Genomic DNA, 72,089 nt, shown 5'->3' on the forward strand with positions numbered 1-72,089 from the left:
TACGCCCACTGCAGGGCAAAGGCCTCTCCCATGTCTCTCCAATTAAACCTGTCCTTCGCCATCCGCGGCCACCATATTCCCGCAAATTTCTTCATCTCATCCGCCTACCTAATTTTCTGCCGTCCCCTGCTACGTTTGCCTTCTCTTGGAATCCACTCCGTTACCCTTTAGCAGCAGTTTATTGCCTATAAAACATCGTTCATAGATACTTTATGGCTGCATGGATGTTGGTTTAGTTTGGTTTAGTAGGGTTTAACGTCGCAAAGCGACTAAGGCTATGAGGGACGCCGTAGTGAAGGGCTCCGGAAATTTCGACCGCCAGGGGTTCTCTAACGTGCACAGACATTGCACAGTACACGGGCCTTTGGAATTTCGCCTCCATCGAAATTCAGCCGCCACGGCGGGGATTGAACCCACGTCTTTCGGGCCAGCAGTGAGCGCCGTAACCACGGAGCCACCGCGGCGGGTGCATGAATATTTCTTTAGGGTTGTGTTTAAACGAATATTAACTAAAATTTCTCAATAGGATAGAATTTCGGAATTATGAGAAGGATCTGGAGCCCTAATGGTAGATTTTTCACAGTTACAAGCTCTGTACAGGAGCTATGGGCAAAATAAAACGGAAGGGGAGGAATGAATTACATGTTAAGGATCTGACACAACCAAATTATCCTGGACAAATGTTTAGGGGAATCCCCCAAGGTTGAGTAGATTTGTAATAAGGGAGTAATTACTCATTGGCATCCACCCAAGCGCAGCCATACGGCTACAAAGGAAAGCTCTACAGCTTTCTCAGAAACTTCGTAGTCAAAGAAAAATTCGTCCTGGTCCGGGGCTCGAACCCGGAACCACCGCAACACCGGAGCAGTCGCTCTACCAATTGAGCTAACCGGGACGGCAAGCTTATGGTAGGGCGAGAGCGAATTGATCAGTAACTCGAAGTGGGAAGAGTGTTGGTCAAATGTTTAGGGAATCCCCCAATGTTGAGTAGATTTGTAATAAGGGAGTAATTACTCATTGGCATCCACCCAAGCGCAGCCATACGGCTACAAAGGAAAGCTCTACAGCTTTCTCAGAAACTTCGTAGTCAAAGAAAAATTCGTCCTGGTCCGGGGCTCGAACCCGGAACCACCGCAACACCGAAGCAGTCGCTCTACCAATTGAGCTAACCGGGACGGCAAGCTTATGGTAGGGCGAGAGCGAATTGATCAGTAACTCGAAGTGGGAAGAGTGTTGGTCAAATGTTTAGGGGAATCCCCCAAGGTTGAGCGGTGGTTCCGGGTTCGAGCCCCGGACCAGGACGAATTTTTCTTTGACTACGAAGTTTCTGAGAAAGCTGTAGAGCTTTCCTTTGTAGCCGTATGGCTGCGCTTGGGTGGATGCCAATGAGTAATTACTCCCTTATTACAAATCTACTCAACCTTGGGGGCTTCCCCTAAACATTTGACCAACACTCTTCCCACTTCGAGTTACTGATCAATTCGCTCTCGCCCTACCATAAGCTTGCCGTCCCGGTTAGCTCAATTGGTAGAGCGACTGCTCCGGTGTTGCGGTGGTTCCGGGTTCGAGCCCCGTACCAGGACGAATTTTTCTTTGACTACGAAGTTTCTGAGAAAGCTGTAGAGCTTTCCTTTGTAGCCGTATGGCTGCGCTTGGGTGGATGCCAATGAGTAATTACTCCCTTATTACAATTCTACTCAACCTTGGGGGATTCCCCTAAACATTTGACCAACACTGTTCCCACTTCGAGTTACTGATCAATTCGCTCTCGCCCTACCATAAGCTTGCCGTCCCGGTTAGCTCAATTGGTAGAGCGACTGCTCCGGTGTTGCGGTGGTTCCGGGTTCGAGCCCCGGACCAGGACGAATTTTTCTTTGACTACGAAGTTTCTGAGAAAGCTGTAGAGCTTTCCTTTGTAGCCGTATGGCTGCGCTTGGGTGGATGCCAATAAGTAATTACTCCCTTATTACAAATCTACTCAACCTTGGGGGATTCCCCTAAACATTTGACGAACACTCTTCCCACTTCAAGTTACTGATCAATTCGCTCTCGCCCTACCATAAGCTTGCCGTCCCGGTTAGCTCAATTGGTAGAGCGACTGCTCCGGTGTTGCGGTGGTTCCGGGTTCGAGCCCCGGACCAGGACGAATTTTTCTTTGACTACGAAGTTTCTGAGAAAGCTGTAGAGCTTTCCTTTGTAGCCGTATGGCTGCGCTTGGGTGGATGCCAATGAGTAATTACTCCCTTATTACAAATTATCCTGGAGCATTCGAAAAAATTGCTTTAAAATTCGCGTTTTTAAAGCAGACATTTTACATTTCAGAAAACTCGACCAAAGGTTTGCTTCTCTACCTTCTGGGCGCTTCGTACTGGTCACTATTTAATAAGTATCGTTCTGCGAGAAAATGTACTAAATGATTTGAATACTTCTATGAAGATATTTCGGTTAAAGGCACGTCACCATGGTGTTGGGCAGAGCCGTGATCATAAGTCATCGTGTCAAAACGCCTTCGATGAGCCTTTTCGTGGGGTATTTACGGTACCCCTCATGTTTAAAGTTTACAGCGCGAAAAGGCGTCTTGTGTTCATCTCTCACGGGTTCGATACCATAAAAGGGCCCTAAGTGCCCCACTGTTAGCCTCAAAACAGAGGTTGTAGCCGGAAAAATATTCACTATGTACCATGGTGTGTCCTGCGAAGGAATGGAACAAATCCTCATTGATTTTCGTTTAAGACCACACTGGCTTCGTTACACATCAGTTGCACTAAGCAGACGCGGTCTTCCGATCATCCCGTAGTGCAGCACAGCATGTATTATATTATTATGAGGAAAGGTGGCATTCAAAGCTCTGCAGCCATGATAGATTTGAATAGCAATTTTGCCCACCATGTGTATTGTTTGGGCCGTCCACTAGAAGCCGTGACTGTTAAATTTAAACTGCGGCTGAGGTCGCAGTAACAGCACCAAATTTCGCGAAGCGAGGGACTCTTACTGCTCAACTTGCAGCATTGGCTGCAGCTGAAAGCAACGGTATGAAGGTGATCTTTTCTTGGCTTCTTTTAACAGCTGTGTAAAGGAATAAAAGGTTGAGTGACTTTTTAGAAGTAAGTCAAACAACGACTTATTTCTACAGGCTCGTCCTCCGTGGAAACCCCCATTTACTTTGTAAAATGACCCAGTTTAATATTTAACCTGACGGTTAGAAGCCCCCAGAGCCGGATTCATACCTGCCCCGGCATTCATGCAGGGAGGGTTAAAGAAGGTCAAAAAATGACCTTTCAAGCTTCCATGGCGGAGAACAAGGCATTCCATCACTCTATCGGTCCATGAAAGTGTGCCCAGCTAGGAAGCGTTTTTGCGTTCCTCCAAACTCAGACCCCTGAATGGATGGATGGAAAACTTTATTAAGCTAGTGAGTTTGGACCGTACAAGATCTCAGGGCCACCGCACAGCCCTCACATTACGCGCATGTGTCCAATCTCACGTTGTTTCTACGGACGTCTACAACAGCTGGCGTCGTCGCTTCGGCGACGCCCGTCTTTCAATTGTGCCTCTCAAATCTTTCAACTCTTCTCTGCTTACAATTGTGGTTGAGCTCGAACGAGTGGGCAGGCTCGTGCGCTTTCCTTTTCATTTTTCCTTCACTTGCAATGACAACCATTCCTGCTTGCACGTGTGCGGCGTCCTATGCGTTCTGAGTGCGCCGTCTCGGGTAACGATGCCATCACACGCCCGCTGCCGCTCCTCGCACCACTGGCGTTCTGGCGGCGAAACCATCGCAAGCCAGCTGCTGCTCATCGCTCTGTCGGCGTTGTGGCAGCAACGCCATCACCCAGCTGCCATTCCTCGCACCGTCAGTGGGGATGCAATAACACGCCAGCTGCCGCTGCTTGCCCGTTGATTTCTTGCGGCAATGCCGTCACACGCCAGCTACCGCATCGTCGGCGTTGTGGTGGCGATGCCATTACACGCTAGCTGCTGCATCGCTCCGTCAGCGTTGCGGCGGCGATACCATTAACCGCTAGCTGGAGCTCCTCGCCTGTTGATTTTATGGCGGTGATGCATCACACGTCAGCTCTCGCTCCGTCGACGTTCTGGTGACGACGCCATCATACGGCAGCAGCCGCTCCTCGCTCCGTCGACGTTCTGGAGACGATGTCATCACACGCCAGCTGCCGATCCTCGCTCCGTCGACATTCCGTCGCAAGCCACCTGCCGATCCTCGCTCCGTCGACGTTCTGGTGACGATTCCATCACGCACCAGCTGCCGCTCCTCGCTCCGTCGACGTTCTGGTGACGATGCCGTAACACGCCAGCTGCCGCTCTTCGCTCCGTCGACATTCTGGTGACGATGCCCTCACACGCCAGCTGCCGATCCTCGCTCCGTCGACGTTCTGGTGACTATGTCATTACGCGCCAGCTGCCGCTGCTCGCTCCGTCGACGTTCTGGTGACGATGCCATCACGAGCCAGCTGCCGCTGCTCTCTCCGTCGGCGTTCCGCCTGCGATTGCATCACAAACAAGCTGCCGCCCCTCGCTCCACCCGTGTTGTTTCGGCAATGCCATATACATTTCCTTGGGAGGTCGAAAGCGATGGTTCTGAAATTTAGAAGCATTCATCGTGGGGTGTAAATTTGCAGGGGCGTGGTGAAGTTCTTGCAGGCCGGTATTGTGCTTCGGTTGAAAGAGAAAGTTCGTCTTAGATATCCCGCTTCTTTCCGGTCGTGTTGTCAGAATCCTTTGTGGTAGCGTTCTGTTGGCTTCTCTATATCAATATCTTACTGCGGGATTGTCGCTTCCTGTTTAAAGCAAATCTGCTGTAAAATGTTTTCGGATTGGTTTGTCGTCTCGATATATTACGCGGGAACTCGTTTTGGTGAGCTCTTTTCACTGACACAGTCCATGACTGCGTAAAGAGAGCGGGGATATTTGCTCTTTTTTTCTAATAATGTTTCAGTGACTTGCAGCTTCTGTGCTTTCAATACCTTAAAAAGCATGATGCTTTTCATTCACAAAATTTCCGACCTTTTTACTGCGCTTTGTCAAGAACTCCCTGATATATCAATATTTAGAGGTAAATAAATTTTTCCCAATGCCTTGATCTGCTCGGAAACACTTGCACTTGCTACGTGAGTGTCCATGCCATGTCTTGCCATGTGAGTGTCAAAAGTGTCATGTCTGAATGACGCATACAGCAGGAACCGAAACCCTTTCTTTCTTTTTAAGTTCTATGAATGCTTCGACATTAGCTTTCGCGAGGCAGTCCAATGCGTTCTTCTACAACTTACTAGTCAGTCCTTGCACCGTTTGAGAGGATGACCTGATGGCGACTGGCTGTAGCGTGGCCTTCGAGATTATGTAGCGTGGCTTGATGTTGCAGAAAGCCCTCGATTCCATCGCAGGCTTTTTTGTCATGCCCAGTTGCCCCCTGTATCCACCTTGCAGAAGTCCAGTGGGTGTGCTGGAGCTCATGAATTTTATGCCGGCTTTTAATCAGCTTTTAATTTTGTCCTTATACGGAGTCTGTAGAGAGCTAGCATGCGCCATGTGTGTTTATTCCTCCCCCCCTCCTTTCTTCGCGGCTTAGGGAGGTGAGCTTCACCGTTGAGCGGGCCGCAAGGAGATCTGTGGATGCGCGCGGTCTCATTAGGAGCGCCCATCTTTCTGTCTCCTGTGTCGCCGCTGCAGACTCCGGAAAGCCCCTGGCGGGGGGGGGGGGGGGGCTGCGAGGAGGGCGCGAAGCGGGTGGCGGCAGTTAGCGCTCAGGGCGGGCAGCAGCCAGAGAGGGAGCGGCCGGCTCGCCCATGCCTCCCATTGTCCCCTTTCGGGGAAAGATGCGTGTTTCTCGCCGGGATCGCTTCGCGCCAGTGTAGAAAGGAGCCATAAAAATGTCAGCACCACCACTGCATCGTACGCCGACGGCTCACAGCCTCTTGACAAACACCACTTGCGGCCCAATTTAGATACTAACGCTTCGTCGGAGGTTCGACAGCTTTTCTTTTGAAAGGAGAACACTGCTAGACGAAGCGGGGCCGGGCGCGTCCGGATGAATGGGGGTTGTGGGCGACAGTGAAGCTGGCTGGCGTCCGGTATGGCACCGAGGCTCGAGAACTCGGTCTCAAGAAACGGGAGCGCGCAGAAGACGCCACCGGACAGAACGGACGCAGCCACCTGCTTAATTAGGGAAAGTGACGGCCAGTTGAATTTTGACGCCGCTCGGAACCCGGTGGGCGGCTGCTGGGTCAGCAGCCCAGGGTAATCGGACTCGCATGGGTCGTGGTTCGGTGTTCCTGGTGGTTGTGCGCGACAGTCGTGGCCCGCGTTTGGGTCCCATAATTGCCCTAATTCCGAGAACCGACAAGGCTACGGGTTCTGGGGAGACCAGCGTCTGTGGAAGTGTCTTGCTATGTTGTTTTATGTGTTTTGCTTTTTCTTCCTTAGGGGAGAGAGTTGGTCTAATATAGTGGAAGTGTTTTGCTATGTTGTTTTTAAGTATTTTGCTTTTCTTTCCATAGGGGAGAGAGTTTGTCTAATACGGTGGAAGTGGTGCTTGTGGCACGTAACCCAGGGAGCCATTCCGTTTGTGTGTTCATTCTCGGATTGTACCATGTTTTAAGTGAAAATGATGTCGTTTTTGCACTATGTATATTTGAGAGAGGGTTATGTGCCTTACAGAAATTGGAGGGCGGGCCACACGGCTAATAACCAATCGTATTAAAAGTTCGACAGGATTGGATGCTGAAGAAGGTGGGCTGGGCCCATGTGTCTTTAAAACTGGGTCCCGGAGCCCGGAAGAAGGGTTCGGGGCTACGGAGATAGATGTAACGCATCTTCGGCTATGCCGAGTAGGGGCCTCCCCTAAATCTTAGCCAGTTCCATGTTGTTGTGCTCACTGCTCAACATGTATATATACGTAAATACTTGTACATAAAGTTTCAGTTTACATCCGCAGCAAGTTCTCTGTTGTTGCCTAGTGTTGTCTAGGAGACCTTCAGCCTTCAAGACATCAATAGCCGTCTCCGACGGGGCAGCCCTGGTGCAAAAGAAGGAAGGAAGAGAAAAAGAATCTTTTCGCCCAGGTGCGAAACTTTACTGAGTCATTTATTATTAAATGTACAGCCATGAGGTTTGACATATAGGTAACCTTGAAAAACAAGGTAAACCTTTTTTTCAAGGTAACCTTTAAAAAAAATAGGTAACCTTGAAAAACAAGCTTCTGAATGTTTGATCAAAGTTGCAGACCTAGAACAAAGACTCTCGCTCATGACTAAAAAAATAGACGACTTAGAAAACAGAAGTCGACAGTCTAACCTGATAGTTTTTGGTATACAAGAGGAGGATGAAGAAACTTCTGAAGTACTTACTACGATTGTCACCAAAGATATTATAGAAAGTAAGCTCGAAGTAAGCATATCAGGAATTGAAAAAATTAACCGAATTGGTAATCCCGACTCAGGCACTCGCAGCAAACCCCGTCCGGTCATATTTAGGTTACGTTACTGCCGTGATAAGGTCAATATATTGAAAAACTGCTCCAAACTGAAGAGTTCAAATTTTTCAATGATCAAAGACTTTTCGCGCAGTATTCGGGACGTTAGAAAAAAGCTGTGGGATCGCACGAAAGAATATCGTGACAAGAAAGAAAAAGTGAAGCTGATTCATGATAAGGTTGAAATAAACGGTCGTATTTTCGGCTGGGATAGCGAGTGCGATGATATGGTGGAATTAAAGCCAAAAAACGGCAAGGAAACCAATGTAGAACCGCGGGTCACCCTGTCTCGAAGTCGTCAACATCCTTGATACATTTGAATGCGCGTAGCCTTGTGAATAAAACGGAAGCCCTAGAAAGTATATTGCTGACATTTAGGCCAGACATTGTCTGCGTTACAGAAGCATGGTTACACGCGAATATTTTTGATCATGAAATTGTTCCTCCTGGTTCGGTGATTGTATGGAAAGATAGGGCAACAAGGGGCGGGGGCGTAGCCATTCTTTTTAAACAGGACATATCCTATTCCATCAAGCCAGATGTTCCGGGCATTGAGGCATTGTGGTGCAAGGTCTTCTTTTAAGAATGCATTGTACACGTCGGTGTCTTTTATAGACCACCATATTCCGAAGTGTTCCATCTAGACTGCCTGTATGATTACATGTTGAACTACATGTCTAAGAGCAAGATTATTATGGCTGGTGATCTAAATCTTCCTGGCATAGACTGGAGCACTCTGAGTCCGAGGGCGGTTGAAAATAATTGTATTTTAGATTTCTTGTTCACCTTTAATCTTGATCAACTTGTAACTACACCGACTCGCGTGTAGGGTGCTTCTAGTTCTGTCCTGGACTTAGTCTTTGCAAGCAATGATTTCCACAAAGGCAATACCCACGTAGAAATACTTGACGGCCTATCTGACCACAAATTAGTTTTATGTACTTTCCCATTGCCTCGGGTTGGTTGAACATGACTGCCTTGTAAAACATGTCCTTGCTTTTAACAAAGCAGTTGATGCTGCTATTGTAACGTATCTGGTTCACGAATACCAATACTTTTCCTATTTTTGTACTGATTCACAGTCGCACATTAATGATGTATGGCTGCAATTTAAATCCCATGTCATGTATTGCATCAACAGGTTCGTACCAAAAGTAGCGAAGGTGACGAGGAAACACAATACATGGATCACACGCGATATAATACACCTAAAACGCAAAATCAAGACTACGAAAAACAAATAAAATATGCAAGAGTTCTGGGTATCACTCCCAGTTGAACGGTCTTAGAAAATTATTAAAGCTTAAAATACACAGCGCTAAACAACGCTTCAACAGCACCACTCTGCACAATTTTATTAAGAACTCCCCTCAGAAATTTTGGCAATACATAAAATCTCAGCAGCGCTCCAATGTATCATCTCATACGGATAGCAAAGGCCGGGCAGACACCTTTAATAGCTATTTTCATTCAATATTTACACGTGATGTGAACCCTCCAGACCAGCCATTTATACCTTTAAAGGGAGACAAAAAGCTATTAGGTTTGCCTACAGTCTCATAATCCGGTTTACTGTCCATGTTATTAAACATCAATCCAAAGAAGTGTGCCGGGCCAGACGGAATACCGAACGCTTTCTTAAAGCGATACGCCGAACCAGTCAGTAAATACTTACGCCTCATTTTCTAGAAATCAATACAAGACTGCCGCCTTCCAGGTGAGTGGAAATTAGCCAAAGTTATCCCAGTTCACAAATCTGGTGACAAATCATTCGTGACTAACTACCGACCAATCTCATTAACCTGTAGCTGCTGCAAAATGTTGGAACATGTAATTTTAAAGTTCATTACAGAATTTGTAGAAACTAACCATATACTTCACCAAAATCAGCATGGCTTCCGACGCGGACTTTCCACCGTTGCACAGCTAGTGGAAATTATACACGACCTAGCTCAGGCTCTTAACAACCAGTCGCAAATTGATATGATCTTTCTTGATTTGTCAAAAGCATTTGATCGGGTCTCCCACACAAAACTGCTTTTCAAACTTACCCACATTCTCGGAAACGGGCCGATCATACGCTGGATAAGCGATTATCTTAGCGATCGGATGCAATTTGTACAGCTTGGCAGCCATACTTCTGATCCAGTTAGTTATTTCCGGTGTGCCACAGGGCACCGTCTTAGCTCCGCTTCTATTCTTATTATACATAAATGATTTAGCAAATGAAGTTCACGTTAAAATCCGACTATTTGCAGATGACTGCGTGCTCTACCAAGAAGTCAAGGATGTTAATGAGCAAATTAAGCTTAATAGTGCCCTGAAGAAAGTTGTACAATGGTGTGACACATGGAATATGTGTATTAATGCAGATAAAATGGTGTCAATGTGGGTTACGAAGAAAATAAAGAAACTAGATTTTCCATACTCCCTAAACAGGACCACACTATCCCGTGTCACTTCACATCAATATCTTTGTGTTCTAATCTCCTCTGACCTTACTTGGACAGCGCATGTGCGAAAGGTAACTAACACGGCGATGCAGAAATTGTTCTTTATCAAAAGAGTTCTGAGACAAGCGACTACTGAAACCAAACGCCTTGCTTACGTCTCACTTATCAGACCTACCTTAGAATATGCAAATATTATATGGTTCCCACACACAAAAGACAATATCTACTCACTGGAAATGGTCCAAAGAAAAGCTGCGCGTTTTTATTTAACCGCTACGGTCGTTTCGATTCAGCCACAGAGCTTTTACAGCGCGTGGTCTTCATACTCTGACAAGTAGAGCAAAACTGCAGCGTTTGAAATTTCTCAATCTTCTTCTTGACAACTAATTCTAACTAAATTTTTCAGACTTTATAGATCTAAGACATACGCGCCAAACCAGACACATACACTCAAATATGATACCGGAATTTTCTTGCAATAACAACTCGTTCTGGTATTCTTATTTTCCGATGTGCGTACGCGAATGGAACACTTTGCAACCATTTATTACCGCGCAGCCAACATTGAAAAAATTTATTGCGCTCGCTGAAAAGGCAGTTCTTTCTTATACGCATTTTTGACCCTGTTTCATCATGTATATTTGTATTCTATATTTTTTTCTCCTTTCTTTTCTCTTTTATTCATCCCACTCCTGCAATGACCCCTCTGGGGTTGGCAGTATTCCAAATAAACAAATAAAATAAATAAATATAACTCTAATCTTGACCCTATCCGACAGTTACAAAAGCATGCCATACGATTACGAACACAAAGTTCGTATAATGAAGACTGTAAGCCGCTATCACTCTTCCAGTGATTAAACATCTTGCCGTTTGATCTTTTACGCACATTAAAAATAGCTGTCTTCCACACAAAGCAGTGAAATCCAATCATCCTTTTAATGCCCCTTTGTTTCATCCATCTTCACGACAAAGTGAGAAACCTCACCTGCGGCTACTTTAATCTTCCAATAGACAAGAACACCTACAGTGGACGGCTGCTCCAATTGGCAGGAACCAGGGCTTCGAACAGCATACGGCTGGAGATAAAACAACCACAAGAAACTTGAGAATTAGAAAAAATTTTACTTCATGAAACTTCTCTCTGAAATGTGACGGTTGTTTCGTGGGCGCGTCTGTTGTGCTGTGATGCTTTGGTTGGATTTTGTTCGATCTAAAATAGCATGGGGAATAATGTATTGAATCTTCATACAGTGGTTTTGCTCTTTCGCTGATGTTTTTGTACTTGTCATTGTCGCACAAGAACTGTGTCTCGGCCTAGACGCATTTTGCTTTGAATCCCACATTAGTCTTTATCTACGGCACAAGCAGGAGTAAAGCAGATCGATATAAAAGTGGCTTGCTGTGCCGTCACTTGACATATGTCACATTGATATCTTAAAGTACCATATCGTCTATACACTCGTGGTCTGTACTGAGAGCGTAAAACACGTGAGCCGAATCATGGTTTGTGTCGACACTTATGATAGCCAACTACGGGGTTTTTTGTAGTTGTGCCGACGCAAGCAAATATAGAAACTTGGCATTTCTTCCAGTGGTACGACTATTTCTTCGAAAAAGAGAACCATTCATTTTCTGCAAAGTCGAAGCGGAGGACAGGTCTACTTTTCTGCAAAAACTGTTTTTTTCGTCTTAATGGCTTTCCTCTGAGGACGTCTTGTGTAGACATTAGTTGTCCAGCTTCTCAAGCACTCCTTGAAGTACTCCAGAAATGAAATTGGGTGTGACGCCTTTCTCATTTTGTCGCCCTATTTCCACATTGCATACAAGACCTCGGCTTCATTTGTAATGCCCAGCCCTGGCACCATACGGGCTTGAACGGTGGGACATGTTTTGCACTCGCGAAGTAAGCATTCGCCAAGACGCCAAGAGGGGTGCTGCAGGCAGACAACTCGCGAAGCTCTTCAAGGCTCTTTTTCTGCTCGCCAACTTTCTCCAAGATGTACATGGCCAGCTTTGTGTCAGGGCACCCACCTCCTGTCAGGGGGTGGTAATTTCCCATTTTGGCGTCGAAGCGTAGAATTTTGTTTGGCCGACGGTCGTGTCGAGGTTAGGTGCTTCAAACATGTGTATGCCTGACGAATAGACCGAGTCATGACATGTCGTGTGATTAACTCTGTTTTGCATCGACAAAAACACCAATCACATCTTCTTTTCTGGCCTTGGTAGAGAACAGTCTAGGTGCTATTTACTAGTCCAGTCAGTATTTCACGGCTGCCAACGGTTGCCCTTGGCTGTCTGGTTCTGGTTTACGGGTCAGGTAGTGACCGCATATCCACCTCATGGTAGACTTTCTGATCATGTAAAGTGATGCTGCTGGAATCAGTTTTTCTCTCTTCCATTGTGATTGATTTTGGGCGAACAGTTAATAGCCGACAGAGCTCATTAAGGGAATAAGAAGTGTCGAAAGGCTTGCTTAACACTAACTCAGAACTGGGATTAAGCGCCAAAAATGTCTACCGTGCTTGTAGCCGTGGCTCCCGCCCCGTACGCTGCAGTCAAACTTGATCGAAACTTCTTGTACAAAGCATCTTTGATATCTCCTTCCGACTGCGCAAGAATTCCGATTCTTTCAAAGATGGAAATTCTGAACTCTCAACATACCTGCTCGGCTCTACAACAGCGGCTTCTTCAAGAACAAAAGTTTCTTCCTGTCCAGATAACTGTGACAATTCCGTGGTCAGTATTCCGTGGTCAGGATTCCGTGGTCAGAATTCCGTGGTCAGGATTCCGTGGTAACGATTTCGTGGTCACTTGACCACAAATGGTCTCGAAATGTATAGACACCAAGTTGAGAAATCCCATACGTTGGCTGTTCAGACTGCTTCGATTGCTTGGTAAAAACTAGCATTTATTTTTTTAATTATCTGGTCCTAAGTTTTGCTTCATGGCGTTCTGCCGAGTCGGTCGTTGATCAGAATATTAATTTAATGATAGCGTTTGTGGGACCTCTTTGCATACGTTAATATATTTGAGCGCTGTGCCAGATATTATCTTCCATACGCGGTTCTCAACGCCGATTAAGGTAGTCTGCCGTGTTGTCAAAGGTGCGCAACACTTCCATTGATTCTTGGACCACAGCCAGGTCCAATCCAAGTACACAGCCGCAAAATCCCTTCAAGGGAGGTGCGCTACAAATGAAGTCGACTTACTGTCAGGCCGCTGGGGTGAACTGCCTTGTAACTGCTAGCGCGCCGTCGCAGCTGACTTGAAGGTGCAAGGCCACTGACCGCGATGTCACGACTGTAGGTAGATGGAATATGATTAAGAGGCTGCTGAAAGCCGCGTTTATCACTTTGTTCTTTGGTTGAACCCGGCTTTTAAAACATCATTCGTTTTGATACAATGGGTGTGAGCGTGGGATTCTGTGTGAAAACTCCTTCTAAGCGCGACAAAGGCCACGAGTTTTTTTCTTTCTCTATTGTTCAGGCCACAAGGGCTCGTTGGTTTAAGCGGAATAGAGATAGACAGAGTGAATGCGTTGTGCTTTTCCACTTCGTGGATTTTCTTCCAGACATGTACATGTGCCTATATAAGTAACTATGGCTAGGAACTTGCTAATTGAGCAGGCGATGCGCACGGGACACGATAATGCCATCAAGTCCTCTTTTGAAGGGGAAGCTTAAGGGTGCCCGAGCTGTTTTCTTTTCTGGTTGCCAAAGACGTTTTGTGGCATGGCCACGGGGGCTGCCAGTTGCTCTTTGACGGGAACTGTTTGCTTGCGGTGATGCGGTCGTTTGATTTTTTTCTTTTTTTAACGTCCCAAAGCAACTCAGGCTACGAGGGACGCCGTAGTCAAGGGCTCCGGAAATTTCGGCCACCTGGTGTTCTTTAACGTGCACCGACATCGCACAGCACACGGGCCTCTAGAATTTCGCCGTCATGGAAATTCGGCCGCCGAGGCCGCGGCCGCCGTGGCCGCAGCAGCCGCCGCGGCCGGGATCGAACCCGCGTCTTTCGGGTCAGCAGCCGAGCGCCGTAACCACTGAGCCACCAAGGCGGGTCATTTGCTATTACCGACTCGGGTATCTTAGAATGGTGTGTCGTTGTATCTGAACGCAGTCCCATTGCCTCAATAGATATTTTGCCTTCATTTCCTCTTATTCATTCTCCTCCTCCTAGCCCGTAGCAGCTGCCGTGGTCGCAGTAAACAAGCTTTCGTTGTACCTGCGGCTGTTATAAGTGATGTAGTCTCTGTAAGCAATATACTGTCCAATCTTCTGGAATACATTTTTAAATGCTTGCTGAAGGTTGTAATTTGTTAAAATACATCCAATTAGCGAGTCAAAATGTATACTGCTGGTATAGTTGATTTCATTAGCTAAACTAACTCGACGCACATTTTAAAAACGCAGCTAATGCATTCGGCATTGCAGAACACAAAAAGAAACATTTCGTAGATTGAATTTTATTATAGTGTGCATCTTCCTATAGGTCTCGGTTTCACTCCTGGTGTTCTTTGAACACAGGAAGGAAAAATTGTAGCGGCGAGTGATAGACGTAACATGCCGATTGGGCCCCCACGAATAGAATGCAGACAAAAACAACGTTACTAGATCCTTCGGCTAACTAAGATCCTAAGAATCTAGTAACGTTGGACTGAAAGATTTGTTTCAAAATGTAAGATGGTTTTCTTTCCCGTTTGGCTAAAGGTGGGAACAACTGTTTACGTCTAGTAACGATATCATCGAATACATTGTAGGCAAAATAGGTTTTGAACATACGTTCGAAAGTTTCGCATGCCTGCCGCACAATTTCTGCTGATTAGACGGCTGCCCAGCAGGACATCTTTGGAAGTGTTGGATTCCCATGTAGCGCCACCATGTAGCGTCCTGTAGTGGCACGCGCGAAAAGAACGAAGACCCTTGAGCGCCAGCCGAAGAGAACAGGTTCGGCACCCGACTTGAACGGCAGCCATTATCTTCAGCTCTTCAAGGCTTGCACAAACCACCAAACCACCAGGGTCTCGCATCAGCCATGCCAGGGCTGCAAAGCGGGCTGGCAACATCGGTCTCTTGTCGGGGTCTTTTGAGCAGATGCAACGCAAATGCGGGCGATATGCGAGAAAAAAGGCGGAAAGCCGAAATGGGGCAGCCGTTCCATTGCCACAGGCGGTCATACATCGGCTACAACGGGGCTTAACCCACCGGTTATTTATTTATTTTTCCACTTTCCAAATTTTTATTATGCCCATGGATAACATATTTTTATATATAATTTGTAATAAAATTATCAGCATCTTTACTCGATTGCTTTGGGCTATCACACTAAGCTAAGCTGTGCACAATAATAAGACCATGCATAAGAGTTATTTACCTACTTACTAGAATAAAGTGGACTTCCTGAGACTCCCTAAACGTCATTACATTTTGGAATACAAATATGGACTATCCGCAGCAATGCCCAACAATAAGATGCGCTGCCTGCTCAAAGTGCAACATGGGCTCATTATGGGCAGCCGTCATAGCTCATTTGCCCTCGTATTTACAAAGCAAATTTAGGCTTGTTGCTGTGGTCAGGATGACATTCACAAATATTTGTCCATGATATTATGCCTTGAGGCTACAGTGGCGGTGCTTGGGGTTGGTCTGCCCCCAAAAGATCTACATTGGCCCTCTAGGTGGCTGAGTCGGCTGACCTAAATTTGGCTTGCCACTTTAGAACCCATATCGGTCCCGTACCGATTTTGGAGGGGGTAACTCAGATTCAAATCCAACTTTCGCTATCAGGGGCTACCCACATCTCACCAAAATAGGAGCGATGCGGGAGCTCGGTGGGCTACTGATATCAAGAAATGCAGGCCGCATGTGGGCGGCCGACAAGAGATACCTTTATCAGTTCAAAGTGAGACCTATTGGGGCGAATGTGGGCAGCCCATTGGGGGCCGACTGGAGCCCGCGTAGCAAACCTCACATTGGCCCCATCGGGGTTCACATGTGTTTAGTACATTGGAACTACAGGGAGCCTCGCATGATATAGCCCTCTTTGTGCTACATAACAACGGCATGTCTTTACCGCTGTAAACTTTTGCTGCACGTCCCCAATAGGACGCCATCATAGTTTAGAAATCTAAAAGTAGGTAACAAAGGAAAGTAAAACGCAAAAAAATTCACAGTTCAACACTACATAGCTGGCTTTGTATCTTGTCTCATTGGGCTTTGTCCTGCAACTATACTGTGGCATAGAAACGATAACATATTGCCGAGCACAGGAGCTACATGATTTACAGGATACTTCCAGGAGACTCCTTTTACAGCAGCACAGGAAATATAATAGCGACGTTCTGGCCATACAGTGCTCGCTGCGTCTTAAACGATTGCGTGCGTAGAAATGTACCGATATTAGAAAAAATCGCTGTTTTTTATTAACTTTCTTCTCTTCCTCCCTCCTTTCTGTGCACTAAAATCTGTGGCGCCTTCTTTTTTATTTGCCCTACTGGTAGTCCATTACCTGTACTAGAGCTAAAAATGTTTTAAAATAGTTTTGCGCTTTGTTTAGGCCCTGTTTTTTGTGGGTTTCAATGAAGCGCGATTAAAAAAACTGGTATGTACAGTCAGGCCGGAATGAAACGCGAACACGCATATGTCATACATTTCTGTTTTGCAGCGAGATATTCCTTTGCAACCTATTTTCGATTATGCATTTCAGTAGGCCCTTTACCCAGGCACATGAATCAGGCTAGTTGTGCACTTCAGCTGAAAGTAGGCAGGTAAAATATTTTGTTTTCTTGACATGCTCTGTTCGCGTTTCATTCCGGCCTGACTGTACACGCATTGCATTCGAGCGTTGATGTTGCGATGTTAGTTCAACTACTGTCTGCTCAACCTTCTCTAAGTGTTGTCAGCAAATGATAGGGTTCCGCGTATTGCTGTATTACGCAATAGCGTATACAGCTCGTTCGATCGAAAGGTCCTCGCCTTAACCTACAATTGACACAAAGGCCTCAAAAACATGACGCAAATATTCCCAGAAGTGTCCAGCGAAAAAAGAAATTCACCAGCATTGGGGTTCTAATTCAGGCCATCTGTGTGCAGGCGGGCACGTAACGCATATTCCATAAAAAGTTTTTCCTTCTTCATTGGCTGTTGCGGAAGTATGAAAACACCCGAAAATTTTCGGTTGGTATTACATCAAAATTTATGCTCTTTCATTATAAGAAGAGCATCCACCACTTCAGTGACTTCATCACAGAAACCTTGGTTCCTAAGGGTGTCGCACAGCTTACATACATTATCAACAAAATAAATGCACACAGGGCGGAGAGCGGCATCACAGTTTCCGATTGCCATTCAACACTGCCAGGTCACATGCAAACATGCAAGCCAAGAAGAAACAGCACTTCATATGGGATCAGCTCGTTGATAACAGCGACAAACCTAACACCGCTGCGTGTGAGCAGGTTTTTTTTTTAAGAGGGCGTTGCAGGACGTCCCAAAAGAATACACGATCCCAGCTATCGAGAAATACATGTTGGACGAAAAGAGTTAGCGCAGGAAACGGGACGACAGAAAGAGGGCATACCACGAGCGCTCGCAGTGTGTCCTCTTTCTGTCGTCCCGTTTCATGCGCTAGCTGCTTTCATGGAAAACCAACAGGCCCGAATTGCCTCCTTGACGACATGTTGGACACACACTAGTTTTCTGCATAGGAGGCACTTAGTCGCCCATGGCAGAAACGAACCTTTCTCTTGCAGCCAAATTTGACAGGAAATGTTTTGGTGTGCAGTTTGAAGAACATTTTTTTCTCCCGCTGGGAGCATCATTTTCTTAACCCGTTTTAGAAAATCTTAATATATACCTTCGCATCCTCTGTGCACGGACCTATACACTGGTTCTGGAAACATGATGTCTGCTATATCTCAATTGAACTGTTTGCGCTTCTAATTGTTGAGGTTCTTCATTGAAAATTGCGCTTTCGGAAACTTATAAGCACTAACGGCTTCCCTCAAATATCCGCTAAAAGGGTATCTGAGACAGTCTTTAGAAGAAGCGATTATGTTTGGAAAAGCAGATGAGAGGCACATTTGCAGGTAAAAGAAAAGGGTCGCGTTGGTCTGTGAGAAACAAAAGCCTGAAACCGAACGCCAATTGGTTCGCAAACAGATTAAGTAGTGCCAGGCCTCCACCAGGTAAAGGTCGGAAAAGGTTGTCACGGCTTGTTCTCTCAAAGGTCGATTGCTAAACAAACGTCGCAAACACTCCGTGGAATTTCCTTATATTCGCTCGACTGCAAAAGAAAACGTGCAAGGTGTACCAAAATTCGCCAAATATTAACACATTGCACATTGACGCCCGCACAAATATTGACAAATAAAATTCATCCACCCTCCCACCGTATTCGACAGCTGTTGTAGTTCCCTGGTTCTCGTATTCCAGTACTGGGTGTTATTCTAATACTGAGCCAAGGGAATGCCATAGTAAGCGCACGCAGTACGTGAAAACGACCTTTTTGTAAACTTCAGGACGGCCGCTCCAGTCGTCATGTGTAACCAAACAGATTATCTACGTCATTGCGATGAACAGGCACAAGAGAGATTCAAGGCTGGCGCTGTCTGAAAGCGTCAGAAGCGAAAATTGTTATTAGGCTGGAAGTTATCTGTAAGACTATGTCAAATTTCTTTTCGCAGGTCGTCTGATGGACCTGAGCAAAACCGAAGCACTGCTTGCTGTAAGTACTGCGTGCTGATTTTCTCACATTCCATTTATTACTGCAGGCATGCAAGATGCATTCACTCTTATTTTGCATCAGGCACGAGAATTGCGCTCATAGCGGGTCAAAAAACCGAGATAAAGGTCTAAATACAGTATATGTGCTACTATTCGTCTAGGCAGTGGCCCATCGGCGAGTACTTTCGCAAGGCAAGTAGGCTCTTTGTCAGACATACCAAATAACAAAAAATCATGATGTTATTAAGGCTAAAAAGAGCGCTTCCAAACGCTGTTGCCGGCAGAAGGCGTTTATACACCAACTCGACAGGGTGTGGGTCGAGTCGTTTATTCCACATTCAAATGGTGGCTTTCGAAAAGGAAATTCGCGATTCGTCATCTTTCTTCTGTCACAAAAATTTTGCCGCTTTCCTGGAACGGTTAGTTCGGCACTACTCCTATATAGTTTATATAAACTGACCAACAGAGACATCAATATCTGCAGCTATCAGCTCTGTGACGACTTATTACCAGGAATTTAGGGAAGCGCCCAGACAGTGCCTCTAAGCCTAGCGGCCTGTCATGTTCTTTTCTGCAGCCACTCGGCCACTCTCTGTCGTTGTTACATAATGGAAGACGTCATCGCACTCTTTCTGAATGTAGAAAACCGTGCGCGAAGTGGTGGCGCGCAAAGGAACTAGAAGCCTTTTTCCAGAATTCCTTCTAATGACGCTTGTAGAGTAGTTTGCAGTGATTAAATTGAGGTGATACTTCCCAGGAGCTCTCCACATTGCACGAATAAATGATTTTTGAACAGCGTTTATTTTATGAGTGTAAGTATTTCTTGCGGCACTGGTGGTGCTTTTGGGACTCACAGCGAAGAAAGGCCTGCTTTGACTTTGGTCAGATTTCACCTCATGGCATAGACCCATTGTTCATTATTTCGCAATATGTTTCGTTGTAAATTGTTATTTTCTCCGGTCCGCATGTTGTATTATATACATCATCGCAGCTCGTATTATTGTCCTGGATGCTTCCCTCTTGGACCCATAGTTCGCAGGCAGGGTAGCAGTTACTGGCAGCTGGAAAGGAATAATAGAAGTACTAGGTGAGAGCAGTCATTTTCAGAGAGAAAGGTTACGAATATGCGAGTAGTGCGAGCACAGTCACAGCCGCTGTATTACCAAGCAGTCCTCAGGGATGCGACTCCTCTCACACTTTACAAAGCGAAAATTCGGTGGTGGTTCACAGAAACCGCCATATTTTCTCTACGTAACGCGTGAGAAAAAATGAAACGGCATTGTAAATTGAAAAATGACATTTTAAACTGAAGCGAGCTGTGCTTTAAAATCTATTACTAATGATGAGCGAAACTACAAAGAAACGATTGACTCAAGGATCGCTCTACTTCGCACAGTATTGAGAAAATTCGTTTATTCTAGGCAAACCCTACGACTCGTAGTGGTAGTAAGCTGCTGCAAATGACAAAGCACGACATTTTCTTCGCCTCTATGCCGCAGGCTTGTTGAAATGAGCGCTCTTGATTTGCGATTTTTTGCTTTTCTATTGCCTCATGTTCAATGTGTTCGTTTGCTTAAACAGCATGTTTGGTCTATTGCTGCTAATGCACAACATTAATGCCTACCGCGCTACTCGAAATGCGTCGCCTCTCCTTTGGCTCCCCGACAGAGCAAGAGTTTAGCGCGAAAGCAGTAATCCGGAGATTCAGAGCCCAGCAAAATAGTCTTTTGACGATTGTATGTCCGAGACGCGCGAACGCTCTGTCCCACGGCACCACGAGCTCATCTTCGTTTTTTTGCGTCGCGTTAATCCAGAGGTTTCGAGCGTAGCATAATCGTCTCTGGACAATTTTATATCCTAGAAGCGCGAGTGCTCTATTGCTGGTGCTTCTGAAGCAATAGCATACACTCACGAGAGGAGGGGGATTGTTGTTGTTGTGTATGTGCTCCGTCCCGCGGTACTGCCCGCTCATCGTCCTCTTCTACGTGACACTTATCTGGTGCTTCTGCCTCGAGCAAATTCGTCTCTTGTCGACTGTATGTTCGAGAAGCGCGAGAGCTCCGTCCCGCGGCACTGCCCTCCCGTCGTCGTCTTCTACTTAGTACGAATCGGTGCTTTTACACTGATTCTAATGTAGCAAACATTCGATGTCATTTCTTTCTCAAATATTAACAATTTCATTAACGCCATCTCACGCTGTTATGCATATATAATGAATACGTGTGCCTCTGGTGCAGAATTTTCTCAATCCTGTTTGAATTCAAACTGCCCGACTGACTGAAAAATCCCGAAAACTTAAGCTTTCCTCTCCGAGTAGCTGACCTTCCTACCTCACATTGTTCTGAAGGATTGAGGGCCACAGTTTTGCGACAAAACGCAGCATTCGAGCAGATTCGCCAGCTTTCACAAATTCAGGGACCGTGTGCCTATTACAGCCCGTTTTGAAATAGTTTTTGCATACTGTAGGGCGTTGACGCAGCTTAAAAAGGGTGATGTACGGTTCAGATCTGAACGAAGCATGCGAGTTGCTGTAGGGGCTAAAGACCGCGCGCAATCATCGTCAGTTGTTCTCAACTGTACAAGGCACAGAAATCGAGATTCAGACTAACCCAAGCGGCTTGGGCGGGCGAAAAGCATGGATTAAAAATATAGACTTAAAAACATAGAATGTAGAAGACGAGTGTCTGCTTGCAGAAAGAAAGTGACTTGCTATCCTATGAGCGGGATCAAAGTTCCACCTTTACTACATAAGGGACGCAAGTGAAAGCGACTTTTTGTCACAGTGCTCTGTGCTGGCTGCCAAACATGAAACGCGCACCTGGCTGTCATTCAAGCTGGAGATGGGGGCTTCATGAGATAGACCTCACTCTAATTTAAAAGCCCGGAAGGCTCTGGCGAAGGCTCTCTTCCATGAACACCTGCCCACCCACTGCAGCGTATGAACTCTAACAACCTCTTTATGTGCCCTATCAAAGCCTGTACTTTTCCGCAGGAGGAAGTGAAAGAGCGGATTACGCAATCTCATAATACTAGCAGTAGTTAGCATGCTACAGCCGGAGCAGTTTTCAGACTTCGGTCTTTTTTATTCTGTATACGTAAAGGGGTCCCCTTAAAAAAGATCTTCGCGCCAAGCATTTCTGTTTCTGTTCTTTTTCTATAGGCGTTCTGGATGATATTCTGGACGATATCAATGATATTGCCTCGAATCTTTGTAGCGTTTGTCTGTATTGTTTGTTTGTTCATGCTTCAAGGCTGCCGGCACGCCGCTTTATCGCTTCGTTTGTGACGCAAGACGCGCCTAGATTTATCTCGACTGATCGCATCCAGGCGGAGCCGATTCTACTTTGTGTCAGAATGTTCTAGTAACTTCCGAAGCTTTATCTCGAATGTTCGCTATCAGCCTTAAAAAGAGCACGGCCGACAGCGGCGGGCATTCTGTTCGACGACCGCCGAGCACACTTGTTGCTACGCCGCCGCCGAGTGATTTAGTTCTCTGCGGGCGCAAATCAGCCCAAAAAATTACGAAGAACTTTAGCGGCTAAAGTGGTGAAAGACGAAAGCCTGAGTGCTGCATTCTGCTACGCGATTGTTTGCTTCAGATTCTGTTGGTGCATTAATTAACTGCCAATTAATGACGCTTAATCTTTGACTTGAGGAGTGGAACGCGACAGCGTGTTGTAGCGCTCCCAGGGAGTCCATGGAACGCCACCACCCGTTCGGCGCGATGCCTTGCCCTTTGAACGGAACGCTTTTTGAGGACAAGAAATGGAGCTGTAATTCTCTGTCATCTCGGTGGACTCCTGAACCGCACCGCACAGGAAGGGAGGAAGTGGAGTGAAAGAAGAAAGAGGGACCGCAATGAAGAAAATGAAAACTGTATTTGAGCAAAGAAAATTATGGAGTAACTATCTCACATATCTCGCTGGACACCAGTCGAAAATTGTATTTGAGGAAAGGAAATTGTGCAGTACTGTCTCACATATTTCGGCGGACACCCATCAAAATTCTCGCGCAGTGAAGTCACGATCATTCTGAAACGCGGACAAATTTGCTAACACGTCTTGGTCACAACAGTATGAGCCATTAAAGGCTTTCGCCTTAAAATGTGTCTGTCACTCATATCTCAGGGGACACCTAAACCTCGACGTAAGGGGAAGGGAGGAAGATGGGAGTGAACGAAGACACCGTATTCACTAGACGCGCCTTTGTTCATACCAAAAGATCGAGCTGGCATGGCGTCAAGTGGTAGCTGGCATCGAGCTACCACTTGACGCGCACGGAATTCGCTATTTAAGCACTGATAATGAGGATGGGGCACCTTTTGATCTCATAATGCTCTTGGGCCTCCACTGTATATGGCGCTCCAGAATGGCAGGTTACCATTGTGACAAAGACGCACGACCGGCCCGAATTTATTTTCGGGAAAGCATGGACTGGTTTCTTGCAATCCAAAAAGCAGCTGCGGAGCCTCCCGAGTGGCTCTCAAGATAGAGCCGTTGTGTATGTTGCGGGAATTTTAAGCTGACGAAGCCAGTCTCGCGCTGGCCGACCACGACAGTGTCGTATGTATATAGCGTTATGTGTATTTTTGTTGTGCAATGTCATGAGCCAAAGACAGGCAATAAAGAAAAAAAGAGCTGGCATGGCGGAGTGGTAGCGTGCTCATCTCGCACTCCGGAGACCGGGGTTCGATTCCCGAGCTCGACCAATTTCCTACTTGGTTTTATTTTTTTATCTGGTCTGACTAGAAAGGTTAATTAGGCTAATTGGTTAAGTAAGCATATAACTAAACTCAGTACCACTTACTTGGAGTATCACTATACGATCCCTTTAATTGGTTCCATGGTTAGTAGCCAAAGTACAATTCGCCCCGTTTGAAATTCGCGCACTGTGACGTCCCGACCGTTTCGACCAATTGAAAAGCGTGACATTTCTGTCGACAACTGCTGCTTACAACGATGAGGCATTAAAGGCTTCCGCCTTTATAAAGAGTTCCGTTTCGTTGTTTTCCTGTCCCCCGGACTGCAGTCACCACTACGTGACATCTGGGGGAGGTGCTGATCTGCTAACCAGCTATGCCCCTCACGATAGAACCTGGTGCACAGCCAACGCCTGTCGTGCTTCGCCAGCCCCGGGAGAGACCGACTTTTCGTGGAGAACCACACGAAGATGTAGAAGACTGGCTGGACATGGACGACCGTGTGGCAGCGCTGAATGCCTGGAACGACAGCTCTAAGTTCTGAAACGTTTGTTTTGCATTGAACGGCCCTGCCAGAACGTGGTTTGAATACCACGAATCTTCTCTGACGACCTGGGCGACCTTCAAGAAGGAGCTCCTGGGTACGTTCACTAGCGTCGTACGCAAAGAAAGAGCTCAGCTGCTTCTAGAATCACGCATCCAACACCCGAATGGGACTGGCACTGCGTACGTAGAAGACATGAAGCACCTTTTTCAACGTGTCGATCTTGACATGACAGAGAAGAAGAAGGTGCAGCTTTTGATGCGCGGCGCTAAAGAGGCACTTTTCGGCGGTCTGACACGCAATCCACCGAAGGCGGTCGCGGAATTCGCCAGTGAAGCAGCCGCCATTGAGAAAACCTTGAAAGCACGAGCCCGTCATTTTCCTCCACAGCCCCAAGTGACCCCGACTGCCCTCTCGGAAGGCACAGCATTCAAAAGCAACCTGCAGGATGTTATCCGCGAAATTGTACGGGAAGAGCTGCGTCGCCTGCTACCATCTTGTAACCAGCCTCAAGTAGCGACCCTTGAGGAAATCGTACGCGAGGAAGTGCAGCATGCGCTTGGCACCCCGTCATCTCCACCTGGTGCTGAAGCTCCAGCCTTAACTTACGCCGCTGCAGTACGCAGGCCTCAGCCCCAACGCGAGAGCCGAAGTCCGCCTCTTCTACGTGAACCAGCTGTTCCCGAACGCCGCCCCCCTGCCCCCGCCCGCCCAGCCCACGAACGACGCCCAAGCCCCAGGAAGTGCGACGCCTGGAGAACTTCTAACAACCGCCCGTTGTGCTTCCATTGCGGCGAAGCCGGTCATATGCTTCGCCACTGCCCGTACAGACGCATCGGCCTGCGTGCCATCGATGCCACACGATCCTTCCCCGGCCACCGACCACGTGAAATCGACGACTACCTGCACAGAGGGGAGTACGCGTCGTCAAGCCGTCTTTCCAGTTCGCACTCGCCGTCCACCGTACGTTTTGCATCACCGGGCCGCAGCTACGCGGCGGCTGTCCGAGGAAGGTCCCCTAGCATTCGTAGGGGAAACTAAATAACGCGACCTGTGGAGGTCAGGTTGCTTGCCGAGGAAACGACGAAGATCCTCGAGCGACCACGCTGTACGAAGACGCCGCAACCACTACGCCGACGCCGTATACAACGACAACCTCGACCACGACGCGAACCACCTTTCAAACGACGCCGCCATCAAGAAAAGCTTCGACCACACGCCCCACCCACGATTCACCCGCCCGACGAAGCCGTGACCTGACGCCAAGGACGACGTTCAACTCCAGAGCCAGGACATCCGACTTAGAAGTGGTTATCGACGGTTATCGATTCTGCGTTTATTACCGGCGCCTGGACAACATCACAAAGAAGGACGTCTACCCCCTCCCTCGCATCGACGACACACTGGACCGGCTCTGCAACGCCAGGTATTTCTCATCAATGGACCTCAAGAGCGGCTACTGACAAATTGAGGTCGATGAAAGATCTCATCAACCCAGATGGCCTCTTCGAGGGGGAACGCGCGTGTTCGCACGGGGAGTCAGACGTGCTGCTCGTCGGCTCCGGCGATTTTCAGCCGGAGCAGCGGAAGTTTCCGCCTGACCCTAGCAAGATCATCCCCAACGTGCACCGAAAGCTGTCGGGAACATCTGGACACCAGTTTTTTCCAAGGTGGGCCCGGTTAAACCCCTTTTTCGGGCAACACATGGCCCGATCGGGCCGGTGGCGCGGCTAGGCCTAACGGCCGAACCGGTACCCGGCACATCGGGGCCTCTGGCCACTGACGCCAGTATGGCTGCTGCGCAAATCTCCTGCCGAGGCTACGACCCCGAAAACATGCACTGGACAACGGTTAACCCAGCGGCAACCGAAGGCCCAGTTTCGGCAACGGTTACCCCAGCGGCAACCGGAGGCCCAGATTCGGCAAGATTTCGCAGCGCCGCATTGAACGCCGCAGTGCTGCGCCGAGCGCAAGACCAAGCCTTAAAGCCGGCGTCCGTAGACGCGGCCGGCGTTCACGCCGGAAACCAGCAGTCACCCGCCCCGCGCGCGGCGGGCCGCAGTCGGCGACTGCTCACGAAGTGGAAACCGCCCGTTATTCCCAAGCCTGCTCCAGACGACTACGTCGTCGTCATCAAGCCCCGGACCCGCGTCTCGTTGTACGAGACTTTCCAGGAGACCGGCTACGGCCGGGCGTTCACGGCTCTCCTGGGCACGCAACCCGCAACAGACCTTACCATAATACCGGTAAGAGACCAAAACCTCATTATTGTTCAGACTGCGAAACCTGAGCTAGCCGACCGTATCATCGGCGAATTTGAACTTAATGGACGCGACGGGAGGGTCCCCCTTGTGGGGCACCTGCGCCAAGACGGCAAGGACGTCTGCTACGGCGTCATTACCGTCTGTAACTCTGAAACTACGGACTCGCTCCGTACTAGGCTCCAATGGCGCTACGGCACCATCGTGGAAGTGCGTAAATTTGGGACATCCAACAAAGCAAGACTGACTTTCGCCGGAATAGAGAAGCCACGTTTCGTGCACTACGACTCGGAGATTGTACAAGTTAGGCCTTACCAGCGAACCATTCCAGCCTGCCGACATTGCGGTGTGGTCGGCCACCGCGTGGACGCCTGCCCCGGCCAGAGGCTGGACCGGTGTGGCCTGTGCGGACAGCAGGCTCTACTCGTTGAGGGGGTGCGGGCCCCTCACCAGTGCAACCCAAAGTGTTCAGTGTGCGGCGGGGCCCATGCCACGGGGGGCCCTGCGTGTACGGCTAAATATCGCGCTATCCAGCCCCCGCATGCCGAGCGCGGGCGTAAATCGAAGCGGAACCGACGCAGGCGTGGCAAGCGTCGCCCGGACAAGCTGAAGGCCAAGGCTGCCGACCAAGCCATGGACCAGCCTGTGAATTCCTCTACCGGGAGCCAGGGCAAACCTCCAGCTGCGCCACCGCCGCCTGAAGCCGGTGCAGCGAAGCCCCTCGGACCTCCCCAGAACGGCGGCTCCAAGACGTGGGCAAACGTCAAGTAACACTCCCAGGGCAGCTTCTCCCTTCCCTCCCCCTTCCCAATCCCAACCACGGACAATCTCTGCCGAACAAAAAGAAATATCTGCTCTCCGCGAGCAGGTTGCATATTTTCAAAAGCGCCTCGCAATAGCGGAGGCCCGCCAAAATTCCCCCAACCACACCTCTGCCTCACCCGCAGCAGAGGCAATGGAAAGCGACGCAACCCCTTCAGGACAGGCTGCGCATGCCCTCACGGCACTCGAGGCGAGAGTGAGCGCGCTCGAAACTCAAGTTAACAACAGAATATCCGCATTGGAAACGCAAATCAATGCCACACTTACGGCGGCACTCAACAAAATTAGCCACCTTGCGGCATCTATCCCAAACCTCATAACCGCTCAGTTCGCTCAACTCACCCGCGCTCCCAAGCGCGCTGGCCCGCTCAAAACCTTCGCAGGCCGGCAGCTCAAAGCGTCTAGGCGTCGAATCGCCGGAGAAGAAGAGGTCCCCTGTGCCATCCCCAGTATAGAGAACGCTCCTCTCTTTGGAGCCACTGGCTCTCAAGCCTCCTCTCTCCAAAATCACAACTCTACCCTTGATCATGGCGGGCGCCCCTAGAAATAGGAAGAATCCGCGAAGCAATTCGATCCCTATTCAAATTGTACAGTGGAACAGTCGCGGATTCAAGGCACGCACAAAGCGAGCCGATCTACGCCTTTTCCTTACAACTTTCCCAGAATTACCTGCTGTGGTGGCCCTTCAGGAGCCAGGAAATGGCGCCACCCTTGCCAGTTACTCGGTGTACCAGCAGGATGCGCAGAGCTGCCTCTGCGTACATAAAAATTACACAGCCTCCCAGGTTGACCTGGATCTTAGCGCTAATTTCTCCTATCTAATGGTGACGATCCTTCCGCTACGCAAACAGGACCCCCCATTGCACATACTCAACATTTACTGTCCCCCAAAGCTACCAAATGTTACATTCGCAGATGTCTTCAGCCGAGCTTTGAAGGTCGCGAATCGGGATCCCCTCATAATCGTTGGGGACTTTAATGCTCCCAGCACATTATGGGGGTACACACGTGAAGAGAAACGCGGACGCAAGTTCGCGGAGCTTGTTTCCACACTGGGCCTTACTCTTCACACGGATCCCGCGCAACCCACTCGTATAGGTAACTCCGTTACACGCGATACGTGTCCGGACCTCACCTTTACGAAAAATATTCGCTATGCAGATTGGAGGAACACAGAGGAATCAATCGGTAGCGACCACTGCATAATTACCACTACAATTCATACCAAGCCACTCATAAGACCACAGGCCAATGCAAAACTTCCCGACTGGACCAAATTTAGGAGCAGCTACACCAATCCTCAATCGATAATGGACCAAGGATACTCAACGTGGTCCCAACACCTAGTATCCCACTTGAAATCAGTCGAGCAAAATGTTCAACTCTCAGAGGCGAGCCCGGCGGTGGATAACCACCTCCTCCACCTCTGGGAGGCACGACACAGCCTAGTCCGCCGCTGGCGTCGTCAAAAACACAATCGGAAACTCAAAATTCGCATCATGGATATCACCCAACAGGCGGCACAATACGCGGCCCAACTCGCCGACTCCAATTGGGTGCACCGATGCAACACTGCAGCTCGGCAAATGTCGAGTCGGAGTACGTGGCGCCTCTTCCGCGCCCTTATTGATCCGGCACAAACCCGTACTGAGACACAAAAACAGCTTCAAAGGGCTATACATAACTTCACTGGAAACACGACCAAACTGGCCGATGCGCTCCGCGACAAATATTTGAGTATACACCAGGATCCCCGTGGTCAGGCGTACTCGTATGCAGGTTCCGAGAACGCGGATTTGGATCAACCGTTCCAGCTCTCCATGACCTAAAAGCGGCCCTGGCTAAAATGAAGCGAGGTACAGCACCAGGCTGGGACAAGGTGACGGTAAAGCTTCTTGCCAACCTCCCAGATCCCGCCTACGAAACTCTCCTCGATTACTTGAACACTATCTGGATTGGAAGCACACCACTCCCCATAGATTGGAAAACGGCACTAGTAACTTTCATTCCCAAGCCAGGTAAAGCCATTAACACCGACAACCTCCGGCCCATCTCCCTCACTTCGTGTGTGGGGAAGCTGATGGAGACTATGGTCCGCGACAGATTGTCGGCTTTCCTGGAACAGCAAAACATTTTCGCAGACACCATGTACGGTTTCCGCCCACACCGGTCCGCACAAGATGTCCTGTTGCAACTTCACAAGGAGATTCTCGACCCCGTCGAGCACCCCAGCAATGATAAAGTAGTCGTCGCACTTGACCTGTGGGGGGCTTTCGACAATGTGACCCACGAGATCATCCTATCCCACTTGTCGCAAACAGACTGTGGGCGCAATACTTTCAATTATATCAAACAATTCCTTACAGATCGCCAATCCTATATCCGGCTGCAAGACACAGAATATGGCCCATATCAACTTGGCACACGAGGGACCCCACAGGGAGCTGTCCTCTCGCCATTACTATTTAATCTGGCCATGATGAAGCTCCCTACCCAGCTGGCAGAGGTCGCCGGTGTGCAGCACGCTCTGTATGCGGACGACATCACCCTCTGGGCAACACAACAATCGGTTGGAGACATCGAGACCAACCTGCAACAAGCGGCAGCTATTGTGGACGAATACGCTCGTCGCTGTGGTCTTGAATGCTCCCCGAGCAAATCGGAATTTGTGCACATACGCCCCAACTCAAAGTGCACAACCAAAATTGCCCTTTCCCTACTTAGCGGACCGATACCTGAACACGAGGAGATCCGGGTACTGGGGCTTTTCATTCATCATAGGCGCAAGATAGACACTACCCTAAACAAGCTACGTAAGGTGGGGGACCAGGTGGGTCGGATGCTCCGCCGGGTGTCCAATAAAAGGGGGGGACTACGATGCAAAGATGCCCTGCGGCTGGCCAATGCATTCGTGACCAGCCGGATTTTATATTCGGCTCCCTACCTCCACCTACGCAAATGCGATGAGAATGCCTTAGAAGTAGTTCTCCGCAAGATTTATAAGAGAGCGCTCGACCTCCCCATAACGACGTCCAACAAGCGTCTCCTCGGTCTGGGGATGACCAACACCTTTGGGGAGTTACGAGAAGCTCATCTTAACAATCAATACTTGCGCCTAAGCAAAACACCTGCGGGGAGCCGCCTTCTGACCCGCTTACACATATCCTACGCAACACATACAGAAGAACGGGTCCGCATCCCTGAAGCCTGGCGCTTTGCACTCCAGGTGCGACCCCTTCCGAAGAACATGACTGCAGACACCCATGATGGTCGCCGTCTCGCGCGGGCGGAGGCTATTTCTCAACAATATGGCCATAAGCCAGGTGTCTTCTATGTGGATGCGGCCGGCCCACACCATGGGGGTTGGTACACGGCGGCCGTCATCCACCAAAACACTACAGTTCAGGGCCTTACTTTCCGTGCCACAAACATTACATTTGCGGAAGAGATCGCCATTGCACTGGCCGCCGCAGATCCAGAGTCCCGAGTCATTATTACGGACTCCAGGGGCGCCTGCCGCAATATTGAGCAAGGGTATATTCCAGACCGTGCTTTCAAAATTCTCCACGCATGCGAATACACAGGGTTTCCGACCCATCGTACCATCGTGTGGGCTCTGGCTCATGCGGGTCTTGAGGGGAACGAGGCAGCCGACGCTGCCGCCCGCGCGCTTACTCACCGGGCGTCGCCTCATCCGCAGCCTGATCCGGAATTCAATTTGAATCCGGCCATCACCTTTAAAGAGATCACCTCTCTTTATCAAAATTTTCATGGTCTCTATCCCCCTCCCTGTAAAGGCCTCACCAGGGTGGAGTAGCGCTGGCTTCTCCGCCTCTATACCAATACTGTACTGTGCCCGGCAGTACTTAAGCACTTCAATTATTCTTTCTCGGGCGCGTGCCCACACTGTGAGGAGGAGTTTTCGGACACCTACCACATGGTGTGGGCATGCCCTTCCAATCCTGCCTACCCACCCCACCTCCACCCCACTCGAGAGGACTGGGAAGCTGCCCCGCGCGGCTGCTCCGAACTCCATGCCCAACAGGCATTGGTAGCTAGAGCCCGGGCCGCTGCGGAAGCTACAGGGATCCCGGACTAGGGATCCCTCCTAGTGTTTGTAAGGGGCGGGCCCTTCCGGCTCGCCCCATCGACCTCTCACTGTAAATAGGAATAAAAGTTTTCCTCCTCCTCCTCCTCCTCCTCTTCGAGTTCAAGGTGATGCTATTTGGTCTCTGTTCCGCACCAGCCACATTTCAGCGAGTAATGGATACAGTGCTGGCAGGCCTGCAATGGCAGATTTGTCTGGTATATTTAGATGACGTCGTTGTCTTCGCCTCGAACTTTGAGGAACACCTAAAAAGGCTTCAAACAGTACTAGACGCAATCAGATCGTCCGGGCTAACTTTGAAAGCAGAGAAGTGTTACTTTGCCTATGAAGAGCTGCTGTTTCTAGGCCATATCGTTAGCAAGGAGGGAGTACGCCCAGACCCATAGAAAACCGCTGCTATCGCAATGTTTCCACCACCGGCCGATAAGAAAGCTGTGCGCAGATTCCTCGGGCTGTGCGCGTACTACCGACGATTTGTGAAGAACTTTTCGCGCATCGCTGAACCACTGACCCACCTGACAAAGGCAGACTGCCATCTAAATGGGAAGCGCCGCAAGTGGAAGCCTTCAAGGAACTTCAGTGTCGTTTACAGTCCTCACCGGTCCTCGCGCACTTCGATGAACACGCCCAGACTGAAATTCATACCGACGCAAGTAGTGTGGGCCTAGGCGCTGTCCTCTTTCAGAAAATTTATGGAGTGGAGAAGCTCATCGCGTACGCTAGCCGTTGCCTGTCCAAAGCCGAAGATAATTATTCGACAACTGAGAAGGAGTGCCTTGCCATCATCTGGGCTACATCGAAATTCCGCCCCTACCTGTATGGACGACCGTTCAAGGTGGTCAGCGATCACCACGCACTGTGCTGGCTCGCCAGTTTGAAGGACCCCTCCGGCCGCCTCGCTCGATGGAGCCTGCGCCTCCAGGAGTTTGATGTAACCATCGTTTACAAGTCCAGAAACAAGCACTCTGACGCCGACTACCTGTCACGAGGCATTGTAGATGCACTGCCGCCGGACGACGATGAGGACGCCTTCCTGGGACCCATCAGCTCCAGCTCTTTTGCACAACAGCAACACTCGGACCACGACATAAAATGCCTCATCGAATATTTGGAAGGCAAGGTTTCTTCCCCCCCCCCCTCCGCCTCTTTCAAGCGAGGATTGTCTTCGTTCTGTTTACAGAACGATGTCCTCATGAAGAAAAAAATGGCTGAGGCTTAACTTGGTTAACCCTGGTGAGATGCGAAGCATATCGTGGTTTGACTTGGTTTCTGTGTGGTTTGATCAATTATGATGCACCTAACCCCCCTAAAGAGGGTTCGGAACGTGTTTAGGTCGGCTGCAGAGAGACCCTTATCTTCACGCCCAGCAGACATGAGAATCTTGAAGGCCGAATGGACAGTCACTCCATTAAGGGCAACCGCAGCTTTACAAGTAATACATGGCTTTCCTTGGTTGAATACTTGGTCATTTTAATACAACCACTAGAAGCCTTCGTCGTGGGGGAAGACAACGGCATGGCTACAGCGGAACGCCGACTAACCCCGAGACGCGCGTTGGGTGAGCGCCTGGATTGCCACGGAAGCCGCGTCCGCCTGCCCGGTTCGAAATGCGCGGGAATGCCGCTCGAGGACATTCCGGCGTCTGTGCGATGGCATCGTTATCCCTCTCCCAGCGCGTGACGGCGATCTGTCGTGACGTCATTGTGTCACGTGGTGTGACGTCAGCATACCACGTGGTCTGCACGGCGTGCAACCGCAGCGAGGCACAAGCTGGAGCCCCGTCTCTCATCTGTCGTGACGTCATTGTGTCACGTGGTGTGCACGGCGTGTAACCGTCACGAAGGGCTTGGGTTACCTATTGTAATATGCTTCGCATAAAACTTTGCAGGGAACAAGACAGCCTACCTCCTTGCTGTACCTCTAAGTCTGCGCGGAGAAGTTCTTAAGGCCTCATACGACGAGCCGAAAGCTGGACATCTCGGGTTTTCTCGCACCCTCCGCCGCATTCAAGACAAGTATTACTGGCCCGACTGTCTGCCGATGTCGCACATTATGTGAAAATCTGCCGAGATTGTCAGCGACGAAAGACCCCTCCAACCCGACCAGCAGGATTTCTGAACCCCATTGAACCCCCCTCAAGGCCCTTTCAGCAGATCGGCATGGACTTGCTTGGCCCTTTCCCGAAATCAACATCTGGAAATAAGTGGATCATTATAGCGACCGAGTACCTGACCCGCTACGCCGAGGCAAAAGCCCTACCGAACGGAACAGCAGCAGAAGTCGCGAAATTTTTCGTGGAGAACATTCTTCTGCGACACGGCGCCCCCGATGTGCTCATAACTGACAGAGGAACAGCACTCACGGCGGAACTGACGCTAGCCACCCTCCATTACAGCCAAACCAGCCACCGGAGAACAACTGCACACCACCCGCAGACCAACGGACTAACCCAGCGCCTCAACAAAACCATCGCCGATATGCTCGCCAAGTATGTCGATGCCGAACACAAGACTTGGGACGTCATCTTGCCTTACGTACTCTTCGCCTACAACACTGCAGTGCAGGACACCACCGAGATGACGCCTTTTAGGCTCGTCCATGGCAGAGAGGGCACGACCACGCTGGACGCCATGCTGCCGAACATTACCGAGGAAGATAACGTCGATGTCGCCGCCTACCTTCAACGCGCAGAAGAAGCCCGAAGACTTGCCCGATTAAAGATCAAAGACCAGCAGCGCACCGACTCCAGACGCTACAACCTACGAAGACGCAACGCGGAATACAAGCCAGGAGACCGAGTCTGGGTTTGGACGCCCATTCGCCGTCGAGGATTGAGTGAAAAGCTTTTGCGCCGCTATTTTGGCCCATGCAAGGTTCTTCGTCGGCTAGGTGAATTGGACTATGAAGTCGTCCCTGACCAAATGACTGCATCCCAGCGACGCCGCGTACGACCAGAAGTAGTCCATGTCGTACGCCTAAAGCCCTATCATGCACGCTAAAGGGCGCTGTGTTTCCACATTGGGCGTTTATTTTTGCAGAATCCGTTTTTCATTGTTTATAGCCGCATTATGTTCTAAAGCATCGAGTCGATGCTTCTTTGCGAGGGGAGTAATGCCGCGAATCTTTGTAGCGTTTGTCTGTTGTGTTTATTTGTTCATGCTTCAAGGCTGCCGGCACGCCGCTTTAGCGCTTCGTTTGTGACGCAAGACGCGCCTCGATTTATCTCGATTGATCGCATCCAGGCGGAGCCGATTCTACTTTGTGCCAGAATGTTCTAGTAACTTCCGAAGCTTTATCTGGAATGTTCGCTATCAGCCTTAAAAGAGCACGACCGACAGCGGCGGGCATTCTGTTCGACGACCGCCGAGTGATATAGTTCTTTGCGGGCGCAAGTCAGCCCAAATAAAGAGTTCCGTTTCGAAGATATCCTCGTTGTTTTCCTGTTCGCCGGACTGCTGTCACCACTACGTGACAATATGATATTCTGGATGATGTGAACAGCACGCTAACTAAAATTCACTTCCATGCTGAATAGAAGATTTGAAAAGTATTCTTTGCACCGTTCTCCACCCACTTTTACTCTACGTGTCGAGCTGCCAAAAGTTTAGCCGCAAACACATGGCGTCCTACTGGGGTCTCCCGGCTCGCCTCGAGGCCTTTTCAGCAGATCTGAGTGATTTTCATTGCCTTTTCCGGTAAGAAGTGAATAACTGCCACCACCGGCAATATACAGTTGACCTTGTTATAACGAAGTCGAAGGGGCCAGAAGATTGCTGCGTTGTAGTGATTGGTTTCTTATATCGGTACATAACCTTTGTCCCTCGCATGCCAGGGGCCTCACCAGCCACTCAGTATAAAAAGAAAGAAATCTGCATTTATTATGGCGCCGATGTGCGTTGCGGGAGCCTTTAACAATAAACCCGTTCATTTAAAATACGTACTTGGCGTCCACCACACTGCTGAATATTGGTTTACCAACCGAATATGTCAGCCTTGCTAACGTGTACTAGTGCCTTCCGCAGCCTGCATGTGCTTCAGGGCCTATAAAACTTCCCGTGCTTCAGGAGTTCGCCCGAATTAATACTCTCAGTGAACTCATCGACCAGCGGGTGGCAAACAGAGCTCGCAAACAGTCTCTACAACTTCATCGTTTAAAGACGCTCCCTCCGTGGTCGTATTGTCAGCTCACAGACAATCGCCCCACTGTTTCCCCGTCGGTATCAGCCGCGCATCTGTCTGAAGGGTGCATATTATACACCGATGCATCACATACTGCAGAGTGGGGAGTTACTGCTGTATATAGTCCCTCCCATCCGCATCTCAACTCTCGTGCGACGTACACCGCAGATACATGTACCCCCTGGCATTGGAACTTCAAGCCATTTACAATGCCATTGCTTCCCTTCCGCTCGTTCCCACATTCAATGCAGTTCATATTTATACAGACTCCCTCGCCGCCCTTAAACAGTTTAAGGCTGTTCGACGCACATTCCAGATTACACAATCAATTTACCTACTCTGCGCAAAATACCCATGTCCTGTACGCATACACTGGATTCGCGGTCATGCTCACGATCCACATAACATTCAAGCAGATGCTATGACTCACATTGACACATCAGACGATCCACCACCTTCCCCTCTTCCCCCAGATCCGTTCCTGTCCCATGTCTCCGATTCACAAGCTCTGCGCCAGCGAACACGCGCTCTAATTCCTCCGTGTTCGCACCCTCTCCCCGTAGTCTTACTCGGCAGGAGGAGGTATCAGTGCGCCGGATTCGGGCAGGGCCGGCCCTGACCCCATCTGTCCGTTATCGGTGGGGTGATAAATATCTGCCAGCAACTGACTGGTGCCCTCACTGCGGCGCTGCACCGGACATTTGTGATGTGCGGCACCTGTTGTGGACTTGCCCAGCGACGGCCCCTATTAGAAAACGGCTCCTCAGGGAGGTCGACCTGTGGTGGAAACGCGACGGGGACTATGTGAAGTGGACTATGGACAATCACTTCACAAGCAGCCTATGCGAGTACCTCGCCGAAACTGGTCTACACTCCTTCTTTTAACTTTCTGTAACCTACATTCCACTCCCCCTTTTCTCAACTTATGCCTCATGGCAGACTTCTCGAATAAAAAAAAATAAATAAAACTTATCTTGGAGGAGTAATATTGTTGTGGACAGGGCGAGACTTATTCAGCATATTAGAGCTCCGGTTTCGCGATACTGAAGCCGATTAGGGCGGTTGAAAAAGACGGAGCGCAGCGTCGATTTGGTGGCGAGTACCTCTATTGGTTGGCTTGACCTTACAGCTCACGAGCGCTCGGGCCATAGAGCTTCTCGTGAGAGGACTGACTTGGGGACAATGCGTACACCAGGCCAAAGGTAGTGATGATGAGCGCGTTCTGGTCAACGCAAATTCCTCTACGTTTATTATTATTATTTTCATTTTCCACGCTCGGCCCTGCGAAACCAGGGAACGTCGATACCGCCAGGAACACAAAGCGCAATTTCAGACAGTTTTAAAAGCATGGTACTGTGCTGTGAAAACCGAAATTAATGTGCCATGAAACTGAGCGTGCTCTGCAGTTTTCAACTTCGAAATGGTACGAAAGTCTTGAGCGCTGCTAAAAATTGCCGCTCTCAGCGCTACATGGCTAGTCGAGTTCCCTGCAATTTCGTTACATCTCGTTGCAGAAATTTTACTGAGTAATAACGAAAAACGAAATACACCGAGTTCTATGCGAGTTTCCAATTCGAATCGCTATTCCTATCCATATAACTATGCCCTTTTTCACGTAACTATGCTGCCGATGATATGATGACCGACATGCATATAAAAAAAAAAACTTCGTGGCTACTGGACAGGAGCTAAGGGTGTGGATACAATGTAGGAAAGATATTTCGGAAGGATCAAACAAAAAACTAGCCCTCCTAGCGTTGTTTCAGCTGTAAACGCATGGACAGCCATTTAGTCTTGGGAAAACGCTTGGGAAAAGTTGTGCGGGGAAAAACATATTTGCGGAAGTTCGAATATCCGCTATTAGGAAGATAATTTTTGCTGAAATGCATTTTTGGCTTACTACTGATAACTTGCAGGTTCCGTCCTTAAAGGGCAACTCCGGCGATTTTTCGATGTGCATCGATTGAAATGAAATTTTAAGCCTGTATTCTTTATGATAGTCTGATGCCTCATGTAAAATTTCGCACCTGAAACCAGCGTAGTTTTTCCGCAAGCGAATTTTGAAGACAAGCGCTCCTCGACGCGAGCGCCACCCACTGATCGAGCAACTTCTACAGGCCACCCTGTTCTGTGACGTCACTGACGGGGCGGCGTGTCAAGCTGGTTGGGCGCGCGCTGGCGCTGGCAGTGCAGGGGAAAACTGAAAATTGGTTTTGAGGAAGTAAATGACGCAGCAATGGACACCCGAACCGCGACGTAAGGGAGGAGTGAAAGAAGAAAGGAAGAAGGAGGTCCGTAGTGGAGCTCTCCGGCATTATTTCGACCATCTGTGCAATTTCGCGCCATCTCAACGTGCCTGATGTGATGTGTACGCCAGAGTGATGGGTCACAGCAACTTTTGTTGTGCTGTGGGGTGCACAAATTCTTGATCTGTGACAATGGGCGTGATCTAGCGTAGGTTTCCCAGCGATAAGAACCTTCGCGACAAGTTGGTGAGAGCTGTCCGCCGTGTAAACTGGTCTCCGAGGAAGCATTCCCGCTTGTGCTCGGAAAATTTCGCGCCAGATTGCTATGAAGACAGCGTGTACTTCAAAGAGAGCTTTGGACTCGCTAAGGCTTCGTTCAACTGGCGCTTGAAGGCATATTCTGTGCCAGCGTTATTCTAGTACAACCGTCTATCGCAGCGGCCAGCTGAACGAAGCGCGGCCGTCAAGAAGAAGTAATATGTTGGATTGTAGAACTGTAGCTGGCGTGAACTCACTTCCAAAAGCTCGCCGTCAAGATAAAGCTCCGCAGAAAGTACTGTTGGTGATGCATGCCCCTGTAAGGACGTTGTGCACCGCGGCAACGTTCTGGCAGCAGATTCTTTCATCAGGCTGGGTCGGCCGGCACTGGCCACACGAACAGCTGTCGGCGGGAGCATCTCATTAACTTTTAATCTGACGACTCTGTCACAAATGCATGCACGAGAAATGACTCAAGTAATCACTTCTCCGAGTTCAGACCGTCTCCGTGCTGCAGCTAGGTGACGCGGCCTGTGGTGTGACTCGGCTGGCTCGCGCGGCGGTGGATCATACCTAAAAGGCGACTCGTCCAGTCCAAAATCGTCGAATGAGTCGTCTTCTAAACACTCGCTGGTCTCGGAAAAGCTGTCCTCCGCGCTTTCAGTCATGTCGACAGCGCGGCTCAGGGTAGTTGTGATATCTTCGGGGACTTCACAGCGCTGTGAACCCGCTCGTGACGTCACAGTCAATACCGCACGAAGGCACCTCCCCGGTTTCGGTTTTGCGGTTTCGATTTCGTGTTTGGCGTTTTTTGCTGTTTAAAAATTATTTTACGGTTTCATTTGAAAACCTTGTATCGTACACATTACAGGAGGTTCTTAGGAACACAAAACAGCCATTAACTTAAAATGGCTGAAAAATCGCCGGAGTTGCCCTTTAATGGTAACGGAGTGGATTCCAACAGAAGCCGAACGTAGCAGCGGGCGGCATAACGTTAGATGGCCGGCTGAGATTAACAAGTCTGCGGGGCTACGGTGGGCGCAACTGGCAAAGGAGAGGGTTAATTGCAGAGACATGGAAGAGGCCCCTGCCCAGCAATTGGCGCATTGGGGCTGATGATCATGATGATGATGGTTAGCACCACAATGTGACTGGAGATAAGCAATGTGAAGGGTTCTAAATACGTTCTGAACAATGAAGTACCCTCGCCGCATTTGCTACGCTAGCATTTCGAGCCTTCAGCGTGGCGGCGCCGTAGCTGGTCATGTGGCTGGTCACGTGGTGCGGAGCTGCTGCCAGCGGCGCGGCGCGCCGGTGAACCCCAGCGGTGCGGAAGGAGTGGAGAGGAGGAGACAGTGAATCCACGTCCGGGGAAGAAGATGAAGAAGGAACGCCCAGCGAAACGGAGCGGCGAAAGACTGACTTTGCAATTCAGCTGAGCGAGTTCCACTCGGCCAGCTGTAGCTATCGCGCCACTCGAGGTTTAACCAGAGCTCAAGCATAGCCAATTTTACGGACGGGTTGATCCAATCCGCCCTTCATTTACTGTGATGCCAGCCAATGGTACAAGACCACCTTCGCCTGCAGATCAGTGGGCTAGCGGAGAGCACGGAAAAAAATTCAAAGGGAGATTACAATTCTCTCTAATGCGAAATTTGAGCTTATCACTGTACGTATCTCAGGCTCTGTCGGCTTATTGTTTTGCTTTGCTGGGTCGTCGGCACGCCTGGCAACATTAGCTCAATAGTAGTATTAGTTGAAGAAGAGGACGATGCGCAATGTACAGCGCCCGAGAATGTGTATATTATAGTCCTACACAAATATGAGCAGAAGAAGATGGCGATGTGCAATGCACAGCGCGAAAATGTGTTTCAGTTTAACACGAGACGTGATCGGCTGAGGCGTAAGCCTAGTGCTCTCAGTCCCCGTAGGCGCGTTGCTTTGCTTTGCCGGATCGTCTGCACGTATGGCGACGGTATTAGTTCGATAGCAGTATTAGTTTATGAACACAAAGTTGAGCAATGCGCAGCTCGCTAGAAGTTGTATAATAGTACGATAGGAGTGTTAGTTGAAGTGGATGACGATGTCAATGAGCAGCGCGAGAGAGTGTTGCAGTTTAACACAAGGTGTGATCGGCTGTGTCGAAGCGTAGTGCTCTGTTGCAGTGGCCAGCGAAGCTGATCTGTTCGCGGTGATGCGGGTTCAAACCTCGGTCACGGTTACGTTATTTATTGTTTTTCTTTGTTGCATCGATGGCACGACGGCGCAGACGCGGCTCAACCCACGAACGCGCGCTTAAGAGCTGGGCTCTAAAAACGTCGCCGTTAGGGTCCAAACGTACTGGCGAGCGCGATTTGAAGGTTAATGTGTCTGTCCGGCTGAAACTGACGAAAACATTTTCGGGGCGTCACGGTCACTTCATTATAATCATCAGCCGGACTACACCCGCTGCAGGGCAAAGGCCTCTCTCACGTCTCCCCTATTAACCCTATCCCTTGGCAGTTGCGGCCACTGTATCCCCGCAAACTTCTTAATCTCATCCGCCCACCTAACTTCTTGCCGTCCCCTGCTACGTTTGCCTTCTCTTGGAATCCACTCCGTTACCCTTAAGGACCAGCGGTTATCTTGCCTTCGCATTACATGCCCTGCCCAAGCCATTTCTTCCTCTTGATTTCAACTAGGATGTCATTAACCCGCGTTTGTTCAATCACCCACTCCGCCCTGTTCCGATCTCTTAGCGTTACACCTATCATTTTTCTTTCCATAGCTCGCTGCGTTGTCCTTAACTTAAGCTGAACCCTCTTTGATAGCCTCCACGTTTCTGCCCCATAGGTGAGTACCGGTAAGATACAGCTTTTGTATACTTTTCTCTTGAGGGATATTGGTAAACTGCTACTCATGATCTGAGAGAACCTGCCATATGCGCTCCACTTCATTCTTATTATTCTAGTTATTTCCCTCTCATGATTCGGATCAGTGGTCACAACCTGCCCTAAGTAGACATATTCTCTTACTACTTTTTTGGACTCATTGACTCATTTGACTCATTTTTTGAAGCATTTGACTCAGTGGAAACCTCAGCGGTCATGCAGACATTGCGGAATCAGGGTGTAGAAGAGTGTTGTGTGAAAATAGTGGAAGATATTTATAATGATTGCACAGCTACTTTAGTTCTCCACGGTCACTTAGTCCGCAACAGGCATGACGATGCCAGATAATCCTTCGGCTAACTAAACTGTAGTGCTCGTTGCAGCCTCCTTGTGGCTATAAGCCTTGTCAGAGCTATTTATTCGGAGTAGGGCAAGCCTGAAGTGATATCCTACAAATCGCTTTAGACTGTATATAGATATCAAGCTGGAGGCATCAGACACCCTTCTTCGCTTTACGGACACTCCTTACAGCACGGGGGTGCACGAAATGGCACAACTGAAGCCATTCCATAGCGGAGAGGTTCCTGCGACGATTCAGGCATAACTTTGTGACGAACCCAAGCGATGGCCCATGGCGAATTTCTAGCCACTGGCAATAAAATTCTCGATATAATTCCGAAACAAAAAAAATTAATGCCTCGGAAACGAGACGCAGTGAGTGTTTTCTTCCATTCTAAAGCGAAACTAAAGGCATCAGGCGCGCAGGAAGGTCAGAGTGCACCCAACGCCCAATGCTGACCTGTTATGATGCCGCCGGTACCCAATCGAAAATGCCTTCTCTGTAGTGCCACGACATGCACTTTTCGCTGCGCAGGCTGCCGCATAAAAAAAGGAGTTATTTTTTTTAGGCGACGAACGAAATGAAAGTGACTGCCGCTGTATGATCATGGGTATAAGTTGGCGGGATGCGGATTCGTGGAATTTTTTTTAAGATACGCATCCAGATTCACTGGGCGCAAGACGATTCTGAGAACGCTGAGCAGAGAAGAGTAGGCAGTCTTACACACCTAGCCCCAAGCGCTAATGCATCCCCCACCAGGCCCCCTTCGATGCCTGCTCCGCTGTCGCCATCTTAGCATCCTCTTTAAGCAAAAGTACACGTGCCTTCATTCCCTCTGCACTTTTCCCTAGCTCTTAGACTAATGAGATTGGAGGGGGAATCGCTTAGAAGGATCACGACTGGGGCGGCCTTTACCCCATCGGTTACATGCCGATGTGGCTCTGAAGAAGGCGCGGGACCCACCACCTTCCTGAGGTATTCCACGACGGCTGCAGGGGTGGATGTGCGCCACCTGTGCTGGGGGCTTGTGCAGGGACAAGGGCTTCAAGGACACGAATAGCGTCCGGTTGTGTGCGATCGTGTGCTATGAACAATCACCGCATACGTCTGCTGCCAAGGTTCACGGGGCAGGTCTCGCAAAGCTCTCCACTAAGAAGAAGCGCCGCAGCGGAGGGGACAAGTTCAAGACCCCAAGAGTTATATGAGACGCGTGGCGCACTCGGCGTACCCAGCGGTCTACTCGATTCGGCGAAAGCGAGTAGGCGACGAATAATTCCGGCAACATGCGCCAGCGGCAAATTAAGATGCGGTGCGGCGGCCTTTCGTGTTCTGACGCGCAGTCTTACGTGTCTGTGCCAACTATTTTTTATTATTTTTAACTCGTAATTAAAGTAATTTCGAATAATAACTGACATTTGCCGCGGCTACGGGTTTTTCGTGAAAGGATTTCAAAAACCCTATTTCTAGAAAATTCTCGCAGTTTGCCCTCAGACACTGGTCATAGGCACTTTTCTATTGCGATGTGATCGCTCACGTAATGCATGACCACAAAGTTTAGTTAGATATCGTATTCGAGCATTGTCGGCTACTGAACAGTCATTAGCTCTCTTCTTCACGCCATACTTTTTATTCAGGCGCTCTTTTTCCGGCCACTGTTGGCCCTCTAATAACGTGCAGCTTTTTCACTGTTCGGAAATGTAAGCGCCACAGTGTTGAGTCGCCGACAGTGACACTCCAGAATGCAGGCTTCGGCATCGCGAAACACAGGAAATGAAAGGAGGGTGATGAACTAGCAGAGCATAGGAATCAGCAAGGATACAACAGTTACGTGCAGTGCTGAACAACTGGAAAGTAATCTCCGGCTCACGGTATACTTTTTCCCGCTGGTCTGACATCTACTCCGCGTCCCGCTCGGCAAACTGGACCCGAGGTTGACTGCTCTTGCCCCGGGCCACCATTCCTAACCTGCCTCTGCTGCCGTTCCGCTTCCAGTGACTTCGGCGGATCTTGGCCGCTGCGTCTGTTCCTATAGGCTGCGTCTGGTTGTGAGTGCAGCTTCGGGTGTGCCGGAACTGTGGCCTCTGACCGATATTATGAGATTTACAATCCAAATCGCGAAAGCTTAGTTTCATTGTTTTGTTCGGCGCTTAAATATCTGCAAAGCATCGGATTTGACAAACCAGTTGCAGTGGGTGTGGATCCTGCCTAATGCATTCCTTCGGCGCGCTACGGAGAACGCAAAGTGCCGCCTGCCCGTAGTTCGTAGGATTAGAGAAAGCACTTTTAGAAGTCCGGTAATGGACCTACGAGCCAGATCGATACGAGTAGCATGTCTAAAAGCCATGGTACGGTGAAACCGCTTTTCACAACAGTGGTTGACAATAGCGGTTGACAATAATGGCGTCCAATTGAAGGCGATGCCATCTAATATTTTGCAAGTGGGCATTCAGCTTTGCTGGGATTGGTTGGAGGAGTGAAAGACAGCCAAGGGGCGTCGATTGCGTCACCCTGAGTTGATATTTTATTGTTTTATTTAATTGCCATTTTCAAAGCTTCTTACCTCTTTTCGACAATGCGAGCAAGAGTTCATACAGCATGCTGAGAAGACTGATTTTGCTGTTGACAGCAGTTGAAGAATAAAAGAAGCAACTACACAGGTGCACAAAAAGACAGGCGCAGAATAAGTAAACCAACTTACATAACCGAATTTTCATTTCTCAAACAAAAATTAGGCCTATGCCTCGCTGATGGATGTTAGAGCACAAATTGGTCTAAAAGCGTGCCGCTCTAGCCTGTAGGGTGGTGTTCATTGATACTTGTCGACAGAGACGCCACTACGATTACATGTGTCTATATTTTAATGCGTTAGCGTTAGAGGCCCTGCGTCGCAGAAAAGTTGGAGGGGACACTTAATAGCTACTGAAAATAGCTACTGAAAAGCACAGCTACAACACCACCATGGAAAAATATTTGTGTTCTCGAGTATTGTGCAGAAACGGTTTGTATTGTGATCAATGCGGGAAATTTTAAAGATAATGAATGCGCATTGAAAATATTTGCATGATGTTTTGATCTCTATGCCTAGGTCTAATTCATTGCCTTGTTTCGAGAAAATAGGGTCAATATTCCGCCGGGTACAAGGGAAGAAAAAAAAAATGAAACCAGAAAAGTGTTCATGTCGCTTAAATATTCATTCGATATCGAATACGCATTTAAATTGGTGCCTTATGAAGGTACAGCGACCTGAGTTTGTCCGAAAAACCGTGCGTGAAGAATGCATGGTATGGTGCGGAAATGTTTGCAACTGAAGGCATGCGTGAGAAAAGGGCTAGACACCTTAATGAACATGCGACACGTGAGTCAGATAACAAAACATCAGTCAGGCACGTTACCTTTGTCGTAGTTTGGCACTAATGTGACAGCACAGATGCCATCAGTAAACACAAAAGTGTAGTTGTCAGTTTCCGTAACTGCGACAGAAAGAACATGATGGAACGTGAGAAAATTCAGAAACCTCATTTCAACGTTACTGCACTGAGGCATGCTGAGCATTGCTGGAGGAAGGGAGGAGTTTGAACATGTTTTTTTTTATGGCTACATTGGCAATCTGGCGATGTTAAAAGCGAATGTGGCAATCTGATAAAAGAATTTTTTCCAGTTAAAGCACAAGTTCATGAAATGTTCATCACTATCACTAAGTTCTGCTCTCCTCTAAATATAACAGGCAGTTCTTAAATGATGATAAGCGAGGAGCACCGATCGTAGACCACACCTCCTGCTTGTAGTGTGCAACAGTGGCCACTCTGCAAACCGGTTACTTCCATCGACAAAACCAGTTCAATCGTCTGTACACCCTGAATGCTGGCCACTGGGTGGAAAACACTATGTGAGCACACACAGTGTGCGCTTAGAAAGAGATTCGTTTGATCTCGCAACCAGCTACAGCCACTCCCCTCAAGCACAGTAGACGAATGTGTAGAAGTCTCTACAACGACTCATCATGTCTTGCCCCTAAGTAATCATCCCTTTGAAGCCTTGCTCCTCCTTCTCACAACGTACCCATCATTCGGGTCCCAGAAAAAGAAGTCCGAAATTTACAATGTACTTTGCGTATGCCTATATTTAAAACCTACAAGCAACCGGCCCCTCGCCGAACCGTTCCCGGAACCTTTGATTCTTGTACAATGGCTGCAGCATTCGTCTCTTCTCGGCTTCATTCTATCAGACAACCTTTTTGAATTTATGTTAGCATTCCTCATAAATTATTAACATAGCCATTTGGCTCCGATGCAGGAAAAAAGAAAACGTACGTCTATTGGCAATTACCTTAAAAGACTAAAACTCAGATACGCGAAGGGAAATCCGAAGAAAAAATTCCGAGGACTATTAATATTTTCCCAAATGCGAAATTTGACCACAGCTTTGTAGGCGTCTCAGGTTCTGTAGGCTAATTGTTTTGCTTTTCTGGGTCATCGGCACTTCTGGCGACGATATTAGGTAGATAGTTTTAGTTGGTGAAGAATGCGTTGTGCAATGAACAGCGCGATAGTGTGTTGCATTTTAACACAAGGCCAGATCATGTGCGGCGATCGCTATAGTGCTCTCTTGCAGTCTCCAGCGGAGCTATCTGTTCGCGGCGACACGGGTTCCGATCCCAGTCCCGGCAAAGTTGATTTTAGTGCGAAAGGACCCATACGCTCACCAACACCGACGAAGAATCTTGTCATTTGTGGACCTTGCGCTGATGTTTATTTTGTGCCGTTTCTTAGCAACAGAAGCGCCACGTTAGGTAAAAAGTAGGGGTGTGCGAATATCAAATTTTTCGAATACGAATCGAATACGAATAATTAGTTCCGAATATCGAATCGAATATCGAATAATCAAGGACGACGCATTTAATCACTACAAAACATTTATTTGGGCACCCAAGAACATCACAGTTCAACTATCGATGATTAAATGAACACAAAAGGTGTGTGTGGCTGCACAAAAAGTATCAAAGTCTCGAACATTATTCTTAGAAGAGTGGAATTATCAGAGAAGATGGCTAGTACACAGCATTGATTAAGGCTAGCTTGCCATCAGCACAAAAGCGCATTGCTGGGATGATGTAAAAGGTTGTCGTGAAGGAAAACCAGCTGCACCACATGGTCAGGCAGAAGTAGTTCCCTTCTAACTGAAAGGACTCGTGCAGCCACAGAAAAGGCCCTCTCACTTGGAACTGATCTGGCACGTATTGCGAGGTACTTCGTGCACAGCTCTGACTCCTCCAGCCACAGAAAATGCCCTCTCACTTGGCACTGACCTGGCACGTATTGCGAGGTACTTCGTGCACAGCTCTGACTATACCAGCTTCGCAGGTATAGCCACAAAAAAGCTCACCAGCGCAGTCAGCTACGGCATGGCCCTTGGAGGAAGAAAGAATTTTCCTTCCGTGTAGGCGCCGCCATGTTGTTATGTATCTGTCGATAGGGCTTGCGGATCGAAATGAACGCCGGTGCTCACAATGAATATTCGGCTAGATACGAATATTCGCGTCGGGTCGAATATTCGAAACAACACGAATACTTGGATTTCGAATCGAATTCGAATACTAAAAATATAATATTCGAAATATATTCGCAAATGTAGAATATTCGCACACCCCTAGTAAAAAGAAATCAAATTAATATCCATGACAGGGAGTGGAACCTGAGGCGGCGCAAACAAATCAGGATCGCAGGCCGCTGCGTGAGAGCACTAGGCTATCTCCGCAATTTTTTTCGAGCATGATATTTACTGTACGAGGTTATGTAGGTATGTACAGAAGGAGCCATAGGGAAATTATCTGCAAATTACTGTTAGAATATATCTCAGAATATATAAAAAAATGCTTTCACAAACTGGCTCCCGTTAAAAACTGCTTTGGCCTGGATTGTTGGCTGTGTGGCTTCTGTGTGAAACGAGATGTTCAGCTTTGCAGTCTAACGCGATCCGCGTTTTCCACTAGCTATGGAGTCCATTGAGCAAAAGACGTCATAGGATTCATAATCAGGTTGACTTAGTTTTTTTAGTTTTTTTGTGGCAATGATAGTCTGCCAAGCTGGGCAGGATTCCTCTAATTTTTGTAGAGCAAGTAGTAGCTTCAGGGAAACAGCATACTTATGAAAGGCGCGATAGACAGCTAGATCATCGGCAATAAGCCACAGGGTAGACGTCATATTAGTGGAATAATACAGGATCTAAACGGAGCCCGGGGAGGCGCTTGTCTGATTCTGTTACGCCGTTAGATTTTCGTCTTGCATGCTGCAGTGCGGACTTTGGAATCCTATCTATTCACCTTGTTGCTTGCGGCTCCGGGTGCAGGACGAGCTGGATCTTCGTGTACGTAGCGTAATGACTGACTTTTGAGCCAAGCCTGCTTTTCAGCAATGCCTGGCGTTTCCCTGGTCACAAGACTTCAGCACCTGCTATGTCTGAACTTCGCGTTCCACTGTCGCAACCATCGTTTGAGCTTTTGTGCCTTCTGTTCTTCGCATTCTGTGGACGGTAAGGCGCATCCCCTTGGTGAACGCTTACGAACGACGCCCAGTTCTGGCGCGTGCAAATAAAAGAAGAAGATGCTGTCCACTCCATCAAACTGCGCTACGAATAGAAAGGCGATGAAGCTAGCGCTATTGGTGTTGCACTGAGAGGGGCTGCAGTAAGGTTCCAGGTTCTGGAGACATGAAGCCTTTGGATTTGAGTCTTTGCGTGAGTTGTACACCGCTGTGCAATGTCGAAAAAGCACGCGTTGCCAGGCTCCTACAGGCAGGCACGGGAAGACTACGCTGACAGCGGCTTCTGCGCTCGCCTCTTCTGTCGCCACCCTGCACGCGCATTGTTTTACTCTTCTGCTTTCACAACTTCTGTCCCCGGACGGCGACCGCTGATATCACAGAAAGCTATCTGCTGACGCCTGTCACTTCAAAAGAACTTCTGAACGTTTTCATCAGAACGAGCATTGCCACGAATGATAACGTCAATTTCAAGTCGACAGGAGTTTTAACATAGCACATATAATGGCGATCAAACACGAACGCGGCCGCGTTCGTAAGAACCTCTTGCTTTCATCCGCCCTGTTTTGTAGTCTTGCCATGCTCCTCCGTTCAATTCCTCTCTTTGCTGCTACTCCGGACTGAGCCACAACTGCGGACCTCAAAAAAAGACGCCACAGCATCGTCAGTGTTGCCGCTGGACGACTCTTTGTTTTTGCCTCCACTTTTATAAAATGGCTTCGGAGAGTTGCTACTCTCCTGCCCGGGCAGGAGAGTAGCACCGCACTCGCAGTGCCGTCCAGCTTTTTGTGCCGGCTGTTCTCGTGCCGAGTCACGATAATGTTAGTGCCCACAGTCTCGGCCTTGTATTGAATCCGGTTGTATTGACGAGTGACGAATTTTTCTTTGGGTGGGACCCCTTCGACGCTGACAGGACGGCTTGCGGCCTCCTCTAGTTCTGTAAACCAACGAGCTGGGCGGTTATTCACAATCTATAGTTCCACCACAGGCGTCCCGCTGGCCGCCTAGATTCACATCCTGCAGCACCACCGAGGTGTAGACCCGGGTCCTGTTCCTTTACGATGGTGGTATTTTGAACGTTTCGTTGCTGCTGTTGTTCACAGTGGTGCCGCCGGAGCGTTCCGTCAATGGTTGAAAGTAACGGTGTACATAACATTTATATTGTTCATAAGACGACCGCAAATGCGTCTCACTTGCCCGTTGCTTCCTCTCGTAGTATATCTTTATTTGTGTCTGGTCCGGAGCTTTTCTCTTCTGCCGGACCAACACGGCCACGGCGGCCATGGAAGAAGCGGCATCGTACTGCTTGAAACAGCCACCTTTTCCACCGGCCACAAGCTGCCTTGCTTGGCTGCGCTGCGAGTTGTAGGTGTGGGCGTGTTGCTTCTCGGCATTGCTTCGGCTTCCCTGCGCGGGTTTCAAGTCCAGTACAGTGATGCTAGCAGCCCTGTGGCCTTTCCCTTCACAAATGACTTCGAACTCAACCACCTGCACTTCCAGGGTGCGCCAAAGCTTCCATGGCCTCACAGTTCCATCGCGGTGCGGTGAACGAAAGTGGCCTCAATGTCTTCGCTGCAGCCGAAGTAGCCGTGGCCGCCCGCCAAATTGAACCACTTCATTTGTGTGACAACCCCACTTGCATGAAATGGGCACCGTGAACACTGAGAAAGCGGACAAAAGCGCCTATGGGAGCATCTCTCCAGGCCAAGACAGAGTAGCGGCGGCCCTCATACAGGTGCCAGGCGCGAGCAGCACCGCAGAGACATCCTTCCGTCAAAGCGAGCGTGATGTAGGAGGACCATACAGAACACAGGGCAACAACTTCGACGATCTGGACCCACACTGCTGGGTCGTCGGGTAAGCCTTATAATTCTGGAAACGGCAACGGACAACTCGAGGACAGCGAGGTACAGCCAGTTGTGGCGGTGAAGGACGCAGTCCGTTCCAACCATGGAAGACAAAGGGTCGATAGGGCCTAAAGGATGGCCTGAGCCGAATCCGTTGAGGAAGTGGTGACGCCGTTTTCGAAAAGGATGGTGATAGGCCCGACGTTTGCCGACTGCTGCATTGTAAGGAGATCAAACAGAAACCCAGGCGTTTGTTAAAACGCCTTGCTTTTTCTGCCTTTTCTCCGTCCTATTTACTTTTCTTTGCTATTACTCCACAGATACTAATTTTCGCACCTCGAAAAATTAAGTTTCTCGAAACAAAACGGCTTTCAACAAAAAGAGAGGAAGCATTGGCAACAAATACAAGTACTAAATTAGTCTCACGATTTCCGTAGGTGTGCGTCGCTGATAGGACACTTCCATTTGTATCGTACCAAGAGCTGATCTTGTACCTGCAAGAATTTTAACACAAAACGCAGAGTAAGCATTTGCTAAGGAGTAAGGTGCCGGAGATCACTCTTTCGAGCATCATTGAGTGAAGTAATTGCTTTAATATGGCTATGATGTGTGCGAATTCCCGTTGGCTCACTTTTCGTCTAGAGGGGCACAGGCATGACGGTTCGTACGGGATTAAAAATCATAAAGCGGTGTGTGTTAAAAAAAATGTAATATTTGCTCTTAATGTGCAGAATGTCTACCGGAGTCATTAATGCTCTGTAAAATGAAAAAGTGCCAGGAAACAGATGTACGAAAATTATTAAGCGTGAGGTAAGCGATGCGATGCAGGGGAAACGGCGGTTGAGAAGAAAGCACGGGGAAAGTTTGTGACCTGCGACGGGAAAATTATGTATGACACTAGACATTGATAATAATTGACAAAGATGGAAATTTGGTGAGGCGTTTGTGTATGATGGGAAAGTAGAAGTAGAATCTATATGGATTTGTGCTGCAGAAGAAATATATAGGGCAATATTCATAGTAAATGGTGCCTGATACGCAATGAAAATTTTGGCGGCAACGAAGGAGGAAGTGTTGAAAGCCCTGAAATTTGGCAACGGGCAAAACTGGCGGTGAAGTTCGTTGACTACGGATCTCTTGAAGTAGGGCGGCGTGGCGCTAGGAAGGCTTGCATTCTTGCAAACAAAACTTTGGTAATCTAATTGTCAGTGGAAAGATGGAGAAATGCTTAAGCAGTATAAATTCATTAGAAAGACTGTAAAGCACATGAAAAAAGTGCTACGGCTTTAACACTGTTAAATCGAGTAGACGTGCGAAAGCTTGTGTTCAGACTGGTTGGCTCATGGGTTTGCTTTGCTGTTCCGTCGGCATGACTGACGACTGCAAGTATATTAGTTCGGTAGTATTATAAGTTGAAGAAGACGACGATGTGCAGTCGATAGCACGAGAGTGCGTATACTATTTCGACATTAGTATATTACTTCCATATTAGTAGAGCGCTAGAGAGTGTTGGATTTTTGTGTGATATTTATTTCATTCATCGATTTATGGTTCTGCCAAGGTCACCCTCGAGGTCAAGCTTCACACAGACTCGGTGAGCCGGTTAGACCTCGTCCAGTAGTGCTTTCCCACTGTAAGATGCATCATTTAGGATTTCGGTCGTTATAGACAAGGTATTAAGTCACTACTAGTATTACCAGGTATAAGTAAAACAGAGCTAGACACGGGACGAAGGAAGAACAACACAGCACAAGGCGCTGTGTGTCTAGTGTGCCCCGTGTCTAGCGCTGTTTTACTTATATATGATGTACCAACTTGCCCAAGTCTCCGCCTTAACAGAGTACTACCAGGATTCGAGGACAAAGCAAATTTGAATTTTAGCTAGATAAGGAGGGCTCGTTCTATGATAAGGTGTCGCAATATAAATTGCTTGGACGCAGTAATTCCGGTTCTATAGAAATCTAATAAAACGGCAAAATATCTGCAGGCGTGAGACACCCATGATTCAGTTCAAACAAGATGCAGCCATGCATGCACAGCGTTACCAAGGCGTAAAAAGCGTTATATATATGCTATAAGATAGTTGCTGATATTAAATAGTGACCTTAGCATTCCATGATGAGAGTTGCAGAACACAAACGAAAGAAAATACCGACAGCCTGCAGCTTTCAATCAACTTAGCAGCCTTATAGTAAGTATATATTGTGATGACATTAGGTGCCAGTAGTTCTTGACAAGTTCACCAATGAAAGAAACAAATACGGGACATAGTGACTTCAAGCACAAAACTTACGTTTGGTTCGCTGTGGCATTGTACCACTTTGTTTCGTAGACAGCCGATTGCGTGTTATTAATCAGGCATATTTTCATAGCAGTGGTACATTTGATGTTATCGCGCTTCTGAGAGTCGGTTAAGAAATTGCGGTACTTTAGATACATGTTGGTCCAATTTCCTGAAATGAACTAAATAAAGAGAAACAAATGCACCTTCGAATCGGATAATTCTTCAGCATACTTCTCTCGACTCTCGTTTTCTGCAACTCGAGGCGGAACGTGGAATTGGTAGAGTATGCGGAGATGGAAAGAACGTGAATCTTTTGTATACAGTTCATGTCTATCGGATCACACGGTCGTTTCGTATAAGCAGACAGTTCGTATCAGGCGAGTTCGAGTTCACTACAGTTCGCATTATTTGCCTAACAGTGCCAGCTGTTCCTTGGAAGCGAAGGCAGGTGTTAGAGATCGGATACGAATAACACTTTGCGCTGCCGAAAAAAGGGGTAGAGCTGTTAACGGGCAATAGCGCGAGCAAAGAAATGAACTGTATGACCCAGAACTCGTTGATTTAAGAGTTTGAAACATGCGCAATGAATAATGAGAATAGGTGCGATCAATAAGCAAACAAATTGCGTTAATGCTTGCTAGTTTTATATTTGTAATGAGCGAAGATGGAACTAGCATTAAACCCTTACATGGCAACAAATTACTTCTCGATATTTTTGTAATCCATAACGAGTAACGGCAGGTTTCGGTACCGACCTGTGACATTACTTTTGGTTTCGTGTTCCACGTTGTTAATCGTTGAACTACATGGTGTGAAAATTGACTGCCGACATTACAGAATTTGAAAGTAGTTTTTATTAAAATTGGCTTGTGGCTGCGTTTGGGTTCAGTGAAATTTGAACGGTTTCGTAAGTATGCTACCAGTTCCTGCCTTTCGTACGCGTTAATTGTAGCGGTAGAAGTATTATGATATGAAACTCGCGACCCCATGACGAAACATGTCCACCGGCGCCTATGGCTGCTTTTACACATGAAGGCACGCCCTCTACTGCGGTTTTGCGGTCTGCTTTAGGAAGCGATTTAAGAATGCTAAATCTTTCATTCGGCTTGTATTCGGTTTTCGAAGTTCTTGGCAGTTCTCCTGTTTACTACTGTTGTTAACTATGCAGGCACCCCTTCGTTCTTGCAACGGGCTGTTCCTCCATTGTTTTTTTAACGCAGAAGCGATGGCCTGCGCTGCCTTTGACATTTATACCGTCAGTTTACCGTAGAACAAGGCTGACATTTTTAAAAAGGTGAAAGTAGCACACACGTGTACTAAAACGCACATAGTTAGCATACTTGGTGCGCAAGTACGACTATTTTTATAAACGGCATTCGCTTACAAGAAATTGTATTATACATGATTGTATTATACGTTCGCCTCTCAAAGTGCGATATAGTATTTGAAAAAAGTTATTGATGGCGACTAGAAATAACCGATCCAGTTTTTTTGCTGTAAGTTACCTCCTACGCAAGTCTTTGTCTCCAAGATTTGAAAAAAGGCCGTAAATTATGAACACAAGCAACTAGGTTCAAAGTATATACAAATCTAGTACAGCTCTCTTAGGTGTGTTTTGAAAGAACGAAGCCCGCTCTTGCCTGTGAGCAAGCCACAAGCCGGTTGAATCAGCGTAAACTCTCCGGTGCGCGTACGCAACTTTATTCCCATTACCAGAGGCTTGTACGGCCGCAACTGTCATCACTTATTATCATCAAAAGCCTACGTTCACTGTAGGACGAAGGACTCTCCAGTTTACCTAATGACCCGCCATTCCGCCAGCTGCGTTCACTTTATCCCGGATAACTTCCTAATCTCATCCACGCAGTGGACAAAATTATTATTCTGTTATGAATGAAGCAACAACCATCGCATATACTTCGGCTCAACTGCGTTCTGCCGAAGCCATGCGCATGGCGTCTTTAACGTTGAAGCGTGCTGTATGAGGACAACTACGGTTTTTTTTTGCACAAGTCTAATATAACGCCTAGTTTTAGAAGTGCGCTTTTTATAAAGTTGAAAGGTGTGTTGTTCTGCTGCGCCCACTCCAACGTCAGGTAGTCACTTGGTCACCTTCGACGTGCGGACTTCGTTCGCTCAACACGCGCCTTTCCTTTTAGCGCTTGCGAGTCTATGGAGCTCTTTCTGATCGCCCGAAATACTTAAGCTGACCTAGTACGGCCCACTGTGGCCATCAGTAAAGCAGAAGCATTTAATATACTATAATAGTGCACTATAAAGCTAGTGTTGTGAAGGCCGATATAGATCCCGGCCCGATCCTAGCAGGGCCAAAAATTGCGAATTTGTCTCATCTCTGTATGCAAATAGGCATATACTTGATAAACAAGACAGCGAGCCTGTTCAAGCAGACCTGAAACCGAAGGACTAATTCAGGGATCACGAAGTTTTATGCAGCGATAAAGAAACAGGAAAAATTCTTGTCTCTTCCCGCGATAGCCTGAAAATCAGAAATGAAAATATCCGACGCATATGCGTTCGTCCATAATGGGAATGTATGGCCATCTTTTCCTCAAAGTCTACATGGACAAAAATTTAAAGCTTTCTGTAGCCGTTTGTCAGCGCAGTTCACCAGGAAAAAAAAAGCTCCCAACAAGATGAGCGCGCGTAATGCCAACGCCTGTTTTGTTTACAATCGATAAGAAACGTGCTTAAAGGCAATCAAGCTTGCTAGCAGGATTCTCTGTACGCCGAAATAACCGTGACGTGGGTTTGAGGGAGAAACCAGCCTGAACGTTACTTATGTAAATAGTGCTTGTTTAGCCCAAGTCTTCCTTTGTTCTTTTCTGCCTTGCAGGCCAGTAGGCAGGTCTAGGTCAGACTAAGTGTTCTAGCTTGGGTTTGGCCAGCTTAGGTTAGGTGAAGCAACATTCAGAAAGCAAAGGTGTGGCCGAACATAACGGGCAAGAAGGCAAGCGAAATTCGCGAAGTTTGGGATAAAAGTCGAAGAATGCCGTTTGAGATCTGACGACTTTATCAGTTTGATGGAATGGAAGCCAACAAAACAGGCTAGTTTGAACAAAACACGTTGGGGGTAACACTGAGGCACGTAATTTTCCGGAACGGTCAAAGTGCAACGTTAAAAGTAATATTCTAGTAAGGAGTGCAGCTTGCTGACAGCTTTCATGCCGTAGGATGGCATTTTATTTTCGTGCTTCAAAGCCTGCAAAAAAGCCTTTTGGAGGAGGAGACTGGAGGAAGTACAGGAAAACGGCAGCTGGAAAACACCGCTTAACTAGGTCTGTCTCATCGAGCTTCCGAGTTGTGCCTGCGAATTGACTGCTACTTTCGCGTCGCACAGCCGGTAATGCTCCTTACAACCGCTTCACAGATGTACAACTCCGCCTAGCTTTGCTTAATGCTCTTCAAAAAAAAACATCCTTAGTAATGCTCATCGCCAAGACTGTATACTAATTCATATTACATGAAGCGTGAGAAACGCACGGATGGTGTGGCTTTTCTTCCGTGTTGGATCAGTGGAATACACGTACCAAAAGCGAAAAGAATGTAAGCACAGTCTAATAGTTGTTCGCCGATATCCGTGGCCAGACTTCGTCTGTGTGTGAAAGTCTTCCTCGCTTTGGCCTTTGTCGCCAGTATTCAAGAAAAGAAAGCTCTAAGTACCTAAAAGCTTGGCTAGCCATAGCAATGAGGCACCAGGAGCCTGAAAAACGTCCGTCTATGTAGGGGCCCAATTCCTGGCCGTGTGCGACAAATGGAAGCTTGAGCGTAAGGACCGAGTACGGGAGCATCAGAGTAATGCAACTCCCTACATCGACGGAACACACACGACCCAATCAGCAGACCTTGAAAATATACTCCAAAAGCAGCTACAGTTAGCAGAAGCATGCATGAATAACAGACTGAAATTTATCGAATGAAACTGATCGTTGCTTATAGCTAAACAAATGCTGAGAGTGCGAACCAAAACTTTTATTTAATACTGCTATCAGGTAATCAAAATATAATTATATAGTGGATAATATTATCGTGTAATATAATGTATAAATAAAACATCCTTTCATGGCTGTAACGACTCACGTGCGTAAGTTTTATGTGTACGACCAAACAGGACTGGAGTTGCAAAGGAGTTTCTCATTGTTCTTTTCATCTGAGACCGTTTCATGACAATGTTTTATTTCTAATATTGTGGCCAATCTGGTTGCTAAGTAGCTAGCATGTCTTTATACACAGTACAAGGTATTGGTAACCTTAGCTTTAAGATACAAACGGTCAACATTAGAAAGGATCACAGATCCTTCCGCCGCTCGAGAGTGAGCAGTTCCTTCCTACAACACGGCATCCGCTGACTTCGCCGGCCACAGTTTCGCCGATTCAGTTCTGCACCAAGCAGGGAGATAATAACACGGTGAATTCTCGCTGCCTCTTCCTTACTTAAATTGCCTTAGTAACTGAGTAAATAATCATTCCCATCCACATAATCCCAGCCATATCGTTCGAAAGGAAAGGTACACTTCACAGCTCTCGCTATCCGTCGTGGTGACCTTTGTTTTTCGCGTGACTGTCCCTGAGAAGCGATAGTTTTTATTCAACCTACGGGCTAGGAAGTAGTTAGGTTCAAGTGAAAAAAATTCTGCGAAACCTATAGCTTCCATCGGCAGCCATACTACCGTACTACTACTCCGCTCCGGTGGATCACGCTAAGTAATTAATCTTTTCCTTAAAACTAACTTAAACTTAGGACACGGCCTTAAATGGACTGGCGAACGACGTGTAGATGGCGGTCACCTTCACCATATGAACGACATTTTATTTTGTGCTCTTTGTGACCTAAGTGTCCGAAGTACTTCAGAAGTGTGTTGTAATTGGTAGAAGCCCATTGCTACCCCACCGCTACCTGCATAGTTTTCGATGTCCTTTATTGCCTTAACAAAGAGAAGAGAGTGAGACCGCTCTCGACACAGTGATTTTAAAGCTGCCGCATCAAACCTGTGTCATTACAGTTAGTTGCCTTAGATCGTGCCTTGCATGAGTACTACAGACTTGCGTTTAAGTTTTTTTCTTATTCTCCTGTATTCAGGGTCTGATATATAGTAGCATGCACCTGCATATGATTTTTATGAAAACTGACAAAGTAAGTTATGCCATGCATGCATGACAAAATGCTTCGTTTTCAACTCTGTTTATTTTTTTTATTTTTTTCTTGTTTTGATATTAAGGTGCCTATTGGCGTTAATCGCGCACAGATTAAAGGGGTACCGCAACAATCGCAACAACAGGAAAAACATTAATAAGCGCGAAATGTGGTACTGACGTTACCAGAAGGCAACGACTCTGTGGAAATCTATTGGGCAACATGCATGTAATAAGTAGCGCCTAACCGAAACCTTCTGGAATGAACTCCACAAACGTACGCGAGCGAAAGTTGCCTGCTGCGAATTTCCAAGCTCAGACTACATGAAAAATCTTGCCTACGTTACCTTCCAGGCGATGTCGGTTTCGTTATTTATGCTGTTTTCTCCGCTGGAAGTCAGGAAAGGTCCTATAACGAAGGCTGCAAACGTGTCTGCAAACAAAGTAGTCATTGCTGTCGTGCAGGAATCTTCGACGGCGTCGCATCAGTGAGAGCGCTGGAAGGCGCTATATATCCCTTATAATCTCTCACTCTCTACTCGCACTATACTCTCTCAGCTATGAGAAAGCTGATAGCATTAAGTGCGTATCTCTCGCCTGCAGTATATTGGCAGCACAATGACTTGAGCTCTGCACAATAGTGTGCTGGTTGATCGATGAATGCAGGCGTGAAGAAAGTGCGAGATTTTCAGAGCTTCCGCGCTGCATTCAGTTCAGTTGTTCAGTGGTAGGACTTCTCCTTTGCATTATATGTTACGTTTGGAGATGCGCCTGTGAAATAGTGCTTATTTACAGTCGTTTTTCCTCTGGCGATCTTACGTTGCGAAATTCCGCACGGACATGCGATGTACAAAATTAATTCTAAATTGTATATGTACATTAATTGTCCATTTATTATTTGTATGTATCCATTGGATATAAAAGTTAGAACACGAGCAACATTAAATCTTGGCTGATTTTATGACGGCCATTTAAAGAAAGCGTCTCCTCGTTTCTAGGTGGGACACTTAAAATAGGTGTTCAATACGCACATAGACATTTCCGGAACAAAGTTGTAACCTAGTTTTTCTACCAGGGTAGTTGGCCAGTAATTGAAGGTGTAGTAAACAGCGCACCACGGCGCGTGATTTTCGCTCCGCATTCAGTAGCAGCATCATATTGCTTTCTTTTTGCTTTCATGTGAACTTTCAAGCGTGTTTCTTTGGGTGAAGAATGTCTTAAATTTAGAAGTCTTTAACGCAACCCTCAGTATTACGGCTGTTTAGAATACTAGGTTTGCGTCTTCGTTGAAAGAATGCTGCAAACAGCAGCAAACGCCGGCGTCAAATCTCGTAACTGCCCGATATGGGAGTACCGAACTTATAAGCATAAGAAGGGTCATTGTTTGCCTGCAAAACGCAGGACCAGTACGCATGAAATGCGGATATATAGACAGCTAAAAACATCGAAACATGTGACTCGATCTGATAATTTCCGCGGCGCAACACTACTGAAATATTATTTTTTTTATCCATGAGCGGGAGTGATAAGCCAAGGCACCTAGTTGCACTCCCTTGGAGAAGTGATGGGGGATAGTGAAAAATCGTCGGTCTTGGGTGACACTGGCTTTCCCAATTTCCATTGATGGAAATCACTGCAAATTGCTGGAGATCTCTGTGCGCGGTAATTGCAAGACGGGCTTGTCGGTTAAACAATGACAGCGTCGGTGCAGCCGACTTCCCTACAAGTGCAACTTTTATACAGGCACAATTACAAGTGTTGTCACGATGTCAAAACGGCATACAATAATACTATTGTTCATGTGGAGTCTGTCGCGCGGAGAAATGCATCTATACTACTGTGATCATTGACTGTTACATCTTGTTATTTCTTCCGAACGCGTACATGTATTTGGGCGACGCACATACGTGCGATTTCGTGCCCCATAAGAACCACCCCTACAGCTTTAGCGCTACCAGTCTACCAATCAAGCACTCCGTATGCTTGGGATTTTTGTCAAGAAAATGATAGGTTTTTTTGTGTGATCAGTTTGGCCCAATCCGACCCTCGATATTGTGGAACATGTGATATTTTATGGAGGAAGTAAGAAACAGGCATCTTAAAAATTTCTTTAGACAGTCCCTAGATTGTCTATAGACTTCAGTCTATGAAGTCTATAGACTTCCTATAGGCAAATCCCATGGACTAGTCTACAGACGATCTATAGATTTATGGCCATACACTTTTAGTAGACTTCCCTATAACAGTCTACAGACAAATGTCTATCTGAAAGTCGCGGTTTATAGGAAGTTTATACAGACACTGGTCCATAGACAGTCTATAGACGATCTATAGACTTATGGCGGCACACTTCCTGTAAATTACTGTATATAAAGATCTTACAGACAAAAGTCTTCTGGTCCAGTAGACATTTGTCTATTTATTTATTTATTTATTTATTTATTTATTTATTTATTTATTTATTTATTTATTTATTTATTTATTTATTTATTTATTTAGTTATTTATTTATTTATTTATTTATTTATTATTCCTCAAAGGTCTAGAAGGACATTACATGAGGGGTGGGCTGACAAAATTCTATTATTTTGGACACAGATGATCTTCGATGGCGGATTTGAAAAGGACTGGATTGATGATGGTCGCCACCTCGGATGGAAGGCCATTCCAGTCGTTGGCTGTTCTAAGAAAGAAAGACTGCTGATATGTTACAGTACGAGATTTCTCGGGGTAGACAGCGTTTGGGTGGGAGTTACGGGATATCCGATGAGCGCGTTTGATACGGGGGGCATCGTGGTTAAAGGTGTAAAAAATTCTATAGACATTTCACAGGTATATCGCCTGGGAATGCTATCGACCTTTGTGTATAGACAGTCTGCAACCGTTTGTCTATAGACTGCCTATAGGCAGATAGTCTACAACAGGTTGAAATGCTCACCAGATAGAGTGCACAAATGACATGACCAATATACTTGCAAATTTAGTTTCTTCCCAAGCTATCCATGCTGGGAATATGCAATATATGCACCATAACAATGCACCTCATTAAAACAAATGTTGAAAGTAACCGTCGCGCTAGTTTCCTCAGAAGCACTCTTGCTGTCTGTTGTCTGCAGCCAATCATCCGGGCATACTCACCTGTACAGCGCAAAGAAAAAAAAAAAGAGGAAGTGAAAAAAAATTCCCATTCTATCACTACGCAGGTGCTCTACAGTGCAAGGCATATCCTGGCTATGCCATTCTAGAAAGGTAATCTTGATCTTTTGTTTTTATGGGGTTCAAAAACCCAATGTGACACAGGCTATGAGAGACGCTGTAGTAAAAGACTGCGAAGTAATTTCGGCCACCTGCGCAGAGTACACAGGCCTCTAGCATTTCGCCTTTATCAAAATGCGACCGCCTAGTCCTAGATCGAACCTTCATCTTTCAGGCCACCACGAACCAGATAACCACTGAGCTAGTACGCCGGCTTCACCATTTAAGTAAATACGCACGCCAAATTCTAAGTGGCTTCATAAAACATTATAACTAAGACCAATAATCTCTGGAGCACTCTACACTGACTCCAATACTGATACTGATGTCTGCATGTTGATACTAATACAGCTAATACTGATCTCTGTACGGCATTCCTTTTACATTGTTTATAACAGAAGACTTTGAAGAATTGTGCCACATATCCGCATTGGCTCGCTACGAGCTGTCGATAATAACCACCCCCATAATATAAACATTCAGTGTGCCTTACACATGGATCCATAAAGGAGAATATTGCAGAATTGATCCTTGTACCCGCTATGGAACAAGCGCTTGGAAATACTCTGCGTGAAGCCTGGCACGTAAGCCGATACTCGAACGGCCACAAGGTATGCAAGAGCGACTAGGCAGAAATGCACCAGTTCACCACAGTTCTGCGCCCGTAACTTGAATCCCAAAGACGGAACAGTACACGCATACATCAGCGTGCGATCTTAGGAGCAAGCGGGCTGCAACGCTTCCATGCCACGCTCATTATTCAGAAAAGCTCGAACAGCACATAGTGGCTGCAGCTTCGCCGCTTCAAAGGCAGTCGCGAGCTTGAGAGAACATCAGCATTACTGTAACGATAAAATTCTGTCTGAAATTCACTTAGTTTGTCCTTCAAGTGTAGCCCGCCTTCAAGAGGTGGTTATTTCAATAACCACCTTCTGAAGGCAGTTATAGCAATAACCATCTTCAAGAGGTGGTTATTGCGTGCGGGTACCGGAACCTAACGCTGCTAGAAAAATTAACGAAAGCAACGAACGCGCTAAAAGTAGGAACTACATCAATGAAACAACGTCTTCATCAGCAGTTGCAGCCATAATAACACAGCGTGAGCTGAACTGCATTTGTGGCGCAAATAAGCGCGAAGTTAAATAAGCGTTTTCGTAACGTAGCACTGAATTAAGAAACGAACACTCTGTCTCTCGCAAAAATTCTGTTCGAGAAAATCGTACAGGCGTCGGAATGAAATGTGAGCTATCTCTTCGCGAGGCGATATTCACTGAGCTTTCAAAATGAAGTGCCCGCAGGCCAGCGGCGGTGGCCCACGGCTCTGGTAACAGGGATGGACGAATACGTACGTGCGCAACGAAAGGTGAGGCGGGATGCAGCTCGTAGATTCTTCGAGGTGTTTGTGCAAACTGGCCACTCGCGCCAGCAACAACCTTTATTCAACCATCACACTGTAAGCATTCCTCCAGCGCCGCGACTACAACTTTGACAAACTCCCCGTGCTCAGGTCTATAGCGTTACAAGACACGCGCACCGAGCGAGCGTCCACACGTAATGAGCAAAGCACACCTCTCAAACATCAACACTCCATGGTCCGGACAGACAATAACAAAAACATTAAAAAACAAATGTATTCCACCTAAGAACGAGAGTGTGCGTTTTTAGAGGCGCCAAGTAAATGGGGCTTACACGGCTGTAACTAACGCATAGTTCCATTCCGGCCGTCATTCATGGGCTAAGCGCTATTTCTTGCCGTGCAACTACCTTGCAACACGAAAAAGGTAGTAGACAGCTCGCGAGGAAGAGCTTATCATCACGGGTTTCGCACCGACTGCCTTTCCACGAGTTAGGAAAGACATAGCGGCACAGACATAGGAGCCATTACTCGACAACCAGATGGCTTCAGATGCTTAGAACACCGCTTACTAACGAGGATAGAAAGCTTGTCGCTGCGCATATAATCTGTTCTACACACATCACTCTGCTTAAAGTGGTTTAGTTGACCGAATGAATAAAAATAATCATGTAGTCTTACCGTGACCGGACAATTCAGTTGGATTTCGATGAAAACGTAATCCGCGAGAGGGGACGTTGACCGCAGAGTTGTCGTTGGGAACATTTCTAAAGGAGCCAAAAGTATAGCTGAATGTAGCCGAAAGTAGCCATACTATTCAAATTTGTGGCCAAATAGAATGGACGTCAACTTATGATAACTGTTATCAAAGACCAATAACTTCTAGCACTTTAAATCAAAGCAAGGAACACAATAAAGAGCACAAAATATTCGCCGTTTTTCATGGTCTTCAAGGAACAGGTCAAACAGATGAATATAGATGAATAGATGCATTATTGCATTGCAAATAGATGCATTGCAGATATATGCATAGCAAATAGATGAATTACTGTATGCTCAGTGTGGTAGAGAGTGTTATCTTGTGAGAGTAATTCTGTCACGTTCAAGCGAACAACCAAGTAGGACATTGAAGCTATTTTAGCCTTGGAGCCGTAGATGGAACTTGATTGGTGTAATCACCATTAGACAGCCGGACTTCATTTTATCGCGAATATTTTTTTTTTGCCAATTTAACACAGGAATACGCTCTCAGCATCAGACTTGGAAACTGAAAGTGAAACATTTTCTGCCTTATAGTGCCAGGTTTGGAAAAGGACATTCGCTGCTAGTGTCTTTTTACGATCCAGCCACTGCTTGCCATAAACTCAAACATGATGTGTGATCAAGACCGCGCTCATTGTTTGCAGTTGGCGCATTTCTGACTCCAGCTCGATGGAGGAACATGTAAAAAAATACAGCTGCAGCTTCAGTATGCCTTTCTTCGCGCTTTCTTTGTCAATAGGACTGATGGCATGCAGCCTCCTAAGTGCAAGACATTTGGAAGCCGCTGCCATTTGACTCAAGAACTATAGGCAGCGCTCTATCACGCCTCCTTGGCCATGTGAAATCTGGAGATGGCACATTCCTTAGCGCCGCGCCGCGTGCACATGTAAGCTTCCTACCTGCCATAACAGTGCGTAGGGGTGCCTCGTTACGCACTGGCCCTGCCGGCGAGGATGCTGCGAGTTAAAAAAGAAATGGCTAGTAAACGCGCCAAAATAAAAGTTCAAAGTAAGGCAGCCAGAAAGTAGCCAGGGAGCCAACCTGGAATTTTCATCGCCAGACAGAGTTGAAAAGTAGCCAATTTGGCGCGAAATAGCCACCAACGGCAACCCTGCGCCGAGGACACCGACACATCCGCGCCCACAGTTGTTTGCAGCCGAATGATTTCCGCTGTCTCGCAGTAAAATGGCTAAAACGTGAAACAGACACCCATTGGACGGACGTATCTTTATCGCTCGAACTGTTGCCGTGTGTAGCTTGTTCTGGTACCCAAGACCACAGTGGGCAATTGATTTATAAGCTTCAATTCTCCACTCGCGCTTTAAGAACGTTATCGTTTTTGCGAAAACAAAACCGAAACCATGCTGCTTGTCCATACGCGCCGCATCTCCCACCGAATATTATGTGGCACACTTTAAAATAATAATTATAATATGCATATCATCACGTCTTTTTTGGGTGTGTTCGTATTTCAGAAACTAGTATGGGCGACCACAGCATGTCATCGGTTCCGAAGCAGCAAGTGTATGGGGAGGAATGAAAAAATACTGGCTTTGTGATTGTTGCGTCGCAGAACTTCTCTGCTTCACGTGAATGCAAACTGCAAAGTTATAAATGGCAATGTTAATCGCGCAGAGGAACATGCTCTTTCAGGCTCTTCTAACGGTGTTTCTAATAGATGGGCACATCCTTGAATTTTCCCAATCGTCTTTCCGCCTTTATTTTCAGGACGCTTTAAAGAGAAATTTAGAACCACTGATGAAATGTTTCTGCATTCAGCGCGTTGGACAATAACGATAGAAAGATGGAAAAAAATTGCTTCGAGAGCGTATTCGTTCGATGTAGTACAGTTTGCTGGCACCCTTACTTCAAGAGTGTCTGCCTTTCCTTGGTTTATTTGTTAGCATTAAATACTACTGAATTATGCACAGTGTGGTAGAGAGTGTTATCTTGCGAGAGTAATTCTGTCACGTTCAAGCGAACAACCAAGTAGGACATTGAAGCTATTTTAGCCTTGGAGCCGTAGATGGAACTTCATTGGTGTAATCACCATTAGACAGTCGGACTTCATTTTGTCGCGAATATTTTTTTTTTGCCAATTTAGCACAGGAATACGCTCTCAGCATCAGACTTGGAAACAGAAACTGAAACATTTTCTGCCCTATAGTGCCAGGTTTGGAAAAGGACATTCGCTGCTAGTGTCTTTTTACGATCCAGCCACTGCTTGCCATAAACTCAAACATGATGTGTGATCAAGACCGCGCTCATTGTTTGCAGTTGGCGCATTTCTGACTCCAGGTCGATGGAGGAACATGTAAAAAAATACAGCTGCAGCTTCAGTATGCCTTTCTTCGCGCTTTCTTTGTCAACAGGACTGATGGCATGCAGCCTCCTAAGTGCAAGACATTTGGAAGCCGCTGCCATTTGACTCAAGAACTATAGGCAGCGCTCTATCACGCCTCCTTGGCCATGTGAAATCTGGAGATGGCACATCCCTTAGCGCCGCGCCGCGTGCACATGTAAGCTTCCTACCTGCCATAACAGTGCGTAGGGGTGCCTCGTTACGCACTGGCCCTGCCGGCGAGGATGCTGCGAGTTAAAAAAGAAATGGCTAGTAAACGCGCCAAAATAAAAGTTCAAAGTAAGGCAGCCAGAAAGTAGCCAGGGAGCCAACCTGGAATTTTCATCGCCAGACAGAGTTGAAAAGTAGCCAATTTGGCGCGAAATAGCCACCAACGGCAACCCTGCGCCGAGGACACCGACACATCCGCGCCCACAGTTGTTTGCAGCCGAATGATTTCCGCTGTCTCGCAGTAAAATGGCTAAAACGTGAAACAGACACCCATTCGACGGACGTATCTTTATCGCTCGAACTGTTGCCGTGTGTAGCTTGTTCTGGTACCCAAGACCACAGTGGGCAATTGATTTATAAGCTTCAATTCTCCACTCGCGCTTTAAGAACGTTATCGTTTTTGCGAAAACAAAACCGAAACCATGCTGCTTGTCCATACGCGCCGCATCTCCCACCGAATATTATGTGGCACACTTTAAAATAATAATTATAATATGCATAGCATCACATCTTTTTTGGGTGTGTTCGTATTTCAGAAACTAGTATGGGCGACCACAGCATGTCATCGGCTCCGAAGCAGCAAGTGTATGGGGAGGAATGAAAAAATACTGGCTTTGTGATTGTTGCGTCGCAGAACTTCTCTGCTTCACGTGAATGCAAACTGCAAGGTTATAAATGGCAATGTTAATCGCGCAGAGGAACATGCTCTTTCAGGCTCTTCTAACGGTGTTTCTAATAGATGGGCACATCCTTGAATTTTCCCAACCGTCTTTCCGCCTTTATTTTCAGGACGCTTTAAAGAGAAATTTAGAACCACTGATGAAATGTTTCTGCATTCAGCGCGTTGGACAATAACGATAGAAAGATGGAAAAAAATTGTTTCGAGAGCGTATTCGTTCGATGTAGTACAGTTTGCTGGCACCCTTACTTCAAGAGTGTCTGCCTTTCCTTGGTTTATTTGTTAGCATTAAATACTACTGAATTGTAAGCGCAACATACGTCATGGTATAACGAAAAGGAGCTTTTTATGGCTTCTGAAAACATTATAAAGGAAGGTGTTGTGTTGTCTTTACACAATACTTTTTAAATGTTGCTGTAATAGCAAAGTCGGGGGAGGACTATATCATAGTTGCGGTCACCCGATGCAGTTCCCCTCATCATGCAGTGGGAAAAGAAATTGACATTGTTCTGGACTTAGTCGAAAGGCAGTGTTTAGAAGATTGTCAGGTAAAATTACGATTGTTATAGACTTGTCTACAGACAGTAGCCTATCTATACACACATACACGCACATACATACATACATACATACATACATACATACATACATACATACATACATACATACATACATACATACATACATACATACATACATACATACATACATACATACATGCATACATACATACATACATACATACATACATACATACATACATACATACATACATACATACATACATACATACATACATACATACATACATACATACATACATACATACATACATACATACATACATACATACATACATACATATTTATTTTGTCATATTTACACATGGAAGTATGTGTGCCCGCGGAAGCGCAAGACGGCGCTTGCGGGCGGGCCACGGCAATCAAAGTGCAGACTCGGTTCAGACAAAATTTCATGGCTTGCAATATACGAGAGAAAAAAACGAAAAAACGTACATTGATAGGAACTACAATCACACTTGCACAGACTGAAAAAGTAGGTTAATTACATATGTTAAGAGGATACAAAAAAGCAAAATAAAAGCAGAAAAAGCAACCGTGCATGTCAACAAGACCTTCATAGTGTGTCGAGTGATTACATCAGAGTACCGTTTTAAAGGTTCTAGACGTAATTAGCCAGGAATTTACTTGTGATTTGACCTCTTTGACAGTCTGCAATGATAGTATTTTTGTTGGAGGCTGGTTAAAAAGGAAGGGGATGTAGAACATTCGGCACCTTTTTCCATAGTGTGTGTATATCTTGGGAAGTTTAAACGGCTCTACTTTTCATAGTATTTTAGGTTTGTTTACAGGAAGCTTAAAGTTATTAGAAAAGTAATTTCTACTGATTACTACATGTGTAAATAAATCTTGAATGAAATACACATCAGCTGCGAGCATTCTTTCAGCACTATCTAAGGCCTCCTTAGACGGGCCATACAAAATGTTTGCGGCAATTCTGTCTACTAATCGATCGATTTGGCTTCTTCTAGACAACGCACATGAGCCATAAACAGAGACACCATACCTTAAAATTGACTCTTCTATAGCCTTAAACACAAGCTGACCCAACCTAACAGGAGTATTGAATTTCATTCTGTACAGATACATAGAAGTTACACGCAGTCGTTTGATGAGATGCTCAACATAAGCAGACCAAGACATGTTGGCGTCGAGATGAATGCCTAGATATTTGACTCTTTCAGATAAAGGCAATGAAACACATTTACATTTAGGGCAGAAAGTGCCGTGCACAATAACAGATTCATTTAATATGCCCTTTTTGTGCAGATTTCTAAAACAAACCAGAGCCGTTTTCTGCTTATTAATGTAAATCTGGTTACCTGAAAACTAATCACACACTTTCTTAACATCCATTTGTAGCAGCTCGGCAGCCCTATTCTACGACTCATTCGAAACAAGGAGCGCTGTGTCATCAGCGTACTGGTAAAGTATCGAATTCAGTCTAAGATACGCTAGGTCATTGACATAAATATTGAAAAGGAAAGGTCCTAAAACGGAGCCTTGTGGCACGCCATATAGAAGAGGTTTGAAGTCGCTGAAATTATCTTTGACGTTCAAAACTGAACACGATTTGAAAGGTAGTTTGAGAAAAACATTACGTAAGGTCCGCGAAATCCAATGTTCTCTAATTAGTGCAACAAAATGCCGTGGTCCACAGTGTCGAAGGCTTTGGTTAAGTCGAAAACAATCCAAGGACAATCTCATTTCTATCTATATGCATGTTAATTTTGTCACAACAATCTTCTATAGTCTATAGATAGTCTATAGATAGTCTATAGATAGCCTATAGACCATCAATAGACAAAACGAAATTAAGGCGGTTATAGATTTTAGTCTATAGATAGTCTGTAGATTGTCTATAGACAGCGACCAATTAAGACAATTATAGACATTAGTCTAAAGATTTTCAATAGACTGCCTATAGACAAAAGTAAAGACTCTATAAAAATTCCATACAAAATCTATAGGACATTTTATAAGGGTAAACGCCATCACGATTTTTTTAACTGTGCTCCAAATCAGACATATTTCAAATCTACTTTACTTACTATGCTCCTTGGATGGGGCATATCAAACCCCTTGTGAAGTTTATGCTGGTCAAAACACACTTGAATCCATCAGTTCCTAGCGGCAATACAGCATCATGCAGTGAAAAAAAGAAGCGCTATGGAGCGGCAGGAACGCACATTGCAACAGTGATATCGTTGGGTGTCGGCGAAACGACAATTGCGATATCAAGCGCCAATTTTTCATCTCTGTGGCGCAAAATATAAAGACAAACTCGAAATAGATCTGTACCGCGGAAGGACTATAAACGCTAAGTTGTAACTTCAGAGCATCACAGACGCATTTTAATATTCTTGTCCCATATATATATATATATATATATATATATATATATATATATATATATATATATATATATATATATATATATATATATATATATATATATATATTGTCACGCGGTGGCCAGCCGAAGAATGAGGCATGCCACCGAGCAATCGTCCCGATCGTAATTAGAAGACATCGACGAGGGGATGCGCGATACCGTGATGAGCAAAGACGAGGCAAGGTGGTGAAGTGCTGGCCGCCGCAGGGGCAGGGGGGCGGTGTCCTCACGTGTGGGCAGGGTCATGGGTCGGTCGGGTCATGCTCGCCCCGGCAACATCGTCAGTTCGTCGTGTTTTGTAGTCCGGGTGTGGGACTACAAGACACGACGATAACAAGATATATTGTAAGCACAACATGCGACCTTCGTCTTCATCTGTACAATATCCATCATCATCGCTCAAAGCACAACATGCGACCTTCATCTTCATCTGTACATATCCATCATCATCGCTCATCTTCTTCTTCGAATGGTTGGTCGCCATACTTGCGGGTGCAATTAAAGCTCGCTCCATCCTGCGCTCTGTCTCCCGTCTCACAAGTGGTGGAGTGTGCTCTAGATCCCTGCGTCTTCTCTGCCGCCAGACTGCAGCTACGTTCCGGTCGCCACCTGCTCGTACCATCTGCACCGATGGATACCGTCAGCGACAACACCACTCGTACTCCCGATGGTCCCCCCGTTCTTCTTCCTCTCGATTCGACCCGTCTGGAGCCAGCAATGATGAGCCAACCCGGTCCTTCCCAATCTTCTGGACACCCCACTTGGACCATCACCACACTCCAGCGCAAGCCTCCCATTTTTGCTGGTCTTCGTGGGGACGATGTCGAGGGCTGGCTCGACCAATATAACCAGGTCAGTGCCTATAATCGTTGGGACTCAGCGATGAAACTTGTAAACGTGTCGTTCTACCTCACTGCCGTGGCCAAGACTTGGTTCGTCAACCACAAAAATGCCATCCCGGACAGGGCTCACTTCTCGGCACAGATACGACAAATCTTTGGCACATCTGGTGCAAGCCCCGCTGTCTACAAAAAAAAAGCTAGATAGGCGCGTTCAGCTACCCGGTGAGTCCTACACATCCTACATTGAAGACGTGCTTGCCCTGTGTCGACGTGTCAACAGCGCTATGTCAGAACGATCGGGTACGTCATCTTCTGAAAGGGCTTGGGTCATTTCCCTTCAATACGCTTGCTGCTCAGAATCCAACGTCAGTCCAAGACATCCGAACAACTTGCCATCGTCTTGACGACCTTCAGTCACTTCGATTAAAAGACACCTGGGACACCCCACTTTCACCCGACGTGGACTTACGCTCCCTCATTCGCTCCATTATCCGGGAGGAACTGCACGGCTCCACCTTACCGCCAGTCGATTCCCACCCGTCCAGCCCCGTCGTCCTCGCCTTTGCGTGATCTCATCAAAGACGAGCTCGCTTCGGTCACTCGTCCCTTGGCTGCGGAACCACCACCTGTACCGCGTTTTGTGCCTACCTATGCCCAGGTTGCTGCGACGCCTTCTGCTGCTGTTTACCCGTCGCATCCACAGCCCGTCCAGCAAACTCCGGTCTCTGTGTCCCTGAGCCCCGCTATGTGTCCTGTTTGGAGTCCGCCTGCACGTCGGCCGGTGTGTCACTACTGCGGAATTCGCGGGCATGTTGCCCGTGTGTGCCGTCGGCGTCAGCGCGACGAGCGCGAGTGGTACCCAGACTTTCGCAACGGAGCTACGTACTCGTCACCTGCTTACCGTCCGACGTTTGCCTCCAGTCCTCCTCGTCGCCCATCGTACGGGGACTTCTCCCAAGACGCTCCGCACTCGTCGTACGCTTACCGCCCACCGTTTGCTGACCATAATAATTATCGTCCCTCCTATCCCTCTACCTCTCCGGACCGCTCCTCGAACGACAGGTCGTCGCGCCGCCGCTCCCCATCGCCTTTCCGCCGCTCGTCGTCGCCTCTACGTCCACCATCCTCCCAGACAACTGGCCACACGGAAAACTAAATTGTGCAGTTTCCGGAGGTAAAACTGCACCGCACGCCGCCCTCTCAATTCCTCCTGCACAGCCATCGAACATGTTAACCGTTGACACTGAAGGCACTGTAATAGAAGCATTGATCGATACGGGCGCCGCCATTTCTGTAATTAGTTCTGATTTATGTTCTCGTCTTCGCAAGGTGCGCACCCCTTACAGTGGTCCTTCTCTCCGTGCTGCCAATGATGAATCAATGCGTCCTTCCGGATTGTGTACGGCACGAGTCACTATCGACGGCATCCTGCACTACATAGTATTTGCTGTGCTTCCCTCCTGTGCTTATCCCCTCATCCTCGGCTGGGACTTCCTCCACTCTGCGCAAGCTGTAATTACCTGCTGTCCCCCTACTCTACAAGCTTCTGAATCCGACCTTTCTGCCGTTTCTGTCCTGCCTTCTCATCATCTGGTTACCACCGCTGATCATGTACTTTAACCCGGCTGCGAAGATGTCCTCTTTGTTGCTTCTGCCCACGTCAACGCTGGGGACGTTTTCGTCACACCAAGCCCCCGTCTTTTCTCAAGGGGCATCTTTCTCGTCGCGTCCCTGCTCCGCTTCACCAATGGGTCTTCACTACTGACTGCCTTCAACACTACGCCGGAACCCATTCTTCGGCGTCAAGGCACAGCCATCGCTTCTGTGGATACCACTCAACCTGTAGCCGTTCTTTCCTCTGCCCCATCAAGCTTCGCTCTTTCGACCCCTGCTTCTGCCTCTGCATCTATTTCAGCTGCTATCAGCCCCGGTCTCACCCCGACTCAAAAAGATGAATTGCTTGCCATCTTGACCAAGCATGCCGCTTCCTTCGATACCCAGGCAACAACCTTGAGCCAAACCACCGCAGCTAAGCATCGCATCTACACAGATGGTTCGGGCATCATTCACCGTCGCCCGTATCGTGTGTCTTCTAGTGAGCGCAAGGTTATTCAAGAGAACGTAGCCGACATGCTCAAGCGCCACATCATACGCCCTTCTTCGAGTCCTTGGTCTTCGCCTGTTGTGCTGGTTCAAAAGAAGGATGGCTCAGTACGCTTTTGTGTTGACTATCGCGCCCTTAACAAGATCACTAGAAAAGATGTTTATCCGCTGCCTCGGATTGATGACGCCCTCGACTGTCTCCAAGGTGCACAATTTTTCTCTAGTCTCGACCTAAGATCCGGATACTGGCAAATACCGATGCATGAGGCCGACAAGGAAAAAACTGCTTTCGCCACTCCCGACGGATTATACGAATTCAACGTTATGCCGTTCGGCCTATGCAATGCTCCGGCCACGTTCGAGCGCATGATCGACACCGTTCTCCGAGGCCTGAAGTGGAAAACGTGACTATGCTACCTCGACGACATAGTAATTTTTTCTTCGACTTTTTCTGAACACCTTGTTCGTCTCGATGAAGTATTAAGCGCACTTTCTGAGGCCGGCCTTCAGTTAAACACCAAGAAATGTTGCTTTGCTTCCACTTCTATCAAGGTACTCGGTCACGTCGTTAGCCAGAAGGGTGCAAAGCCTGATCCCGACAAAGTGGCTGCAGTTTTGCATTTTCCTCGCCCATCGCGCGTCAAAGACCTGCGCAGTTTTCTGGGGCTAGCGTCATACTTCCGGCGCTTCATACGCAACTTTGCCTCTATTGCGGCCCCTTTGCATAAGCTCCT

The 72,089-nt window shown here is 47.4% G+C and overlaps 1 protein-coding gene across 1 annotated transcript; it reads right to left on the reverse strand.

Annotated features, from left to right (window-relative positions):
* Positions 1 to 19,562: 19,562 nt before the first annotated feature.
* Positions 19,563 to 57,265, reverse strand: LOC149343661 (uncharacterized). The gene is made up of 5 exons (XM_089547043.1): positions 57,161 to 57,265; positions 51,672 to 51,841; positions 49,805 to 49,872; positions 44,388 to 44,465; positions 19,563 to 19,729 (listed from the first exon to the last, which is right to left on the reverse strand). The coding sequence occupies exons 1-5, from the start codon at positions 57,263 to 57,265 to the stop codon at positions 19,563 to 19,565; spliced, it is 588 nt and encodes a 195-aa protein (XP_089403169.1).
* Positions 57,266 to 72,089: the final 14,824 nt, after the last annotated feature.

This window comes from Amblyomma mixtum, chromosome 5 (assembly GCF_055824585.1).
Source record: "Amblyomma mixtum isolate Tamu chromosome 5, ASM5582458v1, whole genome shotgun sequence".
NCBI lineage: Eukaryota > Metazoa > Arthropoda > Arachnida > Ixodida > Ixodidae > Amblyomma > Amblyomma mixtum.

Bases quoted from the DNA above. Each gene is read 5' to 3' on its own strand.
- LOC149343661 (XM_089547043.1), bottom strand. From the start codon at position 57,265: ATGACTACTTTGTTTGCAGACACGTTTGCAGCCTTCGTTATAGGACCT. The intron at 51,842-57,160 runs GTAACGTAGGCA...CTCTTTATTTAG, and splicing joins AAACCGACATCGCCTGGAAG to TTCATTTCAGGAAATTGGAC. The intron at 49,873-51,671 runs GTAAGTTTTGTG...AAATTCTTGCAG, and splicing joins AATGCCACAGCGAACCAAAC to GTACAAGATCAGCTCTTGGT.